The sequence below is a fragment of the Thunnus thynnus genome, chromosome 6 (assembly GCF_963924715.1).
Source record: "Thunnus thynnus chromosome 6, fThuThy2.1, whole genome shotgun sequence".
Lineage (NCBI taxonomy): Eukaryota > Metazoa > Chordata > Actinopteri > Scombriformes > Scombridae > Thunnus > Thunnus thynnus.
The window spans coordinates 35389307-35461395 of NC_089522.1; the positions used below are offsets into that span (position 1 = coordinate 35389307).

Below are 72089 nucleotides of genomic sequence, written 5' to 3' on the forward strand. Positions count from 1 at the left end.
CTCTCATCAGTATTAATAACAACATGCTGCTACTTCAGCAAAGATGTAGTGACTTCACCTCTTAAACTCTGCAGCTCCATCAGTGACTCCATCTATACAAACTCATGTTGTGCAGCCAAACACAAGTAAAAATAAGACTAAAACATGACACATCTATATTTTTCACAGTCTACATATGCAAAACAGTTGAGCAAGAAAAATAAAAGACCTGCATCACTTGCAAGGGCTTCATCATTATGCACATTTAAAAAACATAAATGCTATCCCATAAAGCAATATATGGACTGTCAGTATGGGCAGAAATATGTGTCACTAGAAACTGAATTTGACTCATTTATATTTGCATTTCAATCACTCAACTTGAATAATTGCATTACAGAAACTGAATTTGAATCACATAATTTGAATTTCTATTGTTTAACTTGAATAATTGCATTGAAAAACTGAATCTGAATAGTGTATTTTGAAATTGAATTTATTAGTTTGGAACTAAATTATTTAATTAATAATTAATTAATAAGCTTGACACTGAACACTGATGTGTGTCTCGGTAAACTGAAATTGAATTGCAAGAGCTGTATTTGGATTGTGAAAACTGAATGTAGATGTATAAAGAATATTGAATTTTCAGCAAGGATCAAATACAGTTTCAGAGCAACTGAATTCAATTTCATAATATTACATTCAATTTCAAATTTATTGGAGTACAGTTCCAAATTAATAAATTCAAATTCAAAATATATTGTTTAGATTCTGTTTTTAATGCAATTATTCAAGTTAAACAATACAAATTCAAATTATATGATTCAAATTCAGTTTTTCACTGCAATTATTAAAGTTGAGCAATTCAAATTAAAATATAAATGATTCCAATTTAGTTTCTAGTGACACATATTTCTGCCTATATGTCAGTACATGCTAATTCAACTCTATCACTTTGAGCACAAACAGCAGAAACTGAAAGTCTGCTCCTTAGTTAATCTGCTGTGTTTGTATTTGTGTTAACAAGACATTAGTCTGATACCTGTAGACAGCTGCCGGCTGGCGTTAGCTCCCCAGTAGGTAGAGACAGACTGAATGTAGTAAATTCTGCACACTGTTCATTCCACATCCAGAGTTTCACATCTTGCAGTCAGAGATAAATTCTCGTTAACAAACACAAACCGAGCACTCAAATCAGTGTGTGGAGTCTTTCCTCTTGTAGATGTGATCTCTAGATCCCCTATGAGATGGCCAGAGTCGGTAGACCATCCTGAGTCACGACAGTCCTGTAAACTGTGTCGCGTCCACAGACTGAAACTAATCACATCACGGTTTACGGGACTCTCGTGACTCAAGGCAGCTAATATAGCAGCTAGCAACAACATTACTTTTTAGCTTAAAATAAGATTTTTTTGCGTGTCGTAATACCTCGATTTCCACAAAGTCGACATTTTACACATCATGCTGCTCTAACTGAACCATTTACAAAAAGTTACCACTGCATACATGCAACACAGTGCACATGTACACATGTTTACTCAGAAAAGGCACAAATGTAAAGATTAATCTCTGGATTTCAGGAATTGTTTATTGATCATTCAAATAAGAATCGCAATTGATCGGAAAATCTATTAATCTATTAAATATTTGGATGTGCATGACAGATGACAAGCCAGTCTCGCGGCAGTTTGTAAAATAGTCAAGAAAATTAATTTATCGATTCGTGTACTTGGACAAGATTTTTCCATTTATTTTTCTTGACAGTCAGCAGGACTTTCAAAGTTTCATGACTGCAGCCTGTTTTTTTCCGTCAGTTGAGACTTGGGAGCACAGAGGCTGTATTGTTTTTTCTCATTTGATATAATTTTTTTAAATTATAACTGCTACATCACTGAACATTTTATCACAAGATTTTATCCTTTATTTTAATTTTACCAGTCCAGTGGGCAGACCGGAGAAGACGCGCTGCGTTTTTATTGTCCAGCCCTAAAGTTTAGAAGATGGAAGCTCCAAACACCTGAACCCAACAGGATGCAGGTTAAAAACTGTCAAATACAAAAGACAAAAAACAGAGTTTAAGAGGTTCAGAGTGAATTATCCAATGTAGGATTTTTTTGTTATATGAAGGTTTTAAATGTGCAGCTCAACATTGCTCTGACACAGTCAATGGACTAAACCACTGAAGAAGAAAATAGACTTTTCCATTAGGCTGCATTCACACCAAATCAGGCGGTGCGGCGAAAACACCAGTTGTTTCATTCACTTGAATGGGGGTAGTGCAGCTCGGCTGCAGCCGTTTTGGCCGCTGTGGCGCCGCACCGGACTGTGGCCGGAAAGTTGAGCCAGAGTCAACTTTTGGAGAAACACAACCCGACGTCACTGCGGCTGAAGGCTGCAGTGGCCATTCACAGCAGGAGATCAGACTGACAAGAGTTGTAAACACTGCCATGAGGGTGGACAAAGATGTTACTAGGATGAGGGGAGGACATTTTTCTTCGCTTGATGACGTTAGTAAAGTTAGACTTTGCTGTCGGCTTCCCGACACATTTTAAAAAAGACGAGAGAAAGAGAGAGAGAAAGCGGCTATGGTCGAGCTAGAGAGTGAATGAAGAGAGGGAAAAAAGATTATTCTCTGATTGTTTCACAGCAGTTACATTGTAGAGCACAAATAAACATGCCCACAAACCCACACACCTCTGGTCGACCCTGCGGCTGTACGCCGCACCGCCTGATTTGGTGTGAATGCAGCCTTAAGATACTCAGTGTGGATCAGCATAATATCAGATTTAAATCTGCAGTTTAGTGTCACCACAACTTTTATATCATATTAATCTCAGCACAGAACTTAAAGCGGTGTCTGACCTCAGAGTCTCCAGTCTACAGTGTGGACTCTCCAGAAAATCAGACAGCTGCTTCACTCCTGAATCCTGCAGCTTATTGTTAATCAACTCCAGCATTCTCAGATGGGAGGGATTGGACTTCAGAGCTGAGGCCAGAGAAGCACAGCTGACTTCTGACAACCTGCAGCACCAGAATCTGAATAAAGAATACATGACATACCCGACCACTTAAATCAATTAAATCCAAAGTAAACAAAAGAAGAGTCATTCATAAAAATCGAATAAAAATTTAAACCACTACTGCAATAGCACAACAAAATAAGATAATTAAATGTGGACTCTTGAACATTAGATCTCTGTCATCTAACGCCGTATTAGTGAACGATTTAATCTCAGATCATCATATTGATTTTTTTTGTCTTACTGAAACCTGGCTGTGTCATGAAGAATATGTCAGCCTAAATGAATCCACTCCCCCCAGTCATATTAATACTCACATTCCTCGAGATACTGGCGGAGGAGGTGGAGTTGCAGCCATTTTCAACTCAAGCCTAATCATCAACCCTAGACCTAAATTTAATTATAACTCATTCAAAAGCCTTGTTCTTAATATCTCTCACCCAATGTGGAAAACTTTACAGCCAGTTCCATATGTTATAATGAACCATCCTGCTGGTCTGTACTCTGAATTCTGAGTTTTTATCAAATTTAGTCCTTAGTACAGATAAAGTAATTATAGTAGGTGATTTTAATATTCATGTGGACGTCGATAATGATAGTTTCAGCACTGCGTTTATCTCATTATTAGACTCAATTGGCTTCTCTCAGTGTGTAAATAATCCCACTCACTGTCTTAACCACACCCTCGACCTTGTTCTGACTTATGGGATTGAAATTGAACATTTAATAATTTTTCCACAAATTCGTATTTTATCAGATCATTTTTTAATACCTTTTGAATTCCTATTACTGGATTACACACCATTAGACAAAAATGTCTTCACTAGATGTCTATCTGATAGTGCTGTAGCTAAATTTTAGGAAGCAATTCCATCAGTACTGAATTCAATGCCATGTCTCAATACTACAGAGGACTCTTATGTTAACTTTAGTCCCTCCCAAATTGATAATCTTGTTGATAGTGCTGCAGGCTCATTACGAATAACACTCGACTCTATCGCCCCCTTAAAAAGGAAGATAATAAAACATAAGAGGTTAGCTCCATGGTATAACTCCCAAACCCGCAAATTAAAGCAAACATCGCAAAAATTGGAGAGGATTTGGCGTTCCACCAAAGTGGAAGAATCTCGCTTAGTCTGGCAAGATTAGTCTTAAAACATATAGGAAGACAGAAGTAGTAATGACTTTATGAGCTTCTTTAATGATAAAATTCTAACTATTAGAGGCAAAATTCATCACCTCCTGCCCTCAACAGGCACCAATTTCTCCCCAAACACGGGAATCTTAGAAACAGCTGTAAATCCTGACATATATTTGGACTGTTTTTCTCGAATCGACTGTTCTGAACTAACTTCAATGATTTGTTCAGCTAAACCATCAAACTGGTTGCTTAACGAAGCCTTACCCTTAGTTAGCACTTCTTTACTAGATATGATCAATCTGTCTTTAGTAACAGGCTAAGTACCACAGTCCTTTAAAGTAGCTGTAATTAAACCTCTTCTTAAGAAGCCTACTCTTGATTCAGGCATTTTAGCCAATTATAGACCTATAGATTTAGAGCGCATCACAGCACAGAGACAGCACTGGTGAAAGTCACAAATGACCTCCTAACTGCATCGGACAAAGGATTTGTCTCCATTCTTGTCCTGCTAGATCTTAGTGCCGCATTCGACACAACTGACCATCACATCCTTTTGCAGAGACTGGAACATTTAATTGGCATTAAAGGAACTGCATTAAGCTGGTTTCAGTCCTATTTATCACACCGACTTCAGTTTGTACATGTTAATGATGAATCCTCCATGAAGGCAAAAGTTAGACACAGAGTTCCACAAGGTTCTGTACTTGGACCAATACTATTCACCTTGTATATGCTTCCTTTAGGAAATACTCCATAAATTTTCATTGTTATGCAGATGATACCCAATTATATTTATCAATGAAGCCTGATGAAACCAATCAGTTAAACAAACTCCAAACATGCCTTAAGGACATAAAGACCTGGATGACCTCCAATTTTCTACTACTAAACTCAGATAAAACTGAAGTTATTGTGCTTGGCCCTAAACACCTTAGAAACACATTATCTAATGATATAGCTACTCTGGATGGCATTACCCTGGCCTCCAACACCACCATAAGGAATCTGTGAGTTATCATTGATAAGGATATGTCCTTTAACTCCCACATAAATCAAATTTCAAAGACTGCCTTTTTTCACTTACGTAATATCGCAAAAATCAGGCACATCTTGTCCCAAAAAGATGCAGAAACACTAGTCCACACATTTGTTACTTCTAGGCTGGATTATTGCAATTCCTTACTATCAGGCTGCCCTAACAAGTCTCTAAAGACTCTCCAGCTGGTCCAAAATGCAGCTGCATGTGCACTGACTAAAACTAGAGAGATCACATTTCTCCCATTTTAGCTTTGCTACATTGGCTTCCTGTAAAATCTAGTATAGAATTTAAAATCCTTCTCCTAACTTACAAAGCCCTTAATGGTCAGGCACAATCATATCTTGAAGAGCTCATAGTACCGTATTATCCCACTAGAACACTGCGCTCCCAGAATGCAGGCTTACTGGTGGTTCCTACAGTATTTAAAAGTAGAATGGGAGGCAGAGCCATCAGCTATCAGGCTCCTCTCCTGTGGAACCATCTTCCAGATTCGGTCAGGGGTGCAGACACCCTCTCTATGTTTAAGAGTAGGCTTAAAACTTTCCTTTTTGATAAAGCTTATAGTTAGGGCGGACCAGGCTCACCTTGGATCAGCCCTTAGTTATGTTGCTATAGGCCTAGACTGGTGGGGGACTTCCCATGATGCACTGAGCTCCTCTCTCCTCCTCCCCCTCTCCATCTGCATGCATTCATGTAACATCAATGCATGTCACTAAGTTTGCTTCTTCCCTGGAGTTTTTTGTGCTTTCTCATCTCACAGGAAACCCTGGGTTGCAGGCCAAGCCTTCGCGGGCCTTCGCAGTCCTGTTGGCAGTTCCCCAGTCCCAGTTGAACACAATAATGGACGTAGCCACTGTGACGTCACCCATTGGTTTATGGACTCTTATTTTGAAGCTTTGAGTTTGCCATTTTTACCGTCGTCATCTGGGACTTTTGGAACCTGAAGTGATGAGAAGTGACCATACTTGGATGAGAGGGTGGAGCTGACCCTAATCTAGCTGCTAGCTTGGTTAGCATAGTGCATCCCACAGACAATGACCCTGCGTCTGCTCAGGCATTGAGATCATAATGCTATACTGAAAGGTGCCTGTAAGACAATGAAACATGTCCCCGTCCGGGTTGCTGGCAAAACCCTGCATTTTTATGCTGAGTGCAATGTTCATACAAGCCAGCGGTGAAAGCATTCTCCTGCATGCAGATGACTCTACGTGAGAAGGGCGTCACATCCTCCCTGATTTACCTCACCACTTTCAAGGTCACTCTGAGCGGTGAACAGTGTTAGTTTATAAAGACATGGAGGAGTTCTTACGAGGGTCTCGGCAGGGGGACAGAGGGAACATCAAAGCACCAGCCACAGTCCATCTTGGATTCTTGGAGCCAGAAGTGATGAGAATTGTGGAACTGACCCTAACGCTAGCTGCTAGCTTGGTTAGCATGGAGCATTTACAGTCTATAGTTAACTGTGATAACGTTAATGCTAATTTTCACTGGTGAAAAATGGGCTTAAAACCATTGTACATAAAATATACGTATGTGTACATGAAAAAAATGTTTAAGGAAGTTAAAGATGATCTTGCAAGTTGGACCAAGCTGCCTGCTTCTTTACAGACTCACATATCTGCAATTAAAATGAATGTTCAGCCCTGCATGATTCAGCTCTCTCCCCCAGTGGACTACCAGGTTTGGATGGATAAACTAGTGAGTAAATATATTTGGGATAACATCTGTAATTCAAATGATCAGTACTGCTGAGATCCAAAGATCAGGGCGGACTTTAAAAGTTACCATCAGTCCTTTCAGCTACGTCCTGTCATGGCTTGGCTTGACGAATGCTCTTTAGTCTCATGGAGCTTTTTAGAGGAAAATCTCATGAACCCTACGAGATTAGAGGACTGGTCAGTATGAAACTGTAAGAGATCTTTGTGTTTTGTCAATAATTTCACAGCTGAGGTTAACAACATGTTGCAGTCGGTTCTGTAAACCAGCAGTTAAAATACTTTCAATAAAAGGAATAAAACATCAATATTCTATCTAAAGGAGTTTAGTTTGCAGCTCAGACGCTGTTGAGCCCTTTTCACATCTGTACTGTCACTAAATCTCAATCTGTCATCAAACACAGTTCCCAAATATTTGTAGGTCTGGACGAGTTCAACACTTACTGAAGTCATGAATGACTGTTGGAACTGTCTGTGTGTTTTAAAAAAGATCTCATCTCCTCATCATGATGAACCTGAACCTCTTTAGACAGGAAGTGACTGCTGCTCCAGCAGTAATACTGCAGGAAGGTCTGTCCACCATAGTGAGTCATTTTACAGCCAGTATGTATCAAATTCAAAGTGTCTGACTCTGGTGCCTCCTAGTGGTCGTATTGAAAAAGACACTGAACACACAGAGAACTTTAACATTTGATTCAAGTTGTTTTGAACCTGCAGCTTTTTAATCTGAGCTGCTTCTTTGTACCGTTTCCTGTTTGACATCACATGTTGCATCACATGTTTTCTGGCCTGTAATCATTACGTGTTGCTTTATAATGTGATATTTATGAGAAGCTTTTAATGAAGTTTATCAAAAAGCTTTAAGGCAGAGCGCTGAAGTCGGCTTGTTTCAGCTGATTGGTCTCAGCTGTTTTCAACATGCTTCACAATCACTGACTCATCCTCAGCTGTGTGGCTGGTAACATCCAATCAGAACAAGCCTGACCCCTGAACCCGTTCATTAAGATGAACAGCGTGGTCGTTACACCCTGACGCTGTCACACTTCACTCTGCTGATTGTGCTCTTGCTGCTGCAGCTCACAGGTTTTCTGTCCATCACTGTCTCTCTGACAACTTCAGCTTCAATAACTAAACATTAAATAACAACAAAAACCAACAGTCAAGTCATACAAGACTGAAGCTCATGTTTCATTTTAGTTTAAATGTTATTGTTGTCATGACAGCAGCATGTAGAGGATGTAAAACACCTTCAGTTTTATACTTGACAGTAAACATGTCTTTCACATGATGTAGATGTATTTTGTATATGTGACAAGTCATAAAAATCTCTAGGCTCATATTTCACAAGGATTTCTAAATTCTTTCATTTCTTTTATTAGACCAGAGCAAAGAAAGAGTTTTATCATTAAGTTCCTCACAGTTAATAAACATTTTAACCCATTTCTGTCTTCCTCCTCCTCCTCCTCTTCCTCCTCTGTCTCAGTGCTCCTCTTGCCTCTGGTTGTTCTGTATGTGAGTCTGTGGTTGTTCTGCTGCTCCTCTATAAACTGAATCAGGAAGTCAGACGGCAGAAACATGGAGGTGACTTTCTTGAACTCTTTCTGTGTGTGTTTGTTCCTCCTGAGTGTCCCAGATGCAGCAGCTGCTACACCGTCACACAGATGAAAAGGACCACATGACAGACTAAGGGTGCATCCCAAGTCTCTTAAATTGCATCCACGTTTCCCTCACTTGCGTCTTAGTCCCTCCCACCGTGGACGCAGGAGAGACGCAAGGAAACCAAGCGAGGAGAGGAAACAAGGAAGTGTGTTTTAAGAGACATGAGACGTCCTCTCCTCTGAAGCGTCATGTGAAGCGACGTCCGTTTCTGATGACGGCGACAGCTGATCACAGCTGGATCAGCTGATCACAGCTGGATCAGCTGTCAGTCGGCTTTAACAGCTGTAGAAGTTTTGTGTCTGCACACATGTGCACTGTGTTAATACTAATAAAGGTTCACAGTTATCACCGCTAGAGCAGCTGTTTCCTCTCTGCAGCTGTTTCCTGTTTAACAAACACCTAAATAAAAACCTGCATTCTGTATTTATACTGTGTCCTGCTCAGACACACAGGAACCATTTCTATGCGCGGAATGCGTTTATACTATTTATTGATTATTTGTATCTGTATCTTTTGATAATCCTGATAGTGAATTCATCATTCAATAATCCAGAATATGATCAGAGTGTCTCCTGAACACTGGGAAATATGTATTTGGCTAAATGTTTCAGGGAAAATGGAAATGATGTAACTCATATCAAACCCGACGTTCAGGAATTTTCAGCCTCACATGTGACTGAATGTAAATGACGATAAATGATGTAAAATATAAATGTGTTGAACTGTTATTATGGATGAAATTAAAGTCAGGAAGAGTCTGTCTGTCAGCAAGAAACAGTTTAATGGAGGAAATAACATCATGAAAAGAAAAATCTTTCTAATACATGAAGAAAGTTGTTAATGGTTCTTTTGTTGATCAGACCGACAATTAATAGATTTTAACGATGATGAATCAGAAAACAAGTAAAGCATAAAACTTGGGAGTGAAACATTTAAATTGAATCTATAATCTGTCTCCACTTCGGTGTGAAACTGCAGTGATGTATCAGATCAGTCTGATCAGCTGCAGCGTCCAATCAATAACTGATATCCAATAAGGGGGCGTGTCGGCTGGTAAAAGAATTCCATGAAGGCTGCTCTCATGTTTCCTCGCTCCTCGCTCCTCCGAGCAAAATAAGAGACTTGGGAGTCGTCAAAATGGCGCATCAGGAACAACGTCCGGTTCAGGCGAGCAGCGAGGAGACATAAAATAAGAGACTTGAGACGCACCCTAAAGCTGCGTTCATTTATCTTTGTCTGCAGGAGAGGAAGTGGAGTCACAACAGAAGACAGTGCTTTGTTGAAGTGAGCACAGCGCCCTCTGCTGCCACCAGTGGTAGTTACAGAACACTGGTGCATTTAATTCTGTAGATATCTGAGCAGAAGAACTGCAGTGATTAGTCCGTTAATTAATTTGACGATTGACAGAAAATTAATCTGCAACTAAATGTGACATTTCTGTTTTCAGCTATTCAAATGTAAGGATCTGATGCCTCTGATGTGTTTGTCACAAATAATAATAAACTGGATCTTTGGGTTTTGGGCTGTTGGTCAGACACAACAACACATTTGAAGACGTCACATTGGACTGTTAGAAAATATCTCAGCCAAGTTTTCTCTATTTTCTGACATTATAGAGAAAATAATTCATGTGAATACTTGATGTTTTTTACTCCACTGCATTTATTTGACAGCTTTAGTTACTTTTCAGATTCAAATTTTACATAAAATAACATAATGATGAGATTATAAACCACATATGCCTCATCAAAGATTAAACCTGCGGCTCCCAAACTTTTTGGCTTGTGGTATTTTTCAAAAGCTCAGCAATGCAATTTTACTTATATATGTATATATGTGTGTACATGTATGAATAAACACAAAGGGAAATAAAATAGTTAATAAAAGAAAAAAAGAAGCCAAAATGCACAACATTCTCATCCAAAGTGTCACAGAATCACATCATCAATGGAAAAACAGGAATGGGAATTTTACTTCCAGAAGCAGGATGGTTTGAAACTGCTTCTCTCACTTCACAACTCTATTATTGCAGAGAATATTACAATGAGGACGTGTTTTAGAGGCCTGTGTCTTGTACTGACCTACATCTTCACAGTCAGGTGTCCATATGAGGTACATAAAGAGAGATTTGATGCTAAAAAGACGTGGACGGGTGTCGGGAAGCTTCATATAAGCTTCAGATAAACTCACAAAAACATTTATGCACAAAATGAAAAAGTGAATGTATCTTTTGACCTTCAATGAATACAGATTGACATCTAAACACTTTCATTTGTGTCGTCTGTGTGAATGTAGAGCAGTTTGCTCTTAATCCCTGCTGATCCTGCAGGTGGAGACTGGACCCGACTTCTTCTAGACGACAGAGAACTGAAAATAAAATCAACAACTTCAGCAAGGTGACAAGAATGACATCACACCTGAAACAGCCCACCAGGTAATCTGTTATAATAAACCCATCATCTCCCAAGCAGTGATTGTGTAGTCAGGGATTAGCAGCTGTAACTAAGCATTAAAAAGGTCTGAGACGCTTTGGATTCCTTCACATGCCAAAGCAGTTTGCATGAGGAACTATTAGGGCGACATTCAGAGTCCACAGAGTTTGAAGGGTTTGTAACTTTTTTATTGTCTTTCCAAAACCTCAAGAGCAAAAGTATCAGGAAGGGACTGAACGTGTGTTTGTCCAACTGACTAGTTTACTGCTAACAGAACCTGAGTACTTTTGAGACCAGAGTTAGCATCATCAGCTAACTACATTACTTTGTGGGGTAACAGGTGACTTATTCAGGAGTTCATGGTAGCAAAACTAGGCCAAAACACGCCTTTCCCATAGAGGCATGTTTCGTCTCCTAGTTGACAGCATCAGACAGCGTAATTCAGCTGTGCTCTGATTGGTCCAGTCTGAGAGCAGGTTGACTCTCAGCCATGCTGATCAAATGTGTTTGTTTTTACATAAAGATCCCTGTTAGGTCAAAACGTTGCTCTGTTAAATTCAGTTTGCTGGGACTGAGATCATCTGAGCCTTAAAGGACCACTCTGATGGTTTTACAGTCAGGCCAGTAAATCCTATGTGCCTACATTACTTACATTACCTGCAGCCATTTTAATGAAAGTGTTGCTGTCAGTTTTAAATGAGTTGTTCAGTCCTGTCAAGGGTCATTTGGTTTTAGATCATTTTAGTGCGCTATTAAAATCAACTCACAGAGCCTTGAAACTTGCACAACATAGATAATTGACATAATAAGATACTTAAAGGATCATTCTGCTGATTTTCTATATTTGGGTGACATGTTCCTTCATCATGAAGAGTTTAGTCATGTTAGTTTGTTTAGAAACGGCTCCAAAGACTAATGACAGCATCATGTTTTCAGTCTCCAGAGAGTAGTTCTGTGTCTGTCCTATCAGAACTACTTGTAGGCAGAATATCTGCCCTGCTAACTGATCCAACATTGAACTACAGAAGTAATGTACAGTATATGTCCACCATGGATAAAAGATTTGTTTACCAGGAAAATCACAGTAAATTGAATTATAAATGTGGACGTGTGTTTTGCACAATTCTGCCAGTTATTACAAAAGCCAAAATGTGGCTGCATGTTCATCAGCTTTGGCATTGATTCTACAGTCTCTGAACTCTACTGGAGGGATGAGCATCATTCTTCAAAAAAACATCATTCCTTAATCTCTCGTAGGTGTTCAGTTGGGTTGAGATCCTGAAGTCATAGCATATGATTCACATCATTTAATACTCATTCAGTGACCCCTCGTGTCCTGTGACTTGCTCTCATCGTGGGAAAAAGTTTTTTTCAATTTTTTCAAAATTTTATCAATGATGTCTTCACATGCTCCATTTCTCATGTAAGTTTCAACACAGTCTGAAGACTTCCTCCTCTAAATAACGGACGCTCGTGGCTTGTTATCGAGAAATGATCACAATCTGGTACAGTTCCTGCAGCAGGTTACTTACTTCTCTCTGTGAACAAAAACTGTTTGATTATATATGTTTTTCATTAAACACACTATTAAGGGAAACACTTTTGGTTAAATAATTTTTGGCATAGAGAGTAACTTATTATATAATGATGCATAATACAGACCAACTCTGTAAAAGAGCACAATCTTGCTAAATGTGAGTTCACTAAGGCCATGTGACCTTTCTAAGGTGTTTAAGCCAACTGGAACATTTAATTGGCATTAAAGGAACTGCATTAAGCTGGTTTAAGTCCTATTTATCAGACCGATTTCAGTTTGTACATGTTAATGATGAATCCTCCGTGAAGGCAAAAGTTAGACACGGAGTTCCACAAGGTTCTGTACTTGGACCAATACTATTCACCTTGTATATGCTTCCTTTAGGTAATATTATTAGGAAGCACTCCATAAATGTTCAGTGTTATGCAGATGACACCCAATTAAATTTATCAATGATGCCAGATGAACCCAATCAGTTAAACAAACTCCAAGCATGCCTTAACGACATAAAGACCTGGATGACCTGCAATTTTCTGCTACTAAACTCAGATAAAACTGAAGTTATTGTGTTTGGCCCTAAACACCTCAGAAACACATTATCTAATGATATAGCTACTCTGGATGGCATTACCCTGGCCTCCAGCACCACCATAAGGAATCTGTGAGTTATCTTTGATCAGGATATGTCCATTAACTCCCACATAAATCAAATTTCAAGGACTGCCTTTTTTCACTTACGTAATATCACAAAAATCAGGCACATCCTGTCCCTAAAAGATGCAGAAAAGCTAGTCCACGCATTTGTTACTTCTAGGCTGGATTATTGTAATTCCTTATTATCAGGCTGCCCTAACAAGTCTCTAAAGACTCTCCAGCTGGTCCAGAATGCAGCTGCACGTGTTCTGACTAAAACTAGAAAAAGAGATCACATTTCTCCCATTTTAGCTTTACTACATTAGCTTCCTGTAAAATCTAGAATAGAATTTAAAATCCTTCTCCTAACTTACAAAGCCCTTAATGGTCAGGCACCATCATATCTTGAAGAGCTCATAGTACCGTATTATCCCACTAGAACACTGTGCTCCCAGTATGCAGCTTACTGGTGGTTCCTACAGTATTTAAAAGTAGAATGGGAGGCAGAGCCTTCAGCTATCAGGCTCCTCTCCTGTGGATCCATCTTCCAGATTGGGTCCAGGGTGCAGACACCCTCTCTATGTTTAAGAGTAGGCTTAAGACTTTCCTTTTTGATAAAGCTTATAGTTAGGGCCGACCAGGCTCGCCTTGGATCAGCCCTTAGTTATGCTGCTATAGGCCTAGACTGCTGGGGGACTTCCCATGATGCACTGAGCTCCTCTCTCCTCCTCCTCCTCTCCATCTGTATGCATTCATGTAACATCAATGCATGTCACTAACTTTGCTTCTTCCCCGGAGTTTTTTGTGCTTTCTCATCTTACAGGAACCCCTGGGTTCTGGGCCGAGCCTTCGCGGTCCTTCACAGTCCTGATGGCATCCTTCCCTGTCTATTGATGCTTATGCTTGTTGTTGTTGTTATGATTGTTGTTATTCTGTCCCCCCCCCACGCCCCCTTTCTCTCTCTCAACCCAACCGGTCAAAGCAGATGGCCGCCCACCAAGAGTCTGCTTGAGGTTTCTACCCGTTAAAGGGGAGTTTTTCCTTACCACAGTCGCCAAGTGCTGCTCATGGGGGAATTGTTGGGTCTCTGTAAATTAAAGAGTACGGTCTTGACCTGCTCTATGTGAAAAGTGCCTTGAGATGACTTTTGTTGTGATATGGCGCTATATAAATAAAAATTGATTGATTGATTTATTGATTTTGACATGCTGACAGGTGTAACCGGAGGTTGTTTTCCACCTGTACTGATTTATCTGAGTAACTTCTAATTAAAACCTGTGATTCTCTTTATATCTGAGATATAACCTACACATATCTCTGTATATCAGAGATATAACTTATACACGTCTCTTTGTGAAATGTGTGAAAATCAAACTATTACCATGTTGAGTTTTTTAAAGGATTCAGTCTAAAGCTTCTGTTTTTTGAGCTCAAAGATAAAATGCTGCCACAGTTATTTCTTACTTTGTGCTGAGAACTGGCTGCAGTGGTCAAGCTGTGGTCGCTGGTGGTTTCAGTTGGTTTGGTGAAGTTGGCGTAGACGCTAGCTGAAGACGCTTCAGGAGGAGATCTGCTCCGTCTGTCCTCTCTGATCTCCTCGTTCACTCGGTTGGCCTGCAGCAGGAGAGGAGGCGCTTGGTTTGCATTAATATCAGATAATGATGCTCAGATTTCACAAATTGACCTCAAACTCACCTCTGTGACAGACGTCAACTCTGTATCTGCAGAAGCATCTGAAAGAACAAACATCCGTCTCAGTCAGAGAGAGAAGAACTAAACATGTAGTTTCATTTCTAGTTTTAGTCCAAAACTGTCAGCAGAAGCCAAAACTGATGTTCAAAGCTGTTCAGATGATTTATTACTCTGCACCAGACTGAAAAGCAGTCACAGCAGGAGTCTCTGCACGACATTCACATCCAGCACCAGAGACCATATATGAACAGAGACAGAGGTCGTGATCTCTGCCTCATACACCACCAGCTGTAATCTCACCACCGAGGTCCTGACACCACAACAGGTTTCATTTCCTGTAAACGTCTGTGGAACAAAGGCAAACGTTTTGGGAATAGCTGAGTTAGAGGAGCTTGCCTTTGGAATATTTGCCATAACTAAAGCTAACGTTCAGGAAATAAAGAGGAAAACACTTATTCCAGCTCTGTGACACGATGCAAACAAAGAAAACAAGTTTCTCAGAACTGCTGCAGCAGCCGTTAGATTCATTTGACAGAGAAGGAACCTCTAGGTTGTTTAAAGTCTTTTTAAGCATCACGTTGGTTGTTTAAAGTCTTTTAAAACATCATGTTGGTTGTTTAAAGTCTTTTTAAGCATCATGTTGGTTGTTTTAAATTTTGTTTGTTGTTTGTTTTTTCTGTTAGACAGCATGATCCATGGTCTTACTAAAATCAGCTAAAATCATGTTTTCCTCACAAGAAGAAACCATCGTCCTGTCTAAAGAGTACAGTGTGACTGTAAATGGTGTCATGTGTTTCCTGTTGTCTTACCTTTATTATTATTGGTCCTCCTCATGCAGAATATCAGCAAACCCAGTGAAACCAGGACAACCATGATGGTCAGAGCCACGCGCACATACAGCTCCACACCTGTGACAGGTTGAGTGGTAGAATAAGTTTGTTTCACACGAACATTTCTGGGTTCAATATGCAACTCTGTCGCCTAGAAATTACGTTCATATACGACTAAACTGACAGCAGATATGTTTTGTCATAAACATTAGATTACATTCGATAACACAACGTCACTGGGAAACAGTTTAGTCTCATATAAACATAATTTCTGGGTTGCAAAATGACGTAGTGTCATTCTGAGCAGTAGTTGTATATGTGGAGCCACAAATGACTCATGAAATGCTGTCAAAATAGTTGTAACTCCTGGATAACTGTACAGTTACCAGTCAAATATGCAAATCATTATAATCAAATAACCAAATAATATGTTACCTATGCATTAATGCACTGCATACAGTATACAGCGCATATATATATATATATATATATCATCATAACTTCACTGTTTCTGGATCTGATGTGAGCCAGTATTAATATTATTTATAACTTTATACATATATATGAATACATGATTATCATTATATAACAATCTACACAGGTTTCATATTTCACTCTTTCATCTTGCATCAGATCCTGTAGTTCAATGGTCTCCTACACTCTTCATATAGAAAACTCACGTCCTGCTCACTTCTGGCTTCTGTTTGATCAGATTTCACCCTTCAAAGTTCTTGTTCTTAAAGGGTTTATTTCTTCTGTCTTTCTGGAAAACTGAAAAGATGATACAAATGATCATCATCCAGTGAGGCTTTGAGCTTTGTATGAACTCCAAGTTCTCACTCAGCTGTGACTGAGAGTCGCCATTAGAAAGAGAAATAACCTTTGAACATGTAAATGTACCTAAAGGTGCAGGTGGTGCAGGTGGTGAAGGTGGTGAAGGTGGTGCAAGTGGTGCAGGTGGTGCAGGTGGTGCAGGTGGTGCAGGTGGTGCAGTTGGTCTGTCAGTCTGCTGCTGGTGAGACTGCTCTGTGGTTTCAGGGGAGGATGATGAAGGTGTGAAGCTTCCTGGTGGAGCGGAGGCTGATGGGACTGAAGTGGTCGGAGCCGTGAACAATAAAACATCAGATACTGATACACAGAAATCTTGTTTGAGAAAACTAAAACAAAACATTTTAATCATAATAATAATAATGCAGATAAGAATGCAGAAGTAAACAAGGTGATTGGTTCATTAATACTGTTTTACACTGTAGTGCATCTTTGCTTGAGTCACTGAGTTTATCAGGTTTTAAAGGAGCAGTTATCAACGTACAAAGTGATGAAAATATCATGTTTTAGACCAAATACTGAATATTGAGGTTATGTGAAACATCATCAGTGGTCAGTAAACAGTTACAGTTTTCTTCAGGAAGAATATTTTCATAACTTAGAAACTCACCATCTGAGACTCTGATCTCAAACTCTGAAAATCCATCATCTAACAGAGTTCTTTCCAAACCACATCTGTACCGTCCTGAGTCAGACTTGGTCAGCTGTGAGATGCTCACATACAGAATTGTAGAATATACTGGATAAAATCCTTCCTTATATTCAAGGCTGTATCTGCCACTCTGAGCTCTGACATCAGTTGTTTCAATGAGAACGTTTCCTTCTTCACATTCTTCTTTACAAAAGAACTTTTTGTTTCCAGAGAGGTTGAAGTTGCAGGCGACTGTGATGTTTCCTCCTTCAGTTCCTTCATGAACAGGGATTACTGCATTGATGAGGCCTGTTGGAAAGAAGAACAATCAACAGTTACTGTCTGTATCTCCTGTAAGATGCTGCAGTCTGATCACAATATTTCCTGCTTCACATGTTTACAGAACCACAGAGTCACACTGGGAGCTGCCCAGTTCAACCAGTCTCACATTCTGCTCATAACTTGATTTGACTCAGTTTCACTTTGATGCTCCCAAAAGAAGAAAGAAATCTACTTTGCAAATGTAGATGTTTCCGTCAGGATCAATAAAGTTTCTATCTATATATGCTGTAATGAACTCATTAAAATACATCTGTGATCTGCTGCTGCGTTATGAAGCATCCAGACTCTCAGGTGGTCTGGATCAGGTCTGCTTTCTGTCCTCAGAGTCCAAACTAAACCTGGAGAAGCAGCTTCAGGTTTTATGCTCCACATATCTGAACTCAAGTTCTGCTGCAGATCTCAGTTCTTTTACATCAAGACTGAAGACTTTTCTGTTTGTTGGCTTTTATTCAATTCAATTTAGTTTTTTAATCATCTCACACTAAACATTTATTTATTAATAGTATTATTCTTATTTATACATTTATTTAACTCCATAAATGTGCCTTTTGACAATGTTTCCTTTACATTTTGTCTTTTATGTTTTATTATAAAGAACTTTGAGTTGCTGTAGAAATAAACATGTCAACAAGAATGAAACCAACTGAAACCTTCACACAGACTCTGGTGCAAAGAATGAGATTATTTCTGAAGTCCAGACTTCAGCCACAGACCAGCAGCTCATGTGTGTCTGTAGATTTCAACATGTTCATGTCTTCACTGTTTGTTCCTATTGAACAGAACAGACAGCTGACTGAACTGATCTACAGTCAGTTAAACTTATACAGCGTTTACTGTATTTGTGAGACTCTCAGCTGTTCCAGTTGCTGCAGTTGCTTTTCTATGTGCAGCTGTAGTTAGTGATCAGCTCCTACTCTCTCCTCACTGAAACAGGCATTAAAATCACACTTTGATCTTTAAACTGCTTTGCTGAAATCAGGCAAAACAAATATTATCTCAAGTATTCTGTGACGGCAGGTGAAATGAGAAAGATATTAAAAAGTTTGCATTTTCTAAAATATTGTAGTTTGAAAAATGATTTTTAGGTTTATAAAGTTCATAAAGCTGTTTCTGGTCTAACAGGGTTAACTGATGTTTCACACTTTGTTGTTTTCACACTTTGTTGGTTTCACACTTTGTTGGTTTCACACTTTGTTGTTTTCACACTTTGTTGGTTTCACACTTTGTTGGTTTCAGCCTGACGGCAGATTTACTGTGGTTGTGACGCTCAGGTTTCTTCTTCTTTTTGAAAGATAGTTTGAGAATCTTTTTTTAGGCAAATTCTTAAAATGAGACAGAAACAAACGTGACTTACAAACTGTCAACTGGCCAATGATAACAAAACTTAACATTATGATTTATGGTTAGTTGTTCCTTGGTTTTACCAGGTGAAGTCAGCTGGAAGTAACTGAAGAAGTCGTCATTTCATATTAAAGTGACTGATCACCATGTTAACCACAGAAACCACTGACAGATAATAGTGAAAAAAGTTCAGACTGACTGTAAATAAAGAAATAAACTGATTTGTTAAAGAAAGAGAGAAATACAGAGTGAACTCACTGAGGAGGAAGAAGCAGATCAGACTGTGTCGGACTTTCATGTTGAAGCTCTGATGGTTTAATGCTGCTTCTCTTCCTCCTTCACTGACAAACTCACTCACTTCTCTAAATGATGGAGTTCCTCCTCCAACCACAACTCACAGCCTCTGAGACTCTGTAGCAGACTTCATATTGCTCAGATCATACCTTTTAATATTGTCTGTGGCTGTAATAATGCAATTTTCTCTGTCATGTACACCACACAGTCTCTATATTATCTCCATTTTTCATCACTGGGATGGCTGCCCTTTTGCTGATACTGTGAGAAACAGCTCAAGCAGTGTGTTTCAGTTCTCGTTCCCTTCCTGTTATGAGCTCATTAACCTGCAGTTCATCTCTAGTAGGATGTTGTGAGACTGACCTCTCAGCCCTGCATGCATCAGATGTTTGAAAGTAAAATGTAAAACTGCAAATAAATCACAAGAGTGTTGGGACGGGCAGTAGTGCGTTTGGTTATTAGCAATAATTAATAATTATCATAGATAATTATGAATTATGAAAATAAGATATTGTTAACCTTAATCAATAATTCGGGCACCAACTGTTGGATCTGTGAGGAACACAGTTGATTATTTGCAATAATTATCAATTATCAAGGACAATTAACTAATTATGACAATAGAATTATTAATATGAATTAACGAATATGGGGCACCACCCGGAAACCGGGACCAATAACCAAACAAGGTAGTCTCATAAATGGGAGTTCACCTAGAATGTTAATATCTGAGAGATATCAACATTCAAGGATGAACAAAGAAGGGTGAATTTGAGCTCTGACTCCTTCAATCAGCCACTTTTCACAATATTACACACAATAATGACAGAAGAACTTCTCTTTAAAGATATAACAGTGTTTATTAAACTTGCTAAAATTAACAAAGTTAACAAATGCTTCATTCAATAAACGACTATCCTAAAATCTAATCCTACCAAACAAACACAAACAGCTATGTACAGGGTTGGACACATGCAGGGGAATGCATGTGTGTGTGTGTGTGAGCGTGCGTGTGACAAGATGGCGACGGGGCCTGACGTGATGACGTCGTCGGTCTGCGACGCGGACATGACTATGGGAGGAAGTCACGTCGCGCGAGAAACGGATGGCAGAAATGTGGCGGTGTCTTGGTTAGACAGAAGCAAGACGGTGCCGCCTGGCGGACAGCGTCTTGCACTCACCCACTTCTGTGAAAAACACAGGTGTCTGATGGTGGATAAAGAAAGACAAAGCGAAGCTTTGTCCGACGTTATCTGACCATCAGATGTGCAAAAGATGTCGGTGCGTGTATGTGTGTGTGCATGCGTGTATGTGTTAGTCAGAAGAGAGAAGGAAGAAGGAGAGAAAGCGATCGTGAGAGGAAGAGAAGCGGCTTTGTCCACAGACAGTGCGCGTACGGACGGCAGTCTGTAACGCACGTTGTCTGGTTTCTGACCGACAAAGCAACTTACTTCCTGACTCACGATGGCACAAACACAGCAGTAGTCCCGAGCGGGACAAACACAAAACAGTCTAGTGTGGTGAACACAACTAAACAGGCAGCAAACTTAAAATACTCCTAAGAGTAAACAGAGAAAAATGGACTTGGCGGTCCGTCAACAGCACAACAAACAATAGCAAAAGCTAAGAGCTAAATGCTAAACAACAGCAACTGATGCTGATAAGAACACACAACTAACACTGCCTCTGCCCAGACTTATGCCTCTTACTTGGGTCGCTTCAGAAAGTGAGCTGGGTTTGTGTGTAATCCGTCGTTATGTCTGGCTTTGTCCTGGGCTTGGATGCAGACGGTGGCCGTTCTCGCACGGTCGGCGAAAAGCATGGCAGCTGGCTCTCGGCGGCGTGGCGGAGAGAACAGCAGAGTCGACTCAGTGAAGAAGCGTTTCTTCCGTCTCTAGGGAATTCGAGGACGCTGGTTGCAGCAGTGTTCTCTCTCGGATCCAGGAATGTGTTCGGGTGAACACGGGCGAAGTCTCGTCTCGTCCGGCGAGGGGAGTCTTCGATGAGGAGAAAACACGTGCGTGGGGTACCCCCTTTAGTCAGCTGACTCACAGAGGAACAGGAGTTCCTCAGTGACATGGGAAAGGCGTGTGCTTCAGGGCCCGTTCAGTTTTTAAAGGGGCGGTGATGTCACGGCTGCGTCATCAGGATGCTCCGCTGTGCAGGAGCGTCTCCGCCAATGAGACTGTATGTTGACTGCTCCCTGCTGAGGTGTGAAAATCGCAAAGCATCCTTGGAAATGAAGTTTGCAATGGACTCCCATTGTCTAAGCAGCATTTTTGGCGCTATTCCTTTATCTCGGGGAAAACAAAGGAATAAAGCACCTCGTGGTCAGGCCTCACAGGTTACATGTAGGCCTTCTCTGTGTGACCTCATGGTTTGAGGCCCAACAAGAGTGTGATCAAATCCCAATGAGGCTAAACTTTGGTTCAGTTCAGCTGAATCTGATAGTCAAAACATGCATATAAGCTTGTGAATTGCAGCAGTAAAACATCATTGTGGTTCACAGCATATACACTTGTTTGAGTGGTGGCAGCGTAGTGGTTAGCATTCTGAGCTTACAGGCAAAACTTTTACTAGCCGTATTATTTTTTAACACTGCTAGTAACAATTTGCCCATTCTTTCTAACACAAATGACCAGTTATCAGCCTTTAATTAATTATGCTTATCCACCCTGGACATGGTTGCTCCTTTTAAAACTAAACTTAAGTCCACTGTCAAAACAGCTCCATGGATGAATGAAAAAATTTGTAGCCTTAAAAGAACCTGTAGAAAAGTTGAACACAGGTGGAAGTCCAATAACTTGCAGGTTCATTATTCATCACTAAAAGAATTACTAACTTCTTACAGTTGTAAGGTAAGGGAGGCCAGGGACCAGTATTTCTCACAGCTAATTTCAGCCAAACAGCACCACCCTGAATCCTGTTTAATATCATCAATCAGTTTGTAAACCCTCCTCTGCCTACTGCTGATGTGTCTTCTCCAGCCGACTGTGACAAAATTCTTACCTTCTTCATAGAAAAGACTGATCATATTGGGGTAAATATCACTCCTCCCGCCTCTGTAGTCAACCTCCTTAGCCCTTCCATGGATGTGTTGGATTATTCTAGACCAATATATATGCAGGCTCTTAGGAAAACTGTGTCACTTATGAGACTCTCATAAGTGACACATCCTTGATATTATTCCAACAAAACTGCTTAAAGAAGCAATAGAGTCAATCAGCCCAACACTGCTGACCATCATCAATAGCTCTCTGACCTCTGGAGTTGTCCCAGATATTTTTAAAACCTCTTGTGTTCAACCGCTGCTGAAGGGACAAAGTTTAAAACCCCTCAGACCTAAAAACTACCTGCCAGTTTCAAACTAACATGCAGAAACTGCCCTCCACAAAGATCTACTGATGGCTGCAGACTCTGGTGCATGTTCTGTGTTACTACTGCTTGACCTCAGTGCAGCATTTGATACCATCGACCATTCTGTCCTTATGGACAGAGTAAAACAGTGGGCGGATATTACTGGAACCATTCTGGGCTGGTTTTTCTCGTACCAACAGGAAATTTTTGTTACTGTTGGGGAATTTATCTCACAAACTGTTCAGTCTAAACATGGAATACCACAAGGATCACTCTTGGGACCTGTTCTGTTTACATGTTACTCCTGGGACAGATGATCCGTCATCACAACATCTCCCTCCATAGCTACGCAGATGATACACAGCTGTACCTGTCATTTAAACCTTCTGACACCAGTAAATTAGCCTCCTTACATATTTGTCTACATGACATAAAAAGCTGGATGTCCCAGAACTTCTTCAAATTTAACTCTGACAAGACAGAAGTTCTCATCATCGGCCCTGAACACGTCTCAGAACAAACACAGCCTCTCCTCTGCCTCCTCACTCTCAACATAAAGTCAGCTACAAAAATTCTGAGTGTTATCCTGGACAGTAACTTGAGCCTGGAGCAACATGTAAAGAAATTAGTCCAGTTGTGTTTTTATCAACTGAGAAATATTTCCAGAATTAGATCAGTTCTGTCCTTCAGTAATACAGAAAGAATTATACATCTCTTATATCCTCCCACCTTGATTACTGTAATGCCTCGTTTACCTGCCTGACCAGTCGAACTATGGAGCAGCTCCAAATTGTTCAAATTTCAGCAGTGGGAGTATTGACTACTGGCTATTGATTACTGAGTACTGGAGTATTCTCTCACATCACACCAATCTTGGCTTCACTGCACTGGCTTCCAGTATCTTCGAATCCATTTTAAAGTGCTATTAATCACATACAAGGCTCTGAATGATCTGGCACCAGAGTTTATAACTGAGCTCCTCACACTGTACTGTCCATACAGCCCCCTCAGGTCTGCCAGTCTGGGTCTCTGACTATTCCAGAGTCCAGGTTTAAAACAAACATTGAGCTTTTGCAGTACTGGTTCCTCGGCATCAGATCAGCTGACTCTGTCACTGCCTTTAAATCTCATCTTAAAACATATTTTTAGGGACCGAGCCCAAAAGGCAGAGGACTACTGTAAAACAGTAGTCTTCGCCTAAGGGTGAGGGCCCTATTGTTTTTCGTGTGTTTGTTTGTTTGTTTGTTTCTTTATTATTACGCCTCTTAAACCCTAAATTTGACCCCCTAAACATTCTCAAAAACTCACCAAATTTGGCACACACATCAGGTCTGGTGAAATATTTGATAAAATGTAAAAATTAACCCCTAAAGTGCCAAAATGTACTCTCTAGCACCACCTATGTAACTAAAATGGCCACCACGGCCCGTAGGAATGTCGTAGAGAGATCAAACCAAAACTCAATAATTTGTCTCATCAAGACCTACAAATCATACACTGACACCCCTGACCTAAATCCAACAGGAAGTCCGCAATCAGACTTTCAAAGTAAGACTTTGCTCCAATTTTGAACAAACGCTATCTCCTCTGAGGGTATTAATGGTATCAGCTTCAAACTTTAATACATGACTTATGACAGTATGCTGAAAAAAAGTTGTTAAAAACTTTGTAATAACTCGAACGGTTTGGATTTTATAAACCCTGAAAGTTGCAGTGCCACATCACCCTTACAATGTAAACCAATGGGGAGGATATCTATGGGCATGAACATTGTGTCAAACAGAGGCTTCTGACGTCTAAACTATAAGTCTGACCACTTTCAAACCTGTATCAATGGAATTGCAACGAAATTTCCTACTAAAATATGATTTAATGTAAGCTTTGGCCAAAGTCATGGGATTTATGAGGAGATTTCACAAGAAGCGTACTCTAAAATCCTCCTCTCCAACTGCTCCTGGTGATGTCACTCCCTCAGTGCTGTGAAACATTCCGCAATACACACTCATTATAAAATCACAGGAGGGGCAAGAAAAGACTTTAAAACTCACACTCTAATATCTCAAAAACAATAAAAGATAGAAAAAACATGTAAATTCAAGATTTGTAGGTCAAAGTCTCGTGACTCATTTAAAGTTCAAATGAAGTTTGTATCTAAAACTATGTGGAAGCAGTAAATGTTCAAAAAGGTGTGGGTTCGCTCACACTCTCCATTCAAATATATGAGTATTTTTCTGTGTCCAGCTGCAGTTACTTATTGTCTCTACACACCTGACAGTACACCTTTCAATCAAACTTTCAAAATAAAAGCACACCACACTTATAAGAAATATCCCTCATTTTTAAAAGGCAAAATGATCTGATTCCGACGGGCCAGAGTGTGAGGTCCCGACCAACGCTGCTTGCAGCTTTAATTATAGAATGACTTTTCCTAACAGCTGATAGAACACATTTCTATGGTCATGAGAGTTTTTATCTTTAACTTGTGTAGATAAATGCATATATGTGTGTATGTTTGTGTTTCATTATTTTACCTCTTGCAATTGTCCCTAATGTTGTTCTATTTTGAATTTTCTCTCCCTTGAAAAGCACTTTATGCTTATTGCTTGAAAAGTGCTCCATAAATAAAAATTATTATTATTATTATTATTATTATTATTATTATAATTATTATTATTATTATAGTTTGAGAGTTTGAGCTGCTATCAATGTGCTGCTGAGCAAGGCACCTAAGCCCAAGATGGTCCTGAGGGATTCCTCCTGCAGTTGGCCTTCAGTAAGTCTCTCTGGGTAAGAGCATCTGCTAAACGATGTAACGTAAATATAAACATCTAGATTTACCTGGAAAAAGGTTTTCTGTTGCTCCAGATAACAAATATAATCCTTCACGTCCAGTTTTGTGGATCATATGACCTGCAAGTTGAACTTCCAGCAAATGACTGACAGGACCTTTATTACAGTCACTGCTTCTTGACCGCTGTCTCTCTGCTCTTGCTGGTATTTGATCTCTTTATTTCATTCATTTAAATTTCATAGATTAGGAAGGACGTACAAAAACATGAGCTTAACATCCTCCACTGGAGAACTCAGTCTGATGGGAAAGTGTTCCAGAAAAAGGCTGAAATTAACTCAAGAGTGGCAAAAACTGGATGGAATATGTTTGAACTTGTATCAGTCGTTATGTTGTTCATATATATTTAACTCAACTTTCTGCTTTAAAAGTCTGCTTTCTTCTGAGTCACAACTTCACTTCTTTTCAATGATTTTGAGTATGTTTGTTACTTAACATCTCTGCTCAGTGTTGTTTTGCTTGGCAGTCATTCCTCTTTAAATTAACCAGCCATGTATCCAGATGGATTTGATGGGAGGATGCTCCAGTTCAGATACACTAATGATCCAGTTTGCTTTCAGAATTCTTATTGCCTGTGTAGATGTTGGTGTGATGATGTTGTAAGACATTTTAGGTGTTTCAAATAGTCACAGGACAACAACATGATCTTGCCAGAATTTATTCTGAGAAATCCATCCAACAAGAGTCTTTCGCGCCTGGATAGCAGGAGCTTTGAGTGGTGAAACAATGATTAGTATAGTTGGTTTAATTATATCTGCAGGACATAGTTTAGGAAAAATGCATAATCAAAGAGACACAAAAAGTATGATTTCCAGCATAATAGATGTCAAATTAATTCCACAAAGATTCATAAACAGTTGCAACGAAAATCCAACAAGTATTGATCAGGCATGAATATTTATAGACCGCTCAGGGCTCAACACCTCATGAGTAGATCAATCACATCACTCCTCAGCATGGCATCTTAAAGAACACCAGAGATACGGTGGCACCAGATGTTTGGTTTATGTAAATTAAAAAAGGGACAGAATGATAAACTGGTGGAGTTATAGTAACATTAATTATGTAAATTACAACACCTACTGTGTTAATCAAGTCAATCAGAGTGTACTTGGACAGACGTTCCTTTGGGAAAGTAAAGAAAAATTCCAAAATCCAAATGCTTCACATGAAAAAAGACATAAAAACATTTAAAAATAAGATGGAGAATAAAACCCATTTGATTATAATAAAAATAAGATGAAATAAAGTGAAAATAGGATAAACAGAATGCACAACATAAGATAGAGGATAAAACCCACTGAGTCCTAATAATAATAATAAAATAAAATAAAAACAGTTTAAAAACTGGAATATATAGAATATGTAGATACTATTGAATATACAGATAAAATCAAGAAAATACGAGTATGTGAGTGTGCAGCATTTGCTTAAGACGTTTGCATAACAGCATAACATCAATTGTTTATATTTTAAGAGATAAACCTATTTCTCAAATAAAAAAGAAGCTATAATGATATTACAGCAGCATTTGGAATCGTTAATGCATCAAAGACCGTCTCTGTTATTGATAGACCCGTGGCCGATGTACAGCGATGGTGACTTTTGACTCACTCTGATGTATTCAAAGACACTTTGCTGCTCATTAAATGTAAAATACTTTATCTATGATGACAAACTAAATTCTGCTGAAATGAAACAAATGAAACAAAAACAAAAGTTGACTCAGAGGTAACAAAAAACCCCACCAAAAAAAAAAACGAAAGGTGGTCAAAGAATTATATTTTACCACCATTTCCCTTATTCCACATTGCCTCCATCTTCTTCCTGTCACTTATAGCCATATATGATGAGGCACAGGAAGCTGTCAAAGTACTAAGACTCAGTGTTCGCTAACACATAACCACAACCAGAATATGAGTCCAAATACATTACTATCACAATAATCAGTTAGCATCTACCATCATTCTCTCTTTTTCTATTTTTCCGTTGGTTTAACAGTTACTTTAAGGAATCCCAGATACTCAGGTACTCAGGAGTGTTTTTATCTTCATGTTTGTCTTGATTCAGCCACTCCATCAGCTGATCTTTCTGATTCTGATCGATGAGTCCCTGCCGGCTGTACACTGTCACAAGATTGGTGTAACCTGCCTTGTAGTAGCCCCTGATGCCTTCCTTTGACATCTCATTATGATGTGGTCTTCTGTTTTCACCTGGAAGCACAATGATGGGTGCAATGAACAGTAGGAAAATGTTTAAATATTGCATGGTTATGGTTGTGCATCCCAAGTGCACTTTGTTATTAAGTGTAGTCTCCTGTTTTATTTGTTTAGTGCCTCTTTACTTCATTGTATAGCTTATAACAGCATAACATAATGATAGTATGATTATCAATTTCCAAATCAGTAACTTAAAAGGCAGCATGTATGAAAGTAATGAGTCCCTTAATTCGATAAAAGATTATATTCTGTCCTCTTCACTAAAGACTTTGTGTGTTAATTTGTCAGCATACATAAACCACGCCAGCTAGGTCTTACCTAAATCAGCCATAAGTTCCTGTGAGGTCAGAGGGTGAGCCACAATCATAGACTGTTTCAGCATTGTCTCCACATCTCCACTGACAAGACTTTCTGCTAGCAGCTCCCTGTGAGGTAAGAGGAACACAAGAACACCATCTACAGGTCAAGTACGAGATCACTGGATTCATCTGGTTGAACTTTCAGGGGAAAATCTATTATTTACCGGCACTTCTTGGCTTGGTGGCTTGCACCCACGGTCAGAGCACGTTTGTGATCTTTGGCCAACACCTCCATGGCAATAAGATTCAGCCCATTTTTGTCATCTTTTATGTTCTCTATCATTTCATAGAGTTTTGGATTACTGTTTTTGAGCTGCTCCTGTAGCTCAGGTTTGTCTTTTGTCCTCTCCCAAGCTTTGCGAATGGAATCCTTGGAGGGAACGTGGTCTGCATTCACTGTTCCACTGTTGTTCTCAGATCCTTGAGCATTTCTCAAACTGGTAAACAAAAATACATTACTGTTTCATCCATGGCCCTTATATATTATGACCTTATTGAAACTTAACTTCATGGACATCAAATAACTGAATATCAGTTACACTTTGACAAATCAAACACAATTTTTTATTATATTTATATTATGTGACCAGTTCAGAACACAAAGGTTTGAGTGTATTCTGGCGTCTCTCTTGTGGGATTATTAAAGTGACTCACCGTTTGTATTTTTCAACAGATGCAAGCTTATAGCTTCTGATAATATCACATTCATCAGTTTCAATGAAGCTGGTACTCTTCAAATATTCCTCTTTGGTAAGAAGTTCAGAATGGCTGGCTCCTCCTGGCTTCGCTCCTCCGGTGATGGTGTATTTTCCAGGGTTTTTGTGGGAGTAGTCATAGCCTCGCTGAAGCTTAAGAATCGGTGTGTACGAAGCAAAGTTTTCCTGAACCTGATCAAAAAGTGTCTCAATATGGTGATTTGCTCACATGCACACATTTACAGAATTTATCCTTAGAGTCACAGTGGTGTTGCTCTCTGACTAATATCCCATCATGCTTTATCTGCCGCAATATCTAATCAGTAAACAGGAAAATTTGACATTTACAACCAACAATTCAAACATGAGACACCGGCATGATGGGACTGTACTTCTATTTAAGTCAACATTTTCATTAGTTAAGATCAAGCTAAGAAGCTCAGTCCCCAGATCTCAATAAAAACAGCACCAACATGAATATATGAAGTCAGTGTCTACTATATAACCAGACTATAGATTAGTGGAAAGGCTAAAGTTTGAAAATTGAGGAAGTTGATTAGTCCCCAGGAATCTCTACTCAGCAGGACTAGTGAGTATTGATCAGTTACCAGAACTAAGATGATACATTATCATATTACTCATCTGTGGGATTTCTGTGAGCTTATTTATTATTGACTGCAACTACTTTCAAATTGTCAGGTGTAACAGTTAGGTAATGCTGTTATGTAGATGTTCTGCCCTTGCTAGCCTCAGATTGACCTTTAACTTCAACTCCAGCACTATATGGCTACAACAATTATAGAGTAGGTGACTACAAACAGGCTTTAAAATAAGCTGCTTTAAATTGCAGCTGGAAGGAGAAGCTCTGTAGCATCTATAGATGTTTGAAACTTCATTTTTTAAGTAATAATGTTATTTTTAAGATTGATGATTTACAATGAATGTTGATCAAAGCAGCTAAGTTTCTATTTACACTACTCCTGCAGTAAAGTATCTCTACAGGAGATCTGACTCTGTCCATGCCCCCTGATACACTCACAGCACTCTTCCCCCTGTGCTGTTACACTGACTTTACATTAAATGTTATCAACCTCTAAGATGGATACTCACTTCATTTTTCACTGTCTCATGAAGCTTCACAGCAGCTCTTTTAAGATCGCTTCGATCACTTCCAGTTGCTTGTGCGATTGCATGATAGAGACTATTCTGGTGCTCTGAATTCACATTGACCACTGTACCATCATCTTGAACGATGTCAAAATGGCCGCTGTAAAACTGTGGCTCCTGTAAAGTGATCTTTGCTTTGATCCACGAGAAGAAACTGCTTTTCCTGAGAAAGAACAAACAAAATATCTGAATGTAGACCTTTTAATCCACAAATATCACAATATTTTATAATAATGTTTTTGTACTACTTAATCTGCATATAACTAAATTGGAATTATCAGTGGGATTTTCTCAGTGAACTTACTCTGGTGGCTGCAGGTCTTTTGCTCGTTTTGTCAGCTGTAGTGTGATGTTGCCAGCAGACTCGTCTGTTCCTTTGTAACGTTCCTCTGAGAGTCTGTTCCCGTGCTCATCAATGACAGTGAGGTGAATCCCTCTACCGTTGAGTAAGCCACTTTTTGTGAGAACAATAATGTCAAAATCTGTGGCAGGGTGATCTACATTGCTTATGTGTTCCATGTAATCCATTAAATCCATCCGTTCCTTCTCTGTAAGCAACTTCTCAGTGTTGCGACTGGCTGATCTCATGTTGTGCTTGTGTCTCTGGTCATCAAAAAAACTTTGAGTTTTATGTCTGCCCATAATGTTGCCAACAGCTTCACCAGTAGCTTGGTTAAACTTGCTCTTCAATGGCTTTGTCAAAAGGGAAGTCATATGTCCAGAGCAAGCCTTGATAAATGCTTGGGACACACTGTCTGCAAGGGTGCTCAGAATTTTGCCCTTAAGACGTTTCACATCTTGTAAATTGTGTCGTCCATCTTGATCATATTTCTCACCTCGCTGAAGCTCCTCAATTTCACTCAGTAAAGTAGGAACAAAAGTTTCATCAATGACCCTTTTTGTAGGAACAGAATTCAGTATTTCAATGAAACGGGTGGTTTGATCTGCAACTGTCAGACATAACTTGGCAGCCCCAGTAATACCTACTCCATTGCACACCTTAGTGAGTCCACTGATAACCTCATGTACTGTTGTGCAGTCCATCATAAGGTCAGGAATTACTTCTTCAGTTAATACAGCAATTGTTTTAGTCATTTCTTCCTCATCCAATTTGCCAATCTTAAAGCTATCTTTCTGCATGGCTGCTTTTGGGACATGTGAGCTGATGAAATCAGTGATAGCTTTATCCAAGTCACGGTTCTGCTTCACTGCTGAAGTAACAACATCCTTAAAAGCTGAATTCAAAATATCTTCAAAGATTGCCTTCAGGCCTTCATCAACTGCATAGTTCAAACCAGTGACCACAGCTTGCTTCGTTATCTCCTGTACAGCGTACTTGGCAGCATGTTTGAAGTTCTGCTTTAAAACTGTTGAAGATGTTGAAATTCCAAAGGCTTCTCTACCAAATGAGGAGATGGCAGACTCAGCAGTTCCACTGGTAACAGTTGTGAAGGACTTGGTACCATTAAGCAGAGATTTTACCTTGTCCATTGAAGTGACAGCTTTCTTGATGGCACTGAATCCAGCAGTAAGCAAAGAAATACCAATGCTGATACTTTTGTTTATTGCCCATGATGCCCAGCTAAATGTACCTTTTACCATGCCCTCTATTCCACTGATCATGTCTGATACTCCCTCACTTATCAGGCCAAGTCCAAACTGGCTTGCAGTGCCAAATGAAAAGGCACAAACAAGAACCCCAGCCAACACCTGCATTGCTCCGATGAAGAAGCAAATGAGAGCATCAAAACAAAACTTTGGTTTCTCTTCCACTTCAAAAACAATAGCAAGGCCAAGCTCATAGAGTGCCATTAGCTCATTTGTGATGATGAAATCTTTTTCCTTTAACAACATGTAGACTGAACAGTCCTTTGTTTTTGCACCACTGTTGCGTTCTTCCAGCTTCACAAGTTTCTCCAATGCATTATCAATGTATGTCTTCCACGACCTGAAGATGTTCATTCTGGCCTCCATCTGACTCTGAAAGTTGTTGCTGTGTGGTTTCAGTTTGTCAGTAACAGACATCTGACAGGAGACCATTGTGTTTGATATTTCTGAGATATAAACATCGACAGGCTCTTTAGCCTGCTCCAACAGTTTCCTTGCCTCTGCTTTATAGTCATCCTTGGCCAGGTTGATGGTGATGTATGCCTGGTTATAGAGTGCCACAGCTTTGTACAGTGGGTCAGAGGTTGCTGCCCTCTGCCAATAGGATTTAGCTCCATAGTCATTTGTTTTGTCTCTGCAGTGTAGGTCAGTCCTGAGAATGGCCTGCTTAATGTGATCATAGAAATTGTCACTTTCCCCTTGCAAGAGCTTTCCCTTAGTTTCATTCATTGTCTTGATGAGGTCTGCCTGAAGGTCACTGATGTCATCATGTCTGTTGATATGCTCCTCATGAAGAGTCAGCCACAATGCCCATGCTTCTTTCAAAGCATTCAGGGCTGGCTGGTAATCAAACTTAGCCTGATAGTCTCTGAGATGATCAGGTATATCTCTAGGCTCCAATTGTGAGAGATCTTTTCTTTCTTCCTCCGTGTAATTCTGTTCAAAGTCCTTGAGGGATTGACAAAATGTAGTAAAAAGTTCTCCCTTCAAGTCTATTTCTACCAGCTCATCACTTTCCATTTCACTTATACGCTTCACTTCATACTCTTCTCTGAGCTGTCGCATTATCTCAACAGACTGACCTTGGTAAGCTGGTGCAAGATGATCCTGGTTCAGAACCATCTGGACCATGCCGGGGTTTCCTTTCCGAGCAGTGCGACCAAAGATTTGTTTCTCCACTCTTCGATTGCGTGGGAAGTGTGTGAGAATCACAAAGAGGCCACCACATTCATTTACTTTTTCCTCGACCTTGATGTCTGTTCCTCTCCCTCCAAGGTTTGTTGCAATGATAATCCTCCCTCCACTAAATTTATCTCTCTCAATGTTGTGTCTCTCACTAATTGTGTACATCGTGATCTGATGTGGCTTAAATCTCTCTTCGTCTTGCATTTTCACATGTAGCTCATTTGCTGTCTTGACATCTTCACATATCACCAGGACAACTTGTCCTCTACTTGCTGCTTTCCAGGTAGTATCACAAACAGTCTGGATCCATTGGTCATTGCCCCCATTCACCTGCAGGGCTGGCAACTCAACCACTTTTTTATGACGATGAGCTGGAATAGTATAGCTCTTTGTTTTATAATGCCTTTTCAGAAAGTCTTTGTCTGCATCACCCCCTAATGTGCCAGAAACACCAAATATGCCATTTCCACGGATGTACCGTTTAAAGTAATGGCAGTTAGACATGTAGTTGGTCACACTGGACAAAGGTGAAATTGCAAGCTGATGTTTCATCTCCAAAAACTGCTGGAGTCCATTACCCCACTTCTTGTTTTTCTCCAACACCCCACTTGCTTTGAAGTCCACTGGAATTATGGCATCATACTGATGCTGGTCAGGATCACTGGCAGATACTTTGGCAGCAGCTCGTGAAATGTCGATCATGTACTCTCTGCCCTGAGTCATCTCAATGGCCCTCAAGGCATTCTCAACAAACACTGGCAACTGATTTTCAACATATTTCCTCAAGAAATGAGGGATATAGATGAAGTTTCCGTTTTCTTTAGAATAAGAACATTCGTCTGAGTACTTAATATAGGACTTTACTGCACTCACAGTTGCTTCAATGAGAGATTTTTCTGACATGATTTCACATGCTAATCCATTTTCAAGGAGTAACATGCTGACTTCTAAGTCAGCATGTCTTTCCTCAGTCCCGTAACGTTTGGCTTTGTTGTTCTCTTCAGAATAGCACTCAAAAGCCACACTGTTCTCCATTACTTCCTGAAATATACGCAGCAGATCATACTGTTGTGAAACTCCTATTTTCTTCATGACTTGTTCAATCGCTCTCCAGCCGTCATCCTGGTAGTCATCACCTGTATTTTCTGTTTCTGTCTTACTCATAGCTTGCCTCAACATCTCAATATCCTCTGATGAATAGAACCCCAAATCTACACCTGGCAGCAAAATGTCAAAGGCTGAGAAGCTGTCAGATGGTTCTGATCCCATAACAGCAGATGTTGCTGCTTTATGGAAATGTTGGATCCTTGTTGCCCATTTTATCTCACCTGTATCTAGCATTTCAATTGGTTGACAAGTAGATGTCATTGTCCAAATGTTGGCAAGAATTTGGTCCATATGTCTCAAACCGCTGGCTTCATGAGACAGGAATGTCACTTGAACTCCATTATCCAAGGTCATGTAGTCCACTTCATCCACTATCACTAGCTCAAATCCTCTTGTTCCACGGGTAGTTCTCCTCTCAAACTCTTGTTTTAATGTGTCTGCTGAAAAAGCACCAACAGTGCCATACACAACTTGTTGTTTGTATGCCTCTTCTAACAACTTATCTGGTTCCACAGGGGAAGATTGTTTGGAGAGGGGTGGGGGTACTACAGATGATGTGACACCAAACTTTTCAAAAAATTTCTTCCACTCCTCCTGGTCCCGTCGTGCAAGAACTGGAGAGCTTGTCACAATGTCCACCTTTATTCCACGAATAGCCTGGATTGTAGCAAACATTGCCAAGATAGCAGATTTCCCTTCACCTGTGCCAATCTCAAGGAGACAGCCTTTATTTTCAGTTAGCTGTGACAGTAGGAGCAAAAGTAATGATGCCAGCTGAGTCTGTCTTGGAAAATAGCCTTTAATGCCTTTGGGCTCATTTGTTGTGCTGTCTTGCACGGCTACAGACATTCCAATCAACACTTCCTTCAGAGTATTGATATCTGGGTTTGCACAATCAAGAGATTTAATCTTTATCTTGAGATCCTCTATATTCTTCTCAGTAAGATCCACCTCCTGATATTTTGGAAGTTCTGTTTCCATGTGTCTGAGAACATCCTCGATAACTGTCAGAATATTCTCTGGGCACTGGGATTCACAGAGTTCCCTCAAAATGGTGTCAGTATCTTTGTCCTTGTCTTCTCTTACTTGTTGTTGTAGAAACGTTAGTGGCTCTTGCTTCTTCAGAGCAGAGAGAGTGAGGAGGCAGCTTAGCCTGTAGGTCTGTACCATGTGGAGGACTTGGGGAATCTGATTGTGGTCTATTGATGAAGCTTTGCGAATGAAGAGCATTATTTCTGTTGGTGTCCAGATGTTATTGAACAGTATTTGAACCAGAGTCTCCCTGCTTTTTGGTAAAAGCTCTGAAACTGCATCAAGAATTCTCAAGAAAATCGGCTCAGCCAGAGTTGGATTTGTGACGTAAAGTTCCTCAGCCAAACAGAAAAGGAACTCATACTTCTTATCCCAGTTAAGTGAAACCACATTTTCATCTTCAGTCTCAGTGGTGCCCTGAAGAGTTAACTTCAGAACTGCCTCAAGAATGGTGAGTTTCTCAGTCAGAGAAAGTTCCTCATATCCCACAGCATGGTCAAACGTAAACTGAGACCACACTGGAAGCTTGTTTTCTCTGCAATATTGGAGCGTCAGTTCATTATGAAGTGTTTTAATCCTGTCCTCAAGCCCGCAGTCCTGCAAGTCTTCACTCTCTGTGATTTTGTATTTTGAAAGAAGTTCTTTGAATTTCTGCTCTACATCTGCAAGCTACGTTGGACATTAACAACAAAGAAAGAATACAGAAGAGGGGATGCACATGAATTAAAATGCAGTCATATTTTATATTGTAAGGTTTTCTAATGCTATATTTGTAAAAGGATTTTCTTCAGTTGTATAGACCAAGGGTCAGGAACCTATGATTTGTTTCATTCCTGGATTTTATATTGCTCTCAAATATTCCAAAGTTGAGTAACTCATAGTTATTAGACAAAAATCATAAAAAGTATTTTTTAAAAGTAAGCTTTTGCTGCTCTCACAAGTGCCTCTCTTTTTTGATTGACAGCTGTAGGATAATTGCAGAATAACAAAGGCCAAATATCGGTCAAACTTTATTTTTTATATGTTCCCTTGTAGATCAGTGTTTCCCCTATAATTGTACAGGCCCGGTGGACCACACACACGAGAACCCCCACCAGGCCAAAAAATCTGTTTTTGAATGCCAAAAATAACGCCAAATATCCATTCATTCATAAGTCAATAATCATATGCGTTTGGGAGCCTCTGTGTTCCAAAACATGAGTCAACCTCTGTGTCGTTGCCTGGGAAACTCTTGATATGATGCGAGTGCCACTGTTATCAAAGTCCCTTTAAATTAATGCAGACTGAGAGCAAGAGCGTATGGGATACAGGTTAGCTGAAGTGAGTACGGCACCACCTAAAAAGAGAAAAAGCTCTAACGTGGGTGATGGACAAACAAATATATTAATGTTTTTCTCCAAAACTCTGGAGTCAAGAAAAACTACAGATGGGAAAGAAGGGAGAGGGACAGCTTAATAAGTCATCCTCTCCTTGTAACACCTTGTTTTAAGTCTTGAAATGACAGAGCAAACAAAAATTTGAAGGCAAATATAAATCGCAGACCGCCTGCTGTGCCGCCTGACCAAAGCCGACCGTGTGAATATACCATCCCGCGTGCCTCGTTCCTTCAGGGTTTTTTCGGTGCGTACCACCAGGCTTGAAAAAATTCTGGGGGAAACACTGTAGATGACTTACAAAACATCAGCAGACTGTCAGAAACATAACAACAACACCTCAGTAACTAATATCAGTTGACTCTTGTCATGTATTTATCTGTTGAATGTAGCCAGGTGGTAAATCGGTTCAGATGTTATTTTCCACTTAGGTGTGATATAGCTCTCAAAGTTGTTTGAATGTTAATGCATGTGTTGTTTGTTGTTTTCTTTTGAGTATAAAATTATTTAAGTATAAATAAAATGTGAAGTAGACCGTAAGTGGACTGTGACAGTCTCACTTTTTATTTCTGGTTTCGGTCACTAGGCGGCAGCGTCGAGCAATATTATTGTCTCTCCGCCAAGTGCATCTCGGTCTTTCTTCCTGTTTACGTGCGAACCACCTGGAGATTTACAGAGTGGATGGTGCTGTGACTCCATCGTGTAAAGTAGGTAAATACACACACATCTTGTAAAATATCTCTGCAAAAATACCCAAAGGACGTTAGCTGTCAATATTTTAACGAGATGGTTTGATTTAGACACTCCTGACATTGATGTCCTGGGATTTTAGCGCCAGACATCGACCACTGTGTTCTCAGTTGCGTAGCAAGGTAATGTTAGCATGCATAAAGCCACACTGTGCTATTGTATTTTGTTACGAGGGAAACTGTACAGGTGTTACATTGATTTGAACTCTGTTTGAAGGTAAACAGTGTGTTGAGTTGTGCACTCTGCAGGGAGTTCCACGTGGGGTCGGTGAAACTTGTGAAAAATGTAAGTATACTTTGCGAGTATACTTTGTACATTAACAGGCTATTTTTGTGGGTTTATGGCTGTTAACTATGTATTTGTCTGGTTCTATTTTATGTTTTTTGTCGACAGTCATAGCCCACTGTTTTGTTTTTGTTATTTTTCTTTTAAATCATGTTTTGTGGTAACTCTGCCACAAGCTGTGAAAGCACATGAGCTGCTCTCTAAAAGGACTCAGTAGTTTACACACTCTGTTAAAATGACCTTTTGCAAATGTGGTCAAGTAAGGGAGTAAAGTAATTGTGTCCTGCGTGGCATGAATATATGTTGACAACAAACATTATAATTATGTATTTATGTGTTCAGTAATTTCTAAGGTAAACATGTATTGATATGAACTTGGACACTCCAAATGCAGTGAAAGACAACTGAATTCAGTAGATCAACATACTTTAGGTTCAGGGTAACGGTAAGGTTAGGTTCAGGGCTGAGGTAAGGATTTATGAGTTTAGTAACTTTGTAGGTTAATGTCTACAGATGTGAACTTGGACACTTCAAATAACAGATTATCAACAGACTTTATTTCATCTGGGTTATGGATAGTCTGTTTACTGCTTAGAACTCATCTATCAGGAACTACTCTGGATACATTATGGATAGTTTTTAAGAAACATATGAAAGCAGCCATGTGCCTCGTTTCAGCTATTAACAGGCCTTACCAAGTGAAGCATGTAGAGGCAAACACTATGTTGACCAAGAAGTGGTTACCCATGACAACCCGCAGTGAAACATGGACAATTGTGTTTTTAGCAATGCCCAACCAGCTGTGGCTCTTTTGAAAAATGTTTCAATTTGTAAAATAAATGTTTGATTCTTTGGGTAAAAAGGTTCCTGACCCCTGATATAGACACTGATTTTGAAAGTAGCCCATTAATGCCATACCTCATTCCTCTCGATTGCAGCTGCATCGTCCTCTATTTGCTGGTGGAGAGCTTGTGTGCGCTCATGATGGTGCACCTGACCTTTGAAGCTCTGTTTCTGACGAAGCTTCTCCCTCGATCGAGACAGTTTCTCTCTGGAGATCTCACTCTCTCTGTCTATCTCCTCTTGAATCCTTCGCTCCCGTTCCAGACGCTCCTGTCGTCTTCTCTCCTCCTGCTGCTGTCTTCGCTGCTGTTCTTGTTGTCTCTGATCTTCCTCCTGTTTTCCTATTGAAAACATTCATACATTAAGTTTTTTTTTTTTTATTTGTTCCATCAGAGGATTTTTTAAAAAATTTAGACTTATGTAATCAGGAGATTTTCTGCTACTAAATTCAGATAAAACTGAAGTTATTGTGCTTGGCCCTAAACACCTTAGAAACACATTATCTAATGATAAAGCTACTCTGGATGGCATTACCCTGGCCTCCAGCACCACCATAAGGAATCTGGGAGTTATCTTTGATCAGGATATGTCCTTTAACTCCCACATAAATCAAATCTCAAGGACTGCCTTTTTTCACTTACGTAATATCACAAAAATCAGGCACATCCTGTCCCTAAAAGATGCAGAAAAACTAGTCCACACATTTGTTACTTCTAGGCTGGATTATTGCAATTCCTTATTATCAGGCTGCTCTAACAAGTCTCTAAAGACTCTCCAGCTGGTCCAGAATGCAGCTGCACGTGTTCTGACTAAAACTAGAAAAAGAGATCACATTTCTCCCATTTTAGCTTCGCTGCATTGGCTTCCTGTAAAATCTAGAATAGAATTTAAAATCCTTCTCCTAACTTACAAAGCTCCTAATGGTCAGACACCATCATATCTTAAAGAGCTCATAGTACCGTATTACCCCACTAGAACACTGTGCTCCCAGTATGCAGCTTACTGGTGGTTCCTACAGTCTTTAAAAGTAGAATGGGAGGCAGAGCCTTCAGCTATCAGGCTCCTCTCCTGTGGAACCATCTTCCAGATTGGGTCCGGGGTGCAGACACCCTCTCTATGTTTAAGAGTAGGCTTAAGACTTCCCTTTTTGATAAAGCTTATAGTTAGGGCCGACCAGGCTCGCCTTGGATCAGCCCTTAGTTATGCTGCTATAGGCCTAGACTGCTGGGGGACTTCCCATGATGCACTGAGCTCCTCTCTCCTCCTCCTCCTCTCCATCTGTATGCATTCATGTAACATCAATGCATGTCACTAACTTTGCTTCTTCCCCGGAGTTTTTTTGTGCTTTCTCATCTCACAGGATGAGGAACTTGAACCCCTGCATTGGCTTCCTGTAAAATCCAGAGTTATGGACGTCAGGGGTGGCGTTGTCTTGTGGGTGTCCAGCCTCGACACCGTCTCCGGCTATTATTGCTTTAATTATCACCAGTCATATCTCTATTTTTATTATTGTTAATATTGTTATTATTGTTGTTATGCTTCTCTGTGTCTCTCTGTCCTTCTTTCTATCTCAACCCAACAGATGGCGTCCACCTAGAGTCCGGTTCTGCTTGAGGTTTCTTCCCGTTAAAGGGGAGTTTTTCCTGCTGCTTTCACCAAGTGCTGCTCATGGAGGAATGTTGGGTTTCTGTAGATTAAAGAGTTCGGTCTAGACCTGCTCTATGTGGAAAATGCTCTGAGGTAACTTTTGTTGTGATTTTGCACTATATAAATAAAAATGAATTGAATTGAATTGGATTGTGTGATAGGCTGTTAGATCTATACATAACGCTTAAAAATGTCTGAAGTTTATCATTGTAATCGACATAACTTATTGTGATCCCATATCAAGATTGTTTTATCACCCAGCCCTAGACTTACTGGCTGATCATTCCAACATACCCTCAGATTGCACATGGCTATTTTTTGCTATGTTAATGCTGAAATTTTTAATGAATGCAACTTTAAGACTCTCGTCCACAAATGAACAGTAAATCTAACTTACATGAGCTAACAAACACACCCTCCACAGTCAGTGGCACCAAGGAAGAATCTCTACCAACCATAGTTTGAATGTTTTTATCTGTTTTTTGGTTTAAACTGTATCTGAAATAAACTAGTAATTAACATTAATGAAAAATCGTGACAACTCACCATAGTTGGTACACGTTGCAACACTCCCCTCTGTACTGCAATGCCACTCAATCTGTGAGCGGTCCCAGCTCTCACTGATGGTAAACGTGGGGTCGCCTTTGTGAGAATTGTATTCAGTTCCAAAACTATTCCAGTTATGTCTGTGGTATCTCAGATAAATGTAGCACCAGATATCACGCTTCTCGTCATACTGTTCAGTACAGCCAGGGTATACACTACGAAACCCCTAAGAGAAAAAAAAAAGATCATTTTGATTAACCAGGCTGTGGAATTGTAGTATCACTACACACATGAAAACAGCAATTACACTCACATTAAGTGTTATTGATATGGAACATGAAGATGCTTAATGTCTTTTTTAATGAAACGTTCAATACAATAAAATGATTTCCTGGTCTTGCTGTTGTTCCTATAACAACAAACATAATGTTGCACGCGGACCATTAGAGCCCTTTGGACACCTGGACACATGAAAATGGAATTTCAGTATAAACGCAAACTCGTGAAATTCCTAAACAGCATTATCTGAAGTGACAAGAAGAAGTACCCATGTGTTTCCAAATAGTTATTAACGATTTCACATACAGATGTCACTCATTTCAAAGCCGCGGCAGCAGTGGAGGGGGTGAAATAATTTATCCAGGAGTAGCTGCAGTGCGAACCAACAACCACCAGGTGCAATATGTGAGGATTTCACATGCGGTATCCTTTTTTTTAAATTTATTTTTTATTTTTTATTTTAATCCAACTTCAGTGTCACATAAATGGAGTGATAGAACAGAAATATAAAACAAACAAATATACAATGCCAGGGATTACAGATAAATATGAAATGAAAACTGTACAGTAAAACAATGAAGATATAAAACATAAATTTACCCATTACAAGTTATTAGTTTATTAAATTTGGAGCACAAATATATAGTTTTCTTTGCTTTTCTATTGCATTAGGAAGACAATGTTTTAATGTATGATTCTGTTTCTCTTTAAATGTACAAAAAGAGGGTCTAACTTTTAACACCCTACAGATGCAGTGTCTATCTCTGTAGGATGATGTTTTTGTAACAAGGTTTATTTGCATAGAAAGGGGCCAGTTTTGCGCCAAACATATCAATATTACCTAATTTACAAACATGCAAATGGAACAGGCACACCATGACGCTATTTGCATGGCAGCGCAGTTTGCGGTGCATTTCACCCTTTGTGGGTGCTTTATGAATTGCACACTTTTTTGTCTCATTTGCAATCCTTTTGTGGATTTGGCCCTATGTTTATTTTGTAAATGAGAGCACTTTAGTAAGTTTTCCTCAAGATATACTGTGGATAGTAAAGTCTGTTCTCAATAATTAGAAAGATCAATGGCATAGAACAGAAAGCAAATACGCCAAAAGTAGTTACAAAAACTGACCAGCAGGTGTCGCACTGTGTGAACCTCCTCATCAATAGGGTTGTACACTCAGTGTCTCAAAAATAAATAGAAATGTGGAGATGTTGACAAAACAAAACAAAAAAAACAAAAACAAAAACAAAAACAAAAACAAACAAACAAACAGATAGGCATCTATATATATATACGTTTACGCAGATAATGATCTACAGAGACAGCGAGCATTATATATAAGATATATATAGATATATACAATAAGCTTCACCTATTGTGCAGTAAATCTGTTTGGGGCATCTCATCCAGGTCGCATCAGTTAGACTCAAGCTCTCACTGGACTGTTGCCTCCATCAGCTGGGATCATGTGAAGCCACTTGATGATGGCAAAACACACTCAGTACAATTCTGCAGACTGGTTAGAGATTCATCCTACCTGATATGGTCTAGTAAAAAGAACCTCCTAGTTTTCATGTCTACTCAAGCAGACTGACTACATTTGTACTTAACAGATTTACTGCACAATAGTTTAGGCTTCATTTGATGCTCACTGTCTCTGTAGATCATTCACTATATAAACGCCTCTCTATAGATGCCTATCTGTTTTGTTTTGTTTTTGCCTAGCTGTTAACATCTCCACATTTCCATTTATTTTTTGAGAAATTCAGTGTACAAACATATTAAGGGGGTTCACATAGTGTAACATCTGCTGGTCAGTTTTTGTAACTGCTTTTGGAAAACTAATTGGCTTGATGTCTGCAGACCTGTTCATTCTTCAAACCAAAAAGGAATAACGATAAAACGAATTGGCAAAAACCAAAAATTTTTCACTATTTGATTCTGATTTTCCATTTTTTGTTTTGACACAAATAACAGATTTTCCGTTTTTTGATTTTTGAATTACAAATGGATTACGGATTATTCAATTATCACAGTTAAAGGTCGGTCCAGGTATCATCGGATAATTCGTAATTTATTTGTAATTCAGAAACCAAAAAACTGTAAATATGTTATTTGTGTCAAAACAAAAAACAAAAAAGTGTTTTTTGGCGTCAGAATCAAATAATGAAAAACCAATCAAACCCGGCCCGTTTTTGGTTTTCGCCGATTCGTTTTATCATTATTCCTTTTTGGATTGAATATCGAACAGGTCTGAGGACATTCAGCCAATTCGTTTTTGCGTTTGAAACCAAAAATGGAAGTCACATGGTTTTTTCCTTTTTTCATTTTAAACCAAAAACGAAAAGTGGAATCACGTGATCTATTCCTTTTTTGTTTCCAAACAAAAAACCAGAAAACGAAATTCAAAAGGCCGTGCAATTTTGGTTTAGAAATCAAGTATTTTGTCAGTTTTGTACGATAGTGGAAGTGACTACATTAGCCTACCCATGATCCTCAGTGACCGTTGCTATGGTGAAGACTTGTTGGTCCTAAATGATGAAATAGAAGCTAAAAACCAACCAATCATTCACTGTCCTTGATCACTTGTGACTTGAAACAGGCAGGCAACACCTGTAATACACTGCCCTAATGCAGTCAGCCAGAACAGACGGCCAGAACTAAACAGTTTTATCTGTTACTAGATTTAATTGTTGGCTGGTTATCTGCCTCATATAAGTAAGCAACACAAAAAGAACAAAAAGTCAAGGACAAAAGCATTAACACTTTGTTCATACATGACTAAAATCACTGATATAATGAATACTTCAAACTGATGACATACTAAATTCTGCAAAAGTATGAACAAAATTGTTATTGTGAACAAAGAAACAAACAAACTCACCCCTGTTTCTGAGTTGGAGTAGTACCAGATGTAAGGAGTGTTATTCCTCACTGAAACTTTGGCGCCCATGGTTCAGGATCTGTTAAAGAAACATGGCATTAAAACATAAGTGAGAGGATCTGTATTGAATCTGTCTATACTGTATATAAGTTATGTTCCTAAAAATAATATAATTATATTTTATACAAATGACTACATGGTCCTTTAAATCTGGAGAAATCATAATTACATTTTTAGAACATTGTTTAAAACAACCCCATGCTGTGAATACTTGGTTTCAAAGTTCTTTTAGAAGGATTGGTTGAAGTTATACAATAAAACTAGTGATGGAATATTGTCTTGTAGACGTGTTCAGGATGGGACTCTTATCAAACATGTAAAGTTTGGTGCAGACTGGAGCATTTACAATAAAGTTATAGCAACTTCCTCTGTCATGGCGAAATATCAAATCTCAACAGTGTGAAGATGAGAATTTTCTGCAGGGTGAGACATGTCTGTCTTGCTCACACCTGTGGCATCAAAATCATGTTTTTCAAGTTTTTGACCCATTCACTTGAATTTCAATTAGTAAATTGAAAACTCTTGATGAGTTTGGTTGTAAAAGAAATTTATTTCCAAATTTTCATCAAGTCTATTTTTAGAAAAGTAAAGACTTTTAACCCACATGACCTGGTCAAAGTTTGATTGACATGTGTACTGTCAGGTGTGTAGAGACAATAAGTAACTGCAGCTGAATACAGAAAAATACTCAAATATTTGAATGGAGAGTGTGAGCAAACTCACACCTTTTTGAACATTTACTGCTTCCACATAGTTTTAGATACAAACTTCATTTGAACTTTAAATGAGTCACGAGACTTTGACCTACAAATCTTGAATTTACATGTTTTTTCTATCTTTTACTGTTTTTGAGATATTAGAGTGTGAGTTTTAAAGTCTTTTCTTGCTCAAGGGGGATGGGTGTGGGGGTTGAATGGAGCTCATTTTTGTAGAATACAGCAGAAAGGTCTATACACATACAATACATTATATACAAATTTTGTATGAAGTTTGTGTATTTTACAATAATTATAGGTCTAGCAGCAGGCAAAATAGTGGACAAAGGAAGTGATGTTGGATTGCACTGCAGCCTGACATGCGTGGAGGCGCGAGGGCCCGTTCATCACTGCTTGCAGCTTTAATTATTGTGTGATCATTTATCTTCATAGAAACCTTCATAGTACCGGTATGCACCAACTGTACCTTGAACTACATAAATGGCTACTTGAGGTGTAATTTTCTTTTCTGAATCCTCACAGATGTGTTTGGTTACACGGTCTAAGTCAATCAAAGAGTTAGTTCTGTCTCACTGAAAGGCAGTGTCAGGCAGCTGAAGCTGGGCCCTGCCTGAGCACTGCTGATGGGAATAGAGAGATAGATCCTTTAAGTTTAACCATAAAGGAAAACTTTGGAGGTTATAGCTTTACAGCGCTGATGCCAGCATGATGCTGGTCTCAACTAACACTGGAACTTTGTTTGCAACTCACTGAGGCTCGTCAACTTTCTCCCAACCAAACAAAAATGAAATGTGGATTGACCGCAGATTCAGTAGTGTAGACTTTGCCTTATGTAGTTGCAGTTATTTGTATTATTGTTATCAGTCGTAATTTTTTGTTTGAATTTTTTTTCCTCCTCATCCTAGACTCATTCATAGGGGGTTCAATGGACTAAAGATTGCTCAAATGTTATTTCTTGTTCTAAATAAATAGACTATCGACATTTCAAGACAACTAAAATAAACCAAACTTATAATTGCTAATCAGTAGTTAAAAAGATTAATCTGTAGAAGAGATAAAGCACAAACCTGCTTTTAGTCTTGCTGTGATCTGTCCATGGCTGAAAACAGTCCAGTCCTCTATGTGGAAGATCACACATCACACTGTACACTGTTCACAGACTGGTGAACTTATATACATGTATTATGTTGAGGAAGTGACCCATTGTTACATAAAAAAATGAAGTCACCCGACTTTCATTTTGACTTTGACTTCCCATTTCTAAACATGACACTCTGTTAATGATTCATCAGTAGACCACAAGATTAAAAACCTTTCTACAGCCAAGCAGCACTCCATGTATCTGTTTTATGACTGAGAAAAAGAAGTTTTGGTATGAAGGACCACTGAAAGCTCCAGGCCACCATTAGCAGTTTGTGAACAGTTCAAAAAATGTAAAACATTGCAAAAAAGTTACTGGTGATACCATCACGGCTTATAGTTTTTTCATAAAACTATAAACACTGTGATACTAAGAGACCTAAATCAAACACAACAGGTTCATGTCTTTGTCTGGTTAAAATGCTCATTGTGGAAGCAACCTGGTAGCTGAATGGTTACAATGCACATAACTGCAATGTCCAGGGTTGGCATGACATACCCCTCTCTCACACCCATGCTTCCTGTCTGCTTATCCACTGTCAACTGTGGAATAAAGGCAAAGAATGCCCAAAAACATATCTTAAAAAACAAACAAACAAACAAAACATATACAGACACAAAATAGTCGTCAGTCTCCGGTTTCTCATGAATCTGTAGTTCTGTGTGTGTGCTGTGTTGAGAATGTAATTTACATCCTCTGATGCGACTGGACAGTTGTTTGCTGATGTAGTCGCCAGGCTAATGTAGAGCCCCAGAATATAAGAGACTGTCCTAACGAAAAACAACACAACAGGTCATAATGTCAGTCTGTAGTTAGTTTGAGTAGCCATCTAGTTGTCATAGTAACTGTGAGGTGGAGCAGTGCTGCAGTAAAGATGACGTATATATATGTGGATAGAGTTTGTCATTCAGAGGAGGAGGGTGGATGGAGGCTTTAACCCAACGGTAGACTTAACTACCATCGTCCCCTAAGCTTAACCCCGTGGTTATTATTGTTTCCATGATGACAAAGGTGGCCTAACTTTCTCTGACCTTAACAAAGCAATTTTAACCCAAACCATCATCTTTAAACCCAACCAGGTCTGAACCACAGCACTGTCACATCATAAAACATCATTAGTGTTTAACAGTGACGTGTTAAAAGGTTTTATAAAACACAGACAGATGACGTCGTCCTGCTGATTACTGCTGACAGAGACGCCAGATTAGAAAATGCTGCTATATGTCGTTTTGGAGTCACATGATCAAACAAGTATCTATCGGTTAATGTGTAGGACTTGTTGGAATATAAATATAGACCTGGAAATGTGCATGATACATCCTCCTTAAATGTCAACAAAGTTATATGTCAATAAAGTTCAAGCTCATGACTCGCTGACTGAGTCAACATACAGGTTAAGAAAAGAAAAATCTTCATAATGCAGAAAGCAATTAAACTGTGATTTAAGAGTAACACTGAAACCTTTCATTTCTGTTATTCTGTGTGATGCAATAATATAATATACTACCGATGTGAACCAAAAGACATTGTTGACATATCTGATAGGCTTTGTTCTCTGAAGTCAGATGGGATGCCAATGAGATGTCATCCCACTAAAACTACAATGTTTTGCAGGAAAGGGATGCTTATAAATAGTCTAGATCCTTGATAAGAGATTAACATCCCTCCAGCTGTTGCCCTGGTGACCTTGAAGAGGAAACAGCGCTGCTTTGCCATCTGTGGGTGAATCCCGTCCTCCAGACCCGGGAGCAGTACCTGAGTTACTTGTACTTTACTTGAGTATTTCCATGTGATGCTACTTTCTACATTTCAGAGGGAAATATTGTACTTTCTACTCCTCTACATTTATTTGACAGCTTTAGTTACTTTTCAGATGAAGATTTGACACAATGGATAATATAACAAGCTTTTAAAATACAACACATTGTTAAAGATGAAACCAGTGGTTTCCAACCTTTTTGGCTTTTGACGTCTTACAAAAAGCAGTGTGTAGTCGGGGTCACATTTCACAAGTCTATGAGTTGTTAACAGCTCCACCAAATAGTGATTTTTCCCTCTAAACTTCTCACATGCTTTCATTTCAATAAATGTTCAAATGATCCAATATTTCAGCAAAAATCAAAGATTAGAGAAAAACATATGCATCAATATCAATGTCATATCAGTCAGAAATTATTATTATTATTATTTTTACTTAAATACTTTAAGTACATTTTGCTGCTACTGTAACAGCCTACTTATGTACTTTACCTAAGTGGGATTTTTCATGCAAGGCTTTTACTTTGCTGTATTGATAGTAAAGGATCTGAGTACTTCTTCCACCACTGTGTATAGGGTGGAAGAAGTCTGGCTAGTAACATGAAATAAGTTTTTGGACAAGACATGCATTTCCTCCTGTGTGATGTCACATATATGATCATGATGTTCGCAGGATGCACTTCGCCACTCTTTGGTGTGGTTTCAGTGGTGTGTTTGTGAGACAGATAGTATAGAAACTGCATGATGTATATGGCATGCACTTAAATCACACGCAAATCACAGAGTAGAGTAACAGTAAGAAATGAGACACCATACATTTGGTATTACTCCAAATCAGGGTAAAACGTTTGTTAGTGTTTTTCAAGATATAATGACTTATGCTATGTGTACTAAGTATCACTCAATCTTAAGTCATATTAGTAATAAATTGATTTCACTTTTGGCTCAAAGTAACTTTGGTAATCAGAATATGCTGAGAGGTTCAGTTGATGGGACAATGAGAAGCCTTCAGTGTGTCTATCTGCTTATTCTCTTAATGTTGTTTCAACTTGCAGTCCTGCTTCAAAACTGCAGATACACCAGGACCATCTTGGGGTTAGGTGCCTTGCTCAGCAGCACATTGATAGCAGCTCAAACTCACAAACTTTTGCCTGTTAGCTCAGAACGCTAACCACTAGGCTACCACCACCCAAACAAGTGTATATGCTGTGAACCACACTGATGTTTTACTGCTGCAATTCACAAACTTATATGTACATTTAGTTTCTCAGATTCAGCTGAACTGAACCAAAGTTTAGCCTCATTGGGATTTGATTACACTCTTGTGATTCATTTGCAGTTTCACATTTTACTTTCAACCATCTGATGCATGCAGGGCTGAGAGGTCAGTCTCACCACATCCTCCTAGAGATGAACTGCAGGTTAATGTGCTGTCATACAGGAAGAGAACAAGAACTGAAACACACTACTTGAGCTGCTTTGCACAGTAACAGCAAAATGGCAGCCATACCAGTGATAGAAAATGGAAAGAGAGGTGTAGAGGGAAGTGGCCCCTCAGGCAGAGACATATATCTTTCAGATATTGTTTTTTATTTCAGTGCTTCTCGTTCTTGTCTTAAACTGAACTGAATCCACACAGGAAATGCAGGACAGAACGTGTCAGGATGGTTGTACTAAACAGGTTACACTACAGTCAGACAGTTTTCATATTCTTAACTTCAGAGGATAATGACTAAACAACAGAAGCCTTTTGTGTTTGGCAGCAAACTAAACTAAAACAGATGCTATTATATAATGTGTGATTGATCATTATTGTGGTGGAGGGCTAGGCCCATGATCTAACTGATTATAGAAGGAAGTGCAAAAAGTTACACACGTTTTGTAGCTGTTGTATTTTCTGTGATAGACAGTTGAATCCTTTTATGTTATACAGTTATTCCTACAATTTCTATACTGTTAAATTAGATAAATGTGCAGAATTAGCATTTCATGTGATTCTCTGAAGAAAAGTGATCTCTCCCCCCTGCACTCCAGCAATAACCTGGAGACAACACAATAATAATCAATTATACAGCCACTGCTGAAGAGCTGAAATTCTGCATTTAGAATGCAGCTTCACCTCATCATAGCATTTATAGTATGTATGTATTATATAGTATGTGAGTTCTCCAGTGGAGGGTGTTAAGCTCATATTTTTGTGTGTCCTTCCTAATCTATGAAATTTGAATGAATGAAATAAAGAGATCAAATACCAGCAAGAGCAGAGAGACAGCGGTCAAGAAGCAGTGAGTGTAATAAAGGTCCTGTCAGTCATTTGCTGGAAGTTCGACTTGCAGGTCATATGATCCAAAAAAACTGGACGTGAAGGATTATATTTGTTATGTAGAGCAACAGAAAACCTTTTTCTAAGTAAGTCTAGATGTTTATATTTACGTTACATCGTTAAAGCAGATGCTCTTACCCAGAGAGACTTACTGAAGTCCAACTGCAGGAGGAATCCCTCAGGACCATCTTGGGGTTAGGTGCCTTGCTCAGCAGCACATTGATAGCAGCTCAAACTCTCAAACTTTTGTCTGTTAGCTCAGAACGCTAACCACTAGGCTACCACCACCCAAACAAGTGTATATGCTGTGAACCACACTGATGTTTTACTGCTGCAATTCACAAGCTTATATGCACATTTAGTTTCTCAGATTCAGCTGAACTGAACCAAAGTTTAGCCTCATTGGGATTTGATTACACTCTTGTGATTCATTTGCAGTTTCACATTTTACTTTCAACCATCTGATGCATGCAGGGCTGAGAGGTCAGTCTCACCACATTCTCCTAGAGATGAACTGCAGGTTAATGTGCTGTCATACAGGAAGGGAACAAGAACTGAAACACACTACTTGAGCTGCTTTGCACAGTAACAGCAAAATGGCAGCCGTACAAATGATAGAAAATAGAAAGAGAGGTGTAGAGGGAAGTGGCCCCTCAGGCAGAGACATATATCTTTCAGATATTGTTTTTTATTTCAGTGCTTCTCGTTCTTGTCTTAAACTGAACTGAATCCACACAGGAAATGCAGGACAGAACGTGTCAGGATGGTTGTACTAAACAGGTTACACTACAGTCAGACAGTTTTCATATTCTTAACTTCAGAGGATAATGACTAAACAACAGAAGCCTTTTGTGTTTGGCAGCAAACTAAACTAAAACAGATTCTATTATATAATGTGTGATTGATCATTATTGTGGTGGAGGGCTAGGCCCATGATCTAACTGATTATAGAAGGAAGTGCAAAAAGTTACACACGTTTTGTAGCTGTTGTATTTTCTGTGATAGACAGTTGAATCCTTGTATATGTTATACAGTTATTCCTACAATTTCTATACTGTTAAATTAGATAAATGTGCAGAATTAGCATTTCATGTGATTCTCTGAAGAAAAGTGATCTCTCCCCCCTGCACTCCAGCAATAACCTGGAGACAACACAATAATAATCAATTATACAGCCACTGCTGAAGAGCTGAAATTCTGCATTTAGAATGCAGCTTCACCTCATCATAGCATTTATAGTATGTATGTATTATATAGTATGTGAGTTCTCCAGTGGAGGGTGTTAAGCTCATATTTTTGTGTGTCCTTCCTAATCTATGAAATTTGAATGAATGAAATAAAGAGATCAAATACCAGCAAGAGCAGAGAGACAGCGGTCAAGAAGCAGTGAGTGTAATAAAGGTCCTGTCAGTCATTTGCTGGAAGTTCGACTTGCAGGTCATATGATCCACAAAACTGGACGTGAAGGATTATATTTGTTGTCTGGAGCAACAGAAAACCTTTTTCTAAGTAAGTCTAGATGTTTATATTTACGTTACATCGTTAAAGCAGATGCTCTTACCCAGAGAGACTTACTGAAGGCCAACTGCAGGAAGAATCCCTCAGGACCATCTTGGGGTTAGGTGCCTTTCTCAGCAGCACATTGATAGCAGCTCAAACTCTCAGACTTTGCCTGTAAGCTCAGAACGCAAACCACTAGGCTACCACCACCCAAACAAGTGTATATGCTGTGAACCACACTGATGTTTTACTGCTGCAATTCACAAGCTTATATGCACATTTAGTTTCTCAGATTCAGCTGAACTGAACCAAAGTTTAGCCTCATTGGGATTTGATCACATTCTTGTGATTCATTTGCAGTTTCACATTTTACTTTCAAACATCTGATGCATGCAGGGCTGAGAGGTCAGTCTCACCACATCCTCCTAGAGATGAACTGCAGGTTAATGTGCTGTCATACAGGAAGGGAACAAGAACTGAAACACACTACTTGAGCTGCTTTGCACAGTATCAGCAAAATGGCAGCCGTACAAATGATAGAAAATAGAAAGAGAGGTGTAGAGGGAAGTGGCCCCTCAGGCAGAGACATATAAGGCAAAAAGTCACAAAAGCTGAGATGACAAGTTTTTAAAGTTACAAAAAAACTAGAGCTACAGGTGAAAAGATTGTTTGTTGTACACTTAATCATTGATCATCTTGTGATCTGAGGATGGATCTTTAACTAACAGAACAACTGTATGAATCATTAAAGGTACAATATGTAATTATTCTGCATTAAAATGTCTAAAAACAACTAGACCTGTGTTATATATGTTGTTGAGTTGTGTTCTTACATTATCCCAAATGTTTCCAACAATGTTCAAACCCAGAGAAATCTGTAATTTAATCAAAGTAATGGACCGTTTCATTTGGTTGCCTGTCGATGGCGTCATACCTCCTCTACCAAAGAGTAAACACGCACCAGATGCATACGGCGGCGCTGTGTTTGTCCGCTACAATGGCGTCTACCAAAGAGCAACTTACACACATACAAGATAATACATCGGCGTTGTGGTTGTTCCACACAAACTGTTATAAATGGACTTTTACTCAGTTTTAAGCCACATTTTCATGATAAATTTAGGTGGTTTTTAACTATATCTTTTAGCCGGGAGAAGGATTTTAGTCGTTGGACGTCTGGATCTTAAGTTATCAGAGAAATAAACTGAACAAATGTTAGCAGCAGCTCGGCTAACAGCCCCTCCAGGAAGTCCAGTGCTTGCCAAACATCGTTGGAGAAACGCTGACTTTTTTTTAGGTGAAACAGCTTTAATTAGTATTTTGAATGATTTTAATCCGTTTTTGGAAGGAAGGAGACCTCTGTGGATAATTCGGCTCCTAGTAGAAACCTGCCAAACGTCAGGATCTTAAATTATAAGAGAAATAAACCGAACAAGTGTTAGCAGCAGCTTGGCTAACAGCCCGTACCAGACTGTCCATCTGTCCATCACTGTCTCTCTGCAACAAAACGTCCTCTTAAAACAGTCAAATTCAGCATAACAACGTTGTCTAATAAGAATAACAAGATGGTCCAACATGTGTTTCAGCACATAAGACAGTTCAGCACCTAGAAGAAAACATTTCACATTCAACTAACAAGTATTGTGTGTGTATCATAGTCTGATATATCTTATTCCTCCGTTGTTGTCCAGAAACTATTAAAAACACGTCAGTGAGTCACACCGCTGCACTGGGTGACATGTTCCTTCATCATGAAGAGTTTGGTCACGTTAGTTTGTTTAGAAACGGCCCCAAAGACTAATAACAGCATCATGTTTTCAGTCTCCAGAGAGCAGTTCTGTGTCTGTCCTATCAGAACTACTTGTAGGCAGAATATCTGCCCTGCGAACTGATCCAACATGGAACTACAGAAGTAATGTACAGTATATGTCCACCATGGATAAAAGATTTGTTTACCAGGAAAATCACAGTAAATTGAATTATAAATGTGGACGTGTGTTTTGCACAATTCTGCCAGTTATTACAAAAGCCAAAATGTGGCTGCATGTTCATCAGCTTTGGCATTGATTCTACAGTCTCTGAACTCTACTGGAGGGATGAGCATCATTCTTCAAAAAAACATCAGTCTTTAATCTCTCGTAGGTGTTCAGTTGGGTTGAGATCTGGTGACTGAAGTCATAGCATATGATTCACATCATTTAACACTCATTCAGTGACCCCTCGTGTCCTGTGACTTGCTCTCATCGTGGGAAAAAGTATTTTATCAATGATGTCATCACATGCTCCATTTCACATGTAAGTTTCAACACAGTCTGAAGACTTCCTCCTCTAAATAACAGAAGCTTGTGGCTTGTTATCGAGAAATGATCACAATCTGGTACAGTTCCTGCAGCAGGTTACTTACTTCTCTCTGTGAACAAAAATTGTTTGATTATATATGTTTTTCATTAAACACACTATTAAGGGAAACACTTTTGGTTAAATAATTTTTGGCATAGAGAGTAACTCATTATATAATAATGCATAATACAGACCAACTCTGTAATAGAGCACAATCTTGCTAAATGTGAGTTCACTAAGGCCATGTGACCTTTCTAAGGAAGCTGAGGTCTTTGCTGTGCAACAGTTTCCTCCCTCAACCACCAAGAGTCGACGTGTTTCCTGTGGCTGGTTGGTTCCAGCAGCTTCTCTAATAACTCTTCTCCTTTGTTTACTGACTTGTTAAAAGCCAGAGCCAAGTTCATTTGGTCTTCACATTGTCAAAATGCATTTGAGAGCGTGACATCATGATTATTAAGCTCCACGTACATGCAGGCAGTGTGGGTGTTGGTGCTGTTCTGTGGCAGGAGGATGAGGAGGAGACCAGCTGCTCTCTAAGTTTCTCCTCCAGAAAGTTGAACAAACACCAGCTCAGTTATTAGGTGGTCAGAAAGAAGGCACTGCTGCTTGTTTGGGCTCTGCAGCATTTCGATGTCTCTGTTGGCTCTGTGATATCTTAGTTTTCACTGATCATGATCTGCTTTTGACTGAAAAACCCTCAGCGACTGATGAGGTGCTCATTGTTTCTACAGCCACAGTTCAGACATTCAATATATTTGGTTTGACATGTTGCTCCCTTCCACACATCCACACATCTCCTACACTACTGATGCAACTAATCCTCCACACCTCATGTTTTGTTTTACACTTTGTATTTTATTGTGCTATGGACTCCTCCATGAGTCGTGTCCTTAGTAAAATCTGAATTGAATAGAATTGAATAATTAGGGGTTTAATTGGCTAAACTGTTAGGATCAGGAAACCGGTAGACTGCCCCCGACTGTCAGAGTGGACCTCCTCCAGAGATGTCCTGTTAGAAGGCTCTTGGAGGACTTTCAAACCTCCAACACCTGTTTGCACCAACACACTTCATTGTGGCCCGGCTGTTCGGAATCCCTGACTAAAAAGGCCCGTTGGTAGCGGTTCAACGACAGCTGGTGATGATAGAAGCCAGGCTGAATCTGGTTCCCTAAGCAAGGCTTGGATGGTCCTGCGTCTGTAGATTTTGGGAACTACGTTCGATACCTCAGGCAGAGGTAGAGAACAGCCGTCTGTCAGTGCTTTATCAATACCGGCAGGAGGTATCAGTTATGTTTAGGCAGAAACCATTTCAATATCATGTTGAGTTTAAATGGATCCAGGTGTGTGACCCCTGCTGGTCAAATGACGAACAGGCTGTGATGACAGCAGAGGAGTTACTGTGGGTTCACTGCATATCCTAGAGCAGAAACAGATCAAGATTACTCTTTAGTTATTCTAAATGCATCTTTTTACAGATATACTCAGTAGATTAGAGATCATTTAATATCCCAAAGGAGATTTTATTATTCATGTTTGCTTCAATGCAACAAATTTTATTATATAAGTGCAGAGGAATGTTGGGAAGACTGAAGTTGTTGATCACACTTTATACTTTGTCCTGTATTTTACCTCATCCTGAAGGAAAACGCTGGATGTGGATGAATATTTACTCCTTTTATTATTGTTTCTGGTCAGTTGGGTCAACTGAGTTTTGTGCTGCGTTGTCATGTTATTTGCAACTATTCAAAATTTCGATATCTGGATGGTCGTATTATAAGTGTTTTTGTCTGATTACTTGATGTCAACAGATTTTATTCACACATATTATTAGAAGATCCCTTCATAATGCACTTACAATGGAAGTGATGGGGGACAACATCCACAGTCCTCCTTCTGTGCAAAAATGTATTTCAAAGTTGATCTGAAGCTAATATGAAGCTTCAGCGTCCAAATGAGTCAAATCAAGTAGATATCTTTCAACATTACAGTCTTTTTAGTGCCAAAGTCCCTCTTTTTGTTACTATACTTCCACCGCAGCTCAACAGGGAAACACTGTCCGAGGAAACACAAAGAGGGAATTTGATGCTAAAAAGACTTGATATGACTAACTCAGACTGCTGAAGCTGAATATAAGCTTCACAGAGACTTTTAAATGACTGTGTGGACCAGTGGCGGCTGATGACTCAAAATATTGGGGAGGACAGGAGGAAAACCAACATGGAATCTTACAACAAACCGCATCAAACTATATCATTGTCCCACCTGATGAAATCGGAGGGGTGGGGGGCAATTTTATATGCCAATAAAACAATTTGCTTTTAAAAACAAAAACCCCTGATTGGTGTAAAGGCTGCTTCTTTAAAGAAATTTAGCATATACATATTGTCTCTAAACAAAGAAGAGCTCATTTTAGCCATGGAGTGGTTCAAATGTGTCATTTTACCAACAAAGTGAAATTCAAATGTATAATATTGTTCTATTGTGACAACAAATTTATGTTCTCATCAAAAACAGACAACATATCACATGATTTACACGTGTTTCCTGTGTATTTTCTTAGTATACAGAAATATATAAAGTAGCACAAAGCTTATAATGTGATACAGGAACAGATCAGTGCTGAATACTAGAAAGACTGAACACTAAAAACATTCACAGATCTAAAAGTGTAGGTTCACATCAGAAAGTATTAATGCATGTATCAAAAACATGACTTACACACTCTTATTTATGTGCACGATATAAAAATATAACAAAATATGTGACTCATATTATCTGATGTCTTCTTCTTTCTATCATGGAGATGAAGTATTCATGTCATAACATCCATTTGTGGCTGTTGGTCATCTTGTTTGTTAGTTAACAGAACTTTATGGCTGCTGCTTAACCAGTCTGATATCATTAGCAACAATGACAAACAAGCTAACTCTCCTGGTTGTTTCTCTGGTTGCTTTTCTCTCCAGCCTCCCCGGCAGTGTCCTGCTGCTGCTGCGCTGCACAGTCCAGATCATTTCTCCCATTAGCTTTACAACAGTCCTTAACAGTCCTTCCATGGATGTATAAAGAGTCCTTCAGGCTGCTACAACAAGCCAGCTGTTGCATTGGCTAACGCAAGGAGCTATCTACTGCTGCTACTCTGCCTTACAGTGGAGAGAATTGAAGATGAATTCTAGAGACTATCATTGGACCAACTCTATGTCAATATTGCATTCTGGTTGTTGATTGGTTAGGGAGGACAGCCTCCCTTGCCGCGTCATTTTACGTGTCATGGCCAATCACAGATTAGCATTAAAAAAATGAAATACATTAAGTCCAATGTAAGAGATCCCGCCCTGCGGAGGACAGCAGGCACCCGTCCTCCTCTGTCCCCCACTCCACCTCCACCATTTCACACACTGCCCTTTCTCCTCCCACCCTGTAGGCGTCGCTGTTGAAGCATTTTAAACAGAATTTCAGTAATGGATTTTTTCCAAAGAGGAGAGAAAAAATACTTTATAAGTAATACTGAGATTTGTAATGGTTTATTTCAACCAAATATTCCTTTTTATATTTTGATCTCCCTTTTGCCTCTCAAAAAATAGAAGAGGATCAACCTCCTCTGCCTCTATGGACCAGCCTCCACTGGTGTGGACACACTGTGGATTTTGGCCTCCATCACTTACATTGAGAGCACATTTGAAGGATCTTTTAATATCCAGTATGAACAGGAGGAATGATTACAGCGAGGAAAACCTCTTTCACTGTTCATATGGACTCCTGACTGCTGGTTTAACACACTGGAAACACTGTGAATCGTCCTTTAAGCTGAACAAAGACAAATGCTGTATAACACAATAAAATCTTGCTTTCAGCAAGCCTGGATAGGACTGTACGATGACCTGAACAGCTGGAGGTGGTCGCTGTCAGACAGACATTTCTATAAACCCGGGGAGGCTGAGTTCAGAAAATGGTACCCTAGGCAACCAGACAACTATCGCAGTGCAGAGTACTGCACACAGACACACAGACAGTCTGCTCTGATGTCAGAGGTGAGAGTTATAACTAATGGTTCGTTCTTCTGAAGTTACTCTTCAGTTTCCTACAGATTTGGGCCTAAAAGGTTACTTACATAAAAAGCACATAAATGTGAGCCCTGTGTTCAATTCAAGGTGTGAAGTTGAGTCATGAAGCCAGTTTATATGAAGCCTGTTGACCCATTCAGCTCCACCATTAACACAAGTTTATCCCACGTCACTGCCTCAGTCGAAAGGGGTAAGAAAAGGAGGCAAAGTGGCTCTGATGTGTCTTTATGGATGAATGTGTGCTTGCATGTTCATATGTATGCAGCTCCATACTGAGATTTATCATTCAAAAATAGTAATAAACACAATCATCACCTCAAAATTTCACTTGTACAATCATTAAGTAAATGTATTTAGTTACTTTCTACCACTGGATGCAGAACATTTAATGTCAATGTGTGTGTGTGTGTGTGTGTGTGTGTGTGTGTGTGTGTGTGTGTGTGTGTGTGTTAACAGTGTGTGTGTGTGTGTGTGTGTGTGTGTGTGTGTGTTTACAGTCACCTAAACACCACAGGACACGTCTTTCCATCAACATGAACAGATTTTATATCTTTAGAGCAATAAATATTTCCACTTTTTCCATATTTCTGCAATTTCAAAAACAAAGTACAAGTAATATATATTTATATACACAGCTAAAATTTTCCATACATAATTTTAAAATAATGTCGTCTCTGTTGACACATATTTGACACTGTACTCGTACAATTTTACAAGGACTATTCCAGTCTCTCTTTGCTCTACATTATAAACAAGTCTTTTTTTCCATAAAGCAATCCATTGTGTTATTACGTACAACTTCATTGCCCTTGTATAGATTCACACAACACAGACTGTCTTTACACAGGAACAGAATAACAAATCCAACATTTTGAACTTTACCTGAACCACATCTGATGAGCTTTGATGAGGATTTTTTGAAAATGTTCCCTGTTTTTCCTGCAGCAGTCAGATCAGATCTGTTTCTGTTAATGTTCAAAATCGGACCTTCGGATCCTGATGTAAACTCAGCTGGAGACGAACTGCCTGCTGCCGAGCAAAGTGAGTCCTCGTATTATTATTTTTCATATAACGATGGTTATGTACATTCATGTTTATAATACAGTTTCATTCAGTGCAGATACTGTAATAAATACCACATGCAAACCGATAGCTGAGAGCAGACACGGGCAGAGAAAACATATTTAAATTGAGCGTTTAAAGGATCATACCTGTGTTTTTGCATGTTTTTACACTGAATATACTGTAAAATATACAGCAACTATTAGACTGACTTCCTTCCTTCCTTCCGGGCAGCCATTAATGTTTAGTTCATTTATCTGAAAATCATCTTGCAGAGACTTCTAATCCTCTAATCATTACATCAGAGAATTGATAGTTGGTTGCTCTACGTATTGCACTGATGAGATATGTGAGCAAATCAAACCAACAATTAAATAAATAAGTATAAATTGGTACAAAGTACAAAGGCTTGTTGTTCAGCAACCGACTCAAATCACAAAATGTCAGAGCATTTTTGAATGCAGCAACTGAGAGAGTGTGGCTGTGCTGATTCTTCCTGAACACCGCTGATCGATAAGAAGCCTGAGAACCCAGCTGCTCTCAATTACTATTAACCCCACAGCCTGCACACCAGCTGATCTAGCCCGAACCCAATCAACCCAGAGGGATTTCCAACATGCAACTATATGAATCCGGAACAGGGAAATGACAGCAAGTCCCACAAATGGGTGGCTGTTACTAGAGTTTTCTTTAAACTGAATTATTTGGTGAAAACAGGGACCCAACCCTAAAAAACAAAGGTAAACTTGACCTGGTGCAACTCAGGGCAACCTGACACCCGAGAATTTGCATTTTAGGAAGCCTCTGATGCCAAGATCAGCTCCTTATTGTACCACAAAGGCCAAATAATAATAATAATAATAATACAGAAGGCTTGCAACACTGTCAGTGCTTGAACTGTTAAAAATGTTGATAATGATGGATTTTCTATCTGTAACTCTCTGCATGTTGATTTTTTTTCATATAAATGGAAACTAAATCCTTCCTGGAGTAAAATAATACATCTAAAAACTGACTTGGGAAATGGTTGGCAGTAATTTAAAGTACATGTGATTAAAAGGCTAAAACATGCAAAGGCACAGGTACGGAGCTTTAACACGGGAACTTCAGGGCACGCAGTGGAACAGGGTGAGAAGTTGTGTAATTCATTGCGAGGTAGGTTTGATGCAGTGATCCTCGAAAAGTTTATTCTGTTATTTCAAGTGTGTTTAGTTAATTGTTCTAATCTGCATTAAACATGGTGTTACTGTTAGTAATAAGGCCCCTGCAAAGAGGCAAAGTGATTCAAAAGTTATTGTAGATACACAACAGGGGCTCAATGGTCCAGAAATCCGTATTGTGTGTTTATCTGAATGGTTTGAAAGGTTGTTTGGTAGCAGAAGTTTTGCTTGTTTCCTATAAAAGGTCGTTGTGAGGCTTCGCTGAGGCTTCGTGATGATTCAGAGGTGAGCAGACGTGTGTGTTTTTGTACGAGCATGCGTGGGTGAGTTAAAGTAATTATCAAAGTCTGTATTAAAAATATTAGAACAAGTTATATGTTAGTCACAGAAAATTCCTGGTTTTGTTGTAAACATATCAAAAATTAAAAAGGTTTTAGTAATTCCATAAGATGCCCAAATCAGAAAAGAAGAAAATCATCTCACACTCATAAGCACATAACAAAATTAAAAATGCTAAAAATACAAAAAACAGCCCAAGGAGTACGTTGTTAGTAGAAGCTTGTCACACAACAATATTGATAATTATATCAGTAGCACACTCTAAAAAGTCAATGGTTCTTCAGATTAAAAACAACAGGGAACCCAAGATGGTTCCCTGAGGAACGTCAAATGAATATAATCCATCAATTATAATCCATGACGGCATTTCAACAAACCTCAAACACAAAGGGCCTCTTTAAAACACATTTTAGGATTTTCTGTTGTTTTGTTTTTACTAGTGAGGAACCCTAAGATGCTCAAATAGCCTGAAGAACCCTCATGAACTTTTGGTTGTTAGAGCATTTTCATTTAGTTAATTCAAGCAGTTCTGACCTCAGTTACAGATCGACGCTGTTGGCCCCATTGAAAATCGAACACACTGTACAGTTAATATCTACAGTTGGCGCATTCATGTAATCACAGGGAAATGTGTCATTAATGTTTGCATTCACAGCATCAGAGAGATTTCCCATCATCCACCAGTTAAACGCTGGCGAATATTTATACGAGGCTGACTAAACCAGCCACCATGACAGCAAAGCAACCAGCACTGAGAGTTTTCCTCTAGTCAAAAAGTACAATTGGATGGTAAAATAGTTTAAGAACTTTCTACCAGCCATCATGGGCTTCCTGCTCTGACGTCCTGTGAGCTCAATCAAATGAAGAGAGAAAGACAGAAAACACTTCAACACTGGAATGACAGGTTTAACTCAAAAGTGCAAAAATAATGCGTAAAAATGAGTTTGTTCAAGAATATTTCACTTAGTTCTGCGTGACAGCGACGATGTTCTGCACTCCAGTCTGAGACGTCAGCAAGTCCTTCGAGATAACATTAGGTCCAGTTCTCAGGTTCCTTTGTGTCTTTGTTGGATGACGATGAAGACGAAGGGCTCAGTCTTTCAGCCAGATTTAAAAAATGCATTACATGGCTTAATATTTGCTTTTGTGAAAAGATACAATCAATCAATATATCACTTATTTAATTGTCTCTTTATTGCCAGGTGGTATCTGAAATTCATTCAACATCATTTCTTATGACCAGTTTATTCTGTACCATCCGTCTGTCTGAAGGCACCTTATTCTCCATTTTGCAACACGAGTTGTGAACAAGGGCTCATAAAATTCTGTTTACCTTTGAGGTTTGTTTTCAGAAATGTTTTAAAGATTTCACATCCTTTAGTAAGAAACTAAAGCAATCAGGGCAGGAAATTTTGATTTATCACCAGCCAAACTCTGGTCAACGTCTGTCTGCATAAAATGTATGGAAGCCACGAGCGGAGCGATTACTGCAGCATGTTTTGTGTGGAATAGTTGTCAACATCACAACTCATCTCATGATATTTAGTTTTTAGCTCATTGTTCTGATGATAATTTAACTGTAACTTTAACCAGAGATGTCAAACATAGTTTGTGATCATCAGGACTTCCATATCTCATTATCTTGAAAAAGAAGTTCCAGAAAAAAAATAAGAATGAATCCAGTTTACGCATAATGTTACTGTTATTATGTATGTTAGTATATCCACAGATCCTGATGTCATGAGCACAGGATGACTGTTATAAATCCAGACAACAAGATATTAAACCATTATGTTGGGTTAACATTCTTAAAATAATAAAAACATGAAATTTTATCAGTTAAAAGTTAAAAAAATTGATAATTAAGTGGTGATTTTGAGATAACTGGCCTTGAAAATGATGAGTAACCACAGCGTCTCTTGGCATCCATAAAAATGCTTTTGGAGGTTTGTTATTTTTTTGCGTATATTTAGGTTTGGTAAATGTAACACTGCCCCCTGCTGTCCACATATACATGACGTTCATGTGCATCAGGAGACGCTGACGCTGATGTCCAACACCTGCACATTCAGGCGTCAGACTATTCCAGACATCGGTTAACCAACCATCCTTAAAAATTAATATTGTTTGGTCGATGCTAAATTGTGATTTTCGAAACTGGGTAAAACCTTGTTCATTTTAACTTCCCACCCAGATTTTCAGGATTCTATCTTTTAGGGAAATGTACAGAGAGTCACATTATAGAACTTGTTTAATGTAACCTGACGTAACACTGAGCCTGTGTCAGTGACTGGGTGACTGTGTTTAGGTTCTGTAGCTCTCAGGCTTCATCAAAGGTTGACAAGCCAGTGACACAAAAGACTCTGTTTCCCAGACTGCACCCTGTTTGGCACCTTTGAGTGTAATCTCCTTCCCTGGCAACATAGAGGGTCACACACAATATAGAGCATGAAATACAGTTGACATATATTATAATTTCTGACAGATTCAGGCTTACACTTTCATATATATTGGGATACTTGAGGGGGAGCATTCACTGGTTCAGTACAAATGATCATATAAATCCCCCTTTACAAGAATAAAGTATTAGAAATGCCAATTTTAATGTCCCAATCCACAACAACAACAACATAGTGCACCCTGCTGAAACCCTGTAACCCACAAACACTAAAGGCTTTGAGAGTTTTGCCCTCATTAGTAGTTTTTGCAAAACACAAATGTAAAAAAACACCTGTAGTTTTTATTTCAATGGCTTATTTAGAATTTGAACAACAAATGTAGAAAGCAAAGTCTTCAGTAACCTTCACAAATGCACTTTTTTATGGCCAAATAAACTCTGGATTGGGGCTTCAAATCACAACACGTCCCTCCCCTGCATATAGGATTTCAACCATAGACACACTGACACTCATTAGCTATTGCACAGGTCATGCATGCCTGTCTAAGACACAGAAACTGCACCATATTAACACCAACCACCTCTGCTTCTCAGGAACACCTCATGGCTTGTAATATGTCAACAACCAAAACAATGGTACAGGTGCTTTTTGTGCGAAAAAAAACAAAGCGGTGCAAGACGAGTGTGATTTTTGGAATATAGTAAAAGGACTCAGGCTTCCTTAAAACCTGAACTGTCCCCTCAACTAAGATGGTACATAGTGTTAGCATCGAGCGCTAACCATTGTGTTAAATTCTCAGGCACTGTTCCCTTCAAATCTGGTCCCTGAACCATTTGTCCACCGCAGAGACTCACAATGTGACATAAACACTTCCTCTGTCAGTGAAGAACTACAAACATGTCCTCAGAAGGGCACAACGAAGGGAAGGTGAGGAGATTCTCACCGAGACAGAGCTGTGTGGGAGTTTTTCTTCAGCTTCGTTTTGACTGAAAACGCCGTGATTTACGTTCTCGGTGTTGCTCTGTGGGCAGTTTGGCCGCTGCAGGCTACGAGCCGCCGTCGCCGTTCAGCGTGAGAGTCCGTCTACCTGCGCGGGAAGTGGATGTGAAAATAACACAGGCTGAGTAACTTCCTCTTCCCCGCTCTCAGTGCTCTCCTCCTCACCAGGCGGCCGCTTTGATACACCTGCACCTGCCCTCCTCCTCTCCTCCTCCCCCTCCTGCTCCCTCTCACCGCCGCCCCCCGGTGGCTCACGGCGGGGTGGCGAACCGCCGCCCTCGTCTTCTGCCTCCTCACACGACCGTGCTGATCCGACTGACGGGTTTCGATTTGGGGCCGCCCCCTTGCCCGCCCGCCGCCCCTGGGTGCGGGGAGAGCGGGGCGTTCGACGGGGGAGGTAAGGGGGAGTGCGGCGGGGGAGGTGGGATGGAGGAGAGCGGCGGGTACTGGGGGCCGTAGGGCTGCGGCGGCGTCTGGCTGACGAGGCGCGCCGAGGGCGTCTGGGGCGGCGGGGTGGAGAAGATGAAGTGGGTGGAGGCGGAGGGGGAGGGGCTGAGCGGGGAGTGTGTGTGCACGGCGTGGTTGTGAGAGTGTGTGTGAGCGTGGGGGTGGGGCTGCGAGTGCGAGATGGTCAGCGGGAGCTTGCCGCCGCCACCTGGCCTCCCCGCCGCGGGGTGCGAGTGGTAGAGTCCGTGTGGGGTAGTGGGGGTGATGGGGGAGTGCGGGGACAGCGGAGGGGGCGTGATGAATCCCGAGCCTATGTAGCGCGGGTGGGCGGCGCCGTGTTGGATCCTCTGATGCTGCTGGGTATGAGAGGGAGCGCAGCCGGACGGGCCCTGCCGCCGCGGCACGGAGACCCTGTGCGAGAGGACGTGGTGCTGCGGGACGCTCTGCATGTGGTAGCGGTGATGATGGTGGTAAGGTGGGGGGGGGGTCTGCTGCTGCTGGTGCCCAGTAACACTGACTCCGCCTCCTCCACTGTTGCCGTGGCAATACTGGGCGTGCAGAGCCTGCAGCTTGGACGGCGCCCCTCCCGTACCTCCTCCCCCTCCAACTCCTCCCGAGTCCGACTGGCCGAGGTTGGCCGAGGGGGAGGGGCATGGGGAAGGGGAGGATGGGTGGGGGATGGGAGGCGCGGGGGCGGGGTAATGGGGGGGTGATGATATCATCAGGGGACTCGGGGGACCCTGCGGTGTGGGTGATGTCATCGTCAGGGGACCAGGAACCTTGCCTCTGCGGCTGCCGAAGAAATTCCCCAGCAGGCCGCCGCCAGTCGGTCCTCCCCCACCCACCATCCCTCCTCCGAGCCCAGCCCCTCCCCCGCTCACGAGTGGGGAAGTGGTGACCCCTCCCTGGTTGTGACAGAGCCCCGGCCCACCCCCCACCCCCGTACCGGGGCTCTGAGTAGGGCGGTGCGGCCGGTAAGCTGCTGGAGATGAAGGGACCATCATGGGGCTGTAGGACAGACCTCCAGCCGGCAGGGGGCGCTGCTGGTGAGGCCGGGGGCTGCTAATGATGGAACCCTGAGAGGAGGACGGAGGAACCGAGAGAGAGAAAAGGGGAGGACATACAAACACAGCAGATTAGAAATAGTTTATACTTTTCCCACTCAGTGTTTTACTCCAAACGGTCCAGGCAGCCGCTGGTTTCAGTTCATTTCAGTCATGGATGTTTTATAAGAACCGGATGCGGATCCGATGCACCACGTTGGTCCAGACTGAAATGTCTCAACAACTATTGGATGGATTATCGAGAAACTTGGTTCAGACGTTCATGTCCGCCTCAGGATGATTTATAATAACTGATCCTCTGACTTTTCATCCAGCGCCATCATCAGGTCAAAACTTTAATTTATCCAATTCTTTGGTTAATGTCCAAATTCTTACTAAACATCAGCATGTTAGCATGTTGTTATTGTGAGCACATTAATATGCAGACCTGTGAGGCCCCGAACAACTCCACCTTCATAAACAAACATAAACAACCGAAACGTTTTATCTGTTACAGAACGTCTTGGCTGATAAAACCCTGAATTACAGATGTTTATTACTAGTAAAAGTAAAATGAATACTTGTGGGCTCTCTCTGACATGATGCTACAGCTGCAGCACGTACAGTGTGTCTCTCTCATCTGTACTGCTGATGGTTCTTCCTGTCGATCAGCTGTTTTTACAGTCAGGTGACTCATCGCTGCTGCATTTAAATCTTCCTGTCTGGTTCTTACAAAGCTATTTGGTGTCTTTTAACACTTTGGTGTTTTCATTTCATTTTCAAAGTGTCTGTTTTCAGACTGTGGTGATGTCACTGAATTGTACTGATTCAAATAATAATCAAATAAAAGATGAAAATATTACATTTTTACACCAATATCGCCTCTGAAAATGCAGTCAGTGATGATGTGCAACCTACAGTATGTAACTGCTCTTTTTTAATTTATTTTTGTTTTATTCTAATCATAGTTGTTGACATGTTGACTTTACAGCCCAGCTGAAGCTGCTCCAACTGACTCCCATTCAAAAAGCCTCAACTTCTCCCCAGAAACACTGAGTCAGTTCTGCTCTCAGTCTCTAACAGGTTTTTGCTGCACATCAACTGAAGTGAAGTGAAGTGAAGTCAGCAGCTGCCTGAAAGAAAAGTAAAACTTCCTGTTTGCACTGAACAGTGTGATTTGATGTCAGTGAGTTAAAACGTGCAGATTTCAGGACAGACATGCAGGAAAGGAGAGGAAGAAGAAGTGATGCAGATGATGAAGACAAATGGCAAGAAAAATGCAGGCGTGTTGATGGGCTGTTGGTCAAGATGCATCTCATCCAGCTGCAACATCCCAGTTTGATACTGAGGTCCATTTCACCAGATTTGCAACATGCAATCATTTCCTCTCGCATTCATTTTAACACATTTAACTAAACTAAAGAAACACTTGACATATAAATAAGACAGACAGGAGTCGTCTTTGGTGAAAGGGGACAAACGTTGCACCTCCTTTATCTACTGACTATTAAATAAAGGTGAAAGTGAGCCCAAAAACAATAATAAAAAAATATTCTTGAGTGTTTTGAACATCTAAAGCTGGAATAAAAGTTCTCCAAAGATACACATAAACATCTGTCTGAGCATAATAATAGCCGAGGAAGCGTTGCCACAACATTCACATTCAGATGTTATGAATGAGATGAACATGCTGCAGCAGCGTGCTGCCGGGTCACATCATGCTTCAAGCACCAGACTTACTTCAATGGTGCTGTCCAATGAGCCCACACTGTTCCTACGACCTCGCTTCCCTATTACCCAATCAGAATGAAGCAACATTAAAACCTGTGCGTTTGCATTTATGTTTACAGATTTAAAAAAAAAAAAAGATACAAAGTGTTAATTAGTGAACTTTAGAGGTGTACTATGCTAAGCTAATAAAGTATTTCCCAAAATGTTGAACTAAATGTTCAGAGAGTAATACTTCAATTTAACAAAGAATATCTGATTTTTCTACGATTACAGCAAGAAAAACAGCTTTAATGTTCATTTGGGCTCCTGACTGTTATCAGTAGTGAAACCGTCTTTTTCTCCTGTTTTATGTCTTATTCCTTTTTACTTGTGTTGCTTTTATAGTCTGTCTTGATGCCTTTTATGCTCTTTGTAAATCACTCTGAATTGCCTTGTTGTTACAAATAAACTTGCCTTTGGAGTATTTTCATACTGTGGTATTGTTACTTTTACTTAAGTAAAAGGTCTCAGTACTCTTCCATCACTGTTAAAAACTAGTGATCCATCCAAAGTGCAGTTTCCACAGTATCATCATCCTTTTGTAATTTGGTGTTGTAGTTCCTGCAGCTGTCCAGTAGGTGGAGAAAGAGCATCACAGCACTACATTAGACTTCCATCTTACTGTATAATATTACCATTTTAGATTTCATCACTATTTCATCGGTTGCATAAGACCACAGATGTAGGTTTGCTCTGAGTCACTGACTCATAATAACAAACTAACAGAAAACCTGCCTGTTGTTATTTTCCAAGTGACAGAACAGATTCTGTTTGAATCTAATCTATAAGTGGCGTGTCGGCGCTCACCTGTCTCTGAGAGGTCTCTCAGTGACGAGCTGAGCGCCGTGCGTTTGAGTCCGTCCACTGACGCGTACGTGTCATCGAGGCTCGGCCTACCCATGGTGCCGTTCACCACCTCGCCCTTTACGGGCACGCCGCCGGCGTTGGGCCCGCCGCCCGGCACCCCCCCGCCTCCTGGTCCTCCCCCCGTCAACACACCTGGACGCATCACACCTTTCTGCTTCTCCAGTTCAGCTGCAGGGAGAGAAGAGAGGAGACGGAAAATACTCATTAACTACTACCACTGGTACTACTGGTGATACTGGTACTACTACTACTACTACTACTGGTACTGGTACTACTGGTACTACTGGTACTACTACTACTGGTACTACTGGTATTACTACTACTGGTACTACTGGTACTACTACTACTGGTACTACTGGTACTACTGGTACTACTACTACTGGTACTACTGGTACTACTACTACTGGTACTACTGGTATTACTACTACTGGTATTACTACTACTGGTACTACTGGTACTACTACTACTGGTACTACTGGTACTACTACTACTGGTACTACTGGTATTACTACTACTGGTATTACTACTACTGGTACTACTGGTACTACTACTACTGGTACTACTGGTACTACTACTACTGGTACTACTGGTGATACTAATACTACTGGTACTAATACTACTGGTACTAGATTTGTTCATCTTCCACCTGAATGACGTCAGTTACCGCCACACCAAACGCCACGATTGGTCCAAACCACAAGCAGCTGCTGATTTGGACGTTTCATGCTGAAAAGTTGCTGTGATTTAGTAAAACTGCATTCCTCACAAATATCGCAGAGATTTCTTGAATTTGCTTTAATTATTTAATTATTTATCCGACAGTTTCCTGGAGCTGCTGCCGCTGGTTCCATTACCGCTACAGGTTCCATTACCGCTACTGGTTCCATTACCGCTACTGGTTCCATTACCGCTACAGGTTCCATTACCGCTACTGGTTCCATTACCGCTACTGGTTCCATTACCGCTACAGGTTCCATTACCACTACTGGTTCCATTACCGCTACTGGTTCCATTACTGCCACCACTTCTGCTACAGTCACTAGTACTGATACTATCACTGCTGCTACTATTATTACTCCTTCTTCTGCTATTACTGATGTTTGAATCCTGTTATAGTAATTAAATACTACTTAGAGTGAGTTTACTGTTAGTATCAATGTATTTATCATTAGTATTACTACTAGTAAATCCACCATTACTGTCATACCACTATTATACTACATATAGTACTATAACTGTGGCTGTTACCATGTCTGCAGCGAAGAGTTCACTTACACTCCACTCGGTACTTCTCCATGTCCTGGACCTCTGCGATGCTCTCTCGGAGGTCGGAGGTGAAGCGAGCTCGGTCCTGCTGGCTCGGAGCCGTGAAGACGATCAGCACCTTCCTCTCTCCCCCGGGGTTCGCCGACGTCAGTCTGATACCGTGAGGGTAGTCTGGGTGAGACACACACACGTTACACACACGTTACACACACGTTACACACACGTTACACACGTTACACACGTTACACACACATTACACACACGTTACAAACACGTTACACACGTTACACACACATTACACACACGTTACAAACACGTTACACACGTTACACACACATTACACACGTTACACACACATTACACACACGTTACACACACGTTACACACAAATTACACACGCGTTACACACACATTACACACACGTTACACACACGTTACACACAAATTACACACACGTTACACACAAATTACACACGCGTTACACACACATTACACACGTTACACACACATTACACACACATTACACACGTTACACACACATTACACACACGTTACACATGTTACACACACATTACACACGTTACACACACATTACACACACATTACACACGTTACACATGTTACACACACGTTACACACACATTACACACATTACACACGTTACACATGTTACACACACATTACACACACATCACACACGTTACACACACGTTACACACATGTTACACACGTTACACACACGTTACACACGTTACACACACGTTACACACACATTACACACGTTATACACACATTACACATGTTACACACGTCATTTATTGATGACATGTTATGATGTCATGTTCAGAGATCTACAGGAGAGTTTAACAGCAGAAAAGCTTCCAGTGATCTAAACACCAACATTAAACAGCTTAGAGGACAAACTGCCTTCAGCAGCTGACTGACAGCATTTACTGAACATAAACAGTTTGCATGTCGGCTCCACAGGATGAAATATTGATTCACTTATATAATAGTTGAGAACACACATACAGCAGGAGATTTGTGTGATTTAAACAGCTGCCTGCTCAGATTACTCTTCACTAAACACAGAAACAGATTCAGAGTGTATAAAAAGGCAGAAGGTCTCAGTGTGGATAATACATTGAGTTCAAGTAGTTCCTTATTGCGTTGTAATATTACTACTATCTGGTATCCTCCTGTATATACAGTATCTATGCACAGTGATAATGCCAGCAAGTTGATCTTTATCCAGTTCACAAACAGACACACACACACGTTGTCTTGGGTCACTTTTGGAGTCATTACATAGACTTACAATTCATTTACCATTCACCCAAAAATCAGCATTTTACCAACTGGGGACACAACTTTTGTCCCCAGTTAACTGGTCTGAGGTCAGAAATTTGTCCCCAAAAGTAGCCTATGACAGACACACACACACACACACACACACACACACACACACACACACACACACACAGCATGCACACACACACACACAGCATGCACACACACACACAGCATGCACACACACACACACAGCATGCACACACACACACACACACACACACACACCAGCAGTCCTTGTATTACTGCGCTGATGAATCATATGGGACAATCTGTCCTGGTCACAGTCATCACCACAATCTGCCAACTCACATTTAGCTCCAACAGGAGAACAAGAGCTGCCAACAACAACAACAACAACAACAACAACAACAACAACAACTAACCAATCAAACAAGTAAACAATGACCGCTGCAGCTTCAGAGCACATTAACAACACGTCAGCTCTGAGACGACACAGTGGATCCAACAAATAACCCAGAAACAAACATGTGCAAAATTTAAAATGTAACTGACTCCATCTAATAAAATGAACACTGAGTCAATCATTGTTTTCAACGAGTCATTCTGGTCTCAGTCTCTAGAGTCAGACCCTCTAATCAGTGTGCTGGTGGTCATTTTGGAAATTATTGCTCTGTTAATAAGACCTGCAGACTATAGTAGCTTTGAAAGGCAACACCCTGCACTCCTCAAGCCACAGATCTACTCCTGAGAGGACGCGTACGCCAACAGCTGTGGACGCCACAGACACGTAGTAGCTCTGTTTATAAAACTGTCTGGAGTCACTTGGAGGACGTCTTCCACACCTTATCTACTGTTCCACACATGTGCAGTAGACTGTAGTGGCCTGTCTGCACCGTCACAACAAACAGAGCCTCGTACACATAGACTGATGATGAAATTCACATCACATGGACCCCAGTGGACCCCAGTGGACCCCAGTGGACCCTAGTGGACCCCAGTGGACCCTAGTGGACCCCAATGGACCCTAGTGGACCCCAGTGGACCCTAGTGGACCCCAATGGACCCTAGTGGACCCCAGTAGACCCTAGTGGACCCCAATGGACCCTAGTGGACCCTTGTGGACCCCAGTGGACCCTAGTGGACCCTTGTGGACCCCAGTGGACCCTAGTGGACCCCAGTGGACCCTAGTGGACCCCAGTGGACCCCAATGGACCCTAGTGGACCCCAGTGGACCCCAGTGGACCCCAATGGACCCTAGTGGACCCTAGTGGACCCTCGCATACTGCAGAAAGTATAATTTGGGCTTTATTTGTAAGTTACTGGCTCCAAACGGAAAAGATGGCGCCAAAAATAAGGAAACTGGCTGAAATGTAAACCAGTGGGTGATGCTGCTATGTCCATCTTTAAATCCAGTCATTGTTGGTTTTATTCTATAATGTCTTCTCCTCTGACGGGTTGAGAATGTGCCGTCGTTTCAGGTCAGCTGTCATTTTGTGGGCGGTTCAGATATTTATGGCCTTTTTGAAAACGGAGGAGATGATTTTGGAGCTGAACTCTTCAGAGCTTCCTGTTAACAGGTGCTGAGGCACATTTGAAACGCCACCAACTCCAATCTGCTGCAGAGGACTGAGAGCCAACTCATCTCTGCTGAAATACAGGCTTGGAAACCACACACACACACACCCACACACACGCACACACACACACACACACACACAAGACTGTATATGGCTGTGCTAACATCATTATTGAAAAATGTGTCGGTTGAATGAGTCATGTTTAGAGGAAAAGCAGCTACGCAGCCTTGTAACAAGGATTTCAGTACAGAACCAACATATTTAGATAAGTTTGAGGTACTTTAGAAACTGTGTCATTACTGACAGCTTCATGTTCTCACTCAGTATTTATCTCTCAAATATCAATGTTGGTACTGGCTTCATAAGTCCAGTATTGGACCTGAAGGTTCGGTGCAACCACTTCTTGAAAAGTGTGGGTTTGAAGTTTGGGTTGATCGATGAGCTTGTTGCAGCTCCAGTCTTCACACCACAGTTCTCAGACCAACAGTTAAACACACAATGTCATTTCAGCTGCTAAGAGTCTCCCTATTATTTAGTCTATATATTAATGATCTCCCTCAACAGTGTCATGATGCAGAGCTACAAATGTATGCAGATGACACCGTTGCTAAGCTAACAACTGCATTGGAAAGGATCACACATTAGC

At 40.2% G+C, this 72089-nt stretch overlaps 4 protein-coding genes across 4 annotated transcripts in view; all 4 read right to left on the reverse strand.

The window, feature by feature from the left end:
* The window catches only part of LOC137185219 (NACHT, LRR and PYD domains-containing protein 12-like), an 8419-nt gene extending 4934 nt beyond the window's left edge, over positions 1-3485 (reverse strand). The window contains 1 exon segment of the mRNA XM_067593562.1: positions 2845-3485. Within this exon segment, the coding sequence (XP_067449663.1) occupies positions 2845-3035 (191 nt within the window). The 5' untranslated portion in view covers positions 3036-3485.
* Positions 1-19167, reverse strand: part of LOC137185221 (CMRF35-like molecule 9) — a 46365-nt gene extending 27198 nt beyond the window's left edge. The window contains exons 1-6 of the mRNA XM_067593563.1: positions 19081-19167; positions 17119-17448; positions 16581-16769; positions 15660-15758; positions 14854-14891; positions 14623-14772 (exon numbers count right to left, since the gene is read on the reverse strand). Of these exons, the coding sequence (XP_067449664.1) occupies positions 14623-14772; positions 14854-14891; positions 15660-15758; positions 16581-16769; positions 17119-17448; positions 19081-19120 (846 nt within the window). The 5' untranslated portion in view covers positions 19121-19167. The remainder of the gene's footprint in view (positions 1-14622; positions 14773-14853; positions 14892-15659; positions 15759-16580; positions 16770-17118; positions 17449-19080) is intronic.
* A 7827-nt stretch (positions 19168-26994) lies between these two features.
* LOC137185222 (uncharacterized) lies at positions 26995-45267 on the reverse strand. Its single transcript, XM_067593565.1, has 10 exons — positions 45145-45267; positions 43302-43380; positions 40138-40363; positions 38020-38285; positions 30066-35362; positions 29705-29924; positions 28554-28786; positions 28064-28336; positions 27859-27965; positions 26995-27534 (listed from the first exon to the last, which is right to left on the reverse strand). The coding sequence occupies exons 2-10, from the start codon at positions 43368-43370 to the stop codon at positions 27323-27325; spliced, it is 6903 nt and encodes a 2300-aa protein (XP_067449666.1). The 5' UTR covers positions 43371-43380; positions 45145-45267; the 3' UTR covers positions 26995-27322.
* An 18088-nt stretch (positions 45268-63355) lies between these two features.
* The window catches only part of LOC137185223 (IQ motif and SEC7 domain-containing protein 1-like), a 53263-nt gene continuing 44529 nt past the window's right edge, over positions 63356-72089 (reverse strand). Inside the window, exons 14-17 of the mRNA XM_067593567.1 lie at positions 68562-68723; positions 67227-67454; positions 66390-66439; positions 63356-64682 (exon numbers count right to left, since the gene is read on the reverse strand). Coding sequence (XP_067449668.1) covers positions 63453-64682; positions 66390-66439; positions 67227-67454; positions 68562-68723 — 1670 coding nt within the window. The 3' untranslated portion in view covers positions 63356-63452. The remainder of the gene's footprint in view (positions 64683-66389; positions 66440-67226; positions 67455-68561; positions 68724-72089) is intronic.

What these genes read in the sequence shown, in the direction of transcription:
- LOC137185222 (XM_067593565.1), bottom strand. Translation starts at nt 43,370, where the DNA reads ATGGGCGCCAAAGTTTCAGTGAGGAATAACACTCCTTACATCTGGTAC. An exon ending in CTGCAATCGAGAGGAATGAG is followed by an intron (nt 35,363 to 38,019) that starts GTATGGCATTAA and finishes TGTCCAACGTAG; the next exon opens with CTTGCAGATGTAGAGCAGAA. An exon ending in CACCAAGCCAAGAAGTGCCG is followed by an intron (nt 27,966 to 28,063) that starts GTAAATAATAGA and finishes CTTACCTCACAG; the next exon opens with GGAGCTGCTAGCAGAAAGTC.